The sequence below is a fragment of the Monodelphis domestica genome, chromosome 6 (genome assembly GCF_027887165.1).
Source record: "Monodelphis domestica isolate mMonDom1 chromosome 6, mMonDom1.pri, whole genome shotgun sequence".
Taxonomy (NCBI): domain Eukaryota; kingdom Metazoa; phylum Chordata; class Mammalia; order Didelphimorphia; family Didelphidae; genus Monodelphis; species Monodelphis domestica.
In genome coordinates this window covers 115,343,142-115,415,230 of record NC_077232.1, presented here as the reverse complement: position 1 = coordinate 115,415,230, position 72,089 = coordinate 115,343,142, and positions in this window count along the sequence as shown.

Here is a 72,089-nt window from a genome sequence, read left to right as displayed (position 1 = left end):
AAGCTTTAGATGCTCTAATCTGCTCCAATTCTTTGGGGAAATAACTACTTTTTCACCTACTACAAGTCATTCTGTACATTTCACATCACATCTTGTTTTGCAGAGCCCAGTAAGTGAAATGATATTTAAATATTCTTAAGTGCCTCAGTGGGAAGGAGGGAAACACATACACAAAAAGCTTGTCATTTAGAAGGTTTCACTGTATTGTATTTTTCACTTTCAAAATGTAATTGAGTTTCATGAGGGATTTGGCACATGTTCAGAATGCAATAAAAATCATTAATGAGTTAGACTATTCAGGATTGGTATTTATTGAAAAACCTGTTTCCTGCAGAGCTGTTGAAATGAACAAACTTTTGTTTAGAAAATGTCTGCCATGTGGTACTTCAGTGCACAAAGGAACTCTTCATATTTTTTTTTTAATTTAAAAGTATACAGAAGAACATAATAGAAAACAAATTAGCATACAGAAGAGTAGAAAGTAAAATTCTATTGTTTCTAGTAAGAATGATCAGTATTATCAACTTAATGGTTTTAGCAAAGGAGAGGTTATTTTAAATGAATTGCTGCAATTTGATCCGATCATGTGTGAGTTAAGTTCATTCAGAAAGACAGTAGTCAAATTGAATTTTGATCTTTATAAATGACATCTTCAAGATTAGAAGGAATTCAAAGGATCTAGTCAGGGGAGTCATGTTTAAATCTTAGAAATGCCATTTTTTTGAAACACTTGTTCTTTGGCCCCACACACTCATGGCCAGACAGAGGTATTTCCTCCTTTAACAACATTAGCTGAAACTACCACTGGCCCTATTTCTTAGGAGGTCAGCAAGTAGCACCCCAGTTCCATTTATCTTGGATCAGTTATTTAATTTCTCTGAGTTTTTGCTTTTACCTATAACATTTAAAAAATTGAGAAAAGATTTAGTTATTTATTCAGTTATCAAGTTTGGATTGTGATTTCATCAGAGTAAATAATTACTACAAAGGTTATTTGTCCCATTTATATAACTAGTTGATAATTGAAAATCTGTTACCCTAAAAAAAGAACTACATTTCCCAGGAGCCCACTGACTTCCTGTCATTATATACTTCCTGTAGATAGGGAATATTAGGCGGGGACATGGAAGGTGTCAGCTCTTTATTTCCTGTCCCAAGTTTGGTGGTGGTAAGGTAGGTGTTTGAACTGGCGGATCAGCCATGGGCACATGGTCTTTATTTTGTATTTTCTTTATTCTTTGACTTCTAATGATCATTAATAAATCTCTTAAAACAAAATATTTTTATTACAGATTTAATTTTTAGAGTTGGCAACTAAAAGGGACAAAAAACTCTCAACATTTTTAAGATAGCCTAGTTAATTTTTTTAAAGCCACGTTTCTCCTACCAAGGTTTTTGCCCACCCCAACCACCCTCACAAACTCCAACTCTCTTTGGAGCTGCTGCATTTTTCTTTTCCTACTTATTGCCTGGTTGCTTAATTTCCCTTCTGGGCAGACTATTTTTAGCCAGGGGACTCTTGGCAAAGAAGAAATAAACCACTTTTCTCACCTAATTACTTGACTCCTTCTTTCCTCATTCCTTTTCATTCCTCGTTCCTTGCTGCTGACTCTGGTGTTTCTGATACTTCTTCCCTCAGTCCCAGGCCCCCAGAGGCTCTGTCACTAAAATCATACCCCTACTGCACCCTAACCCCTATTGCTGTTGCTGATTGCTGCCACAAAGAAGCTAGGAGTCAAGGCAGAGGGTAAAATACTGGGGTGTTCTTTACTTAGGCAACAATTAGTTTCCAAATGGCAGGGTACCTGGGGGGGGAATGAGGAGAAGGAATATACACTTCAAAACAGGAAGTTGATTACATGCATGGCATATTCTATGAATGAGCAATGCATTGCCTATTTCAAATAGCTTCCACCATTTATGAGTGCACTGATCCTTTTACTTATCTTACCTGAGATTCAAGGGAAAAATTCATCTCCCTGAAAATTTTTACCATTTGGGCCTGCCCAGTTTATGATTCCTAACAACCATGTTCTCCCTCACTATGGGAGATTCCACAGTACTGACAAAAGTAATCTCAATGGATTTAAAAAAAAAAAAACAAAAGGAACTTCAAAGAGACTGGAGGTAAAATTTTTGAAACTTTTCAGACTCCAATGTTTCACAAAAACTTCTACATTTTATTGTATTTTGCTGATTGTTTTGTTGAAGATTCAATTTTTTGGTGTTAAGTTCATATATTAATGGATTCGACACTGTTCTGTTACACTGAATCATTTTAATCTACTATGTTTTAACTATTAGATATATTGTTAACTTTCCCCTATGGCTACTGAACAAAATGTTATAAAATATTGTAAAAGCCCATGAACAGTTTTTTTTTTCCATTTTGCATTTGCTAATTGTCACATAGATAATGGATGGACTCAACCTGGCTAACAATCTTTGAAGAAATTAATGAGCTAAGAATTTAAAATGGTAATTCTAAGGGGTCTTCAGAAATAATTTTAGTAACTAGTAGTTTCTGAATGGATGATTATTACATACATATATATATATATATATATATATATATATATATATGTAAAAGAATGCTGTGTTAATGGTAGAGAAATAAAGAAATGCTTCTACCAAGGTGTTTCTATGAGTCAGGTAGCCAAAGAAAAGCCCTCCTGAAAAAAAATCTCAAGTTAATTTACTTCGACCAGAACAATCTAGATTTCTTGGTGACGCTCTAGACCCAAATAATTTATACTTTGTTTAGAAATATATTTGCCAAGGTTGAAAGATTTCCTACATCTATAAAAATTGTGAAAAATATCAATCATTTCATAGTTGTTGTTGCTTTTTTTGTCATACAGTAACTTATATGAAATATGATAGTGATTTTGCATGCTATTGTAATTAATTGGGCTATTGTGAATTTTGGGGACTTGGGTACTCCTTTGAATGTGCATTACCTACTTTATTACTATTTTCTTCTGAAAATCATTTGTACTCACACAGTGGTTAAGTTAAAAAGGAAACAGATCTTATTTTTGGTAAGAATATTTTTAACACTTTTTTTATTTTGCAGTAAGTAATATAAGTTAAAAATATATTTCTTGTAATGCCAATGCATAACCAAAAAAGCTTTTGACTATAAAACTGATGCCATTGATTGTTTAAAAGTAATTATGGGACTTTGCTTAATGATTCTGTATGATTCCAAGACAAGAGAATATAAAAAGAGCCACTGCACAGTACCAAAGAATCACAAAGCTAAACTGCATAGTGCTAAACAAACACAAGGTCAAAGAGACCAACCAATCACAATGGGATTGATGAAATTTTGAGCCAAGACTAGAAGACTTGAAATTGTTTGGGGTTTGAGGTTGTGGCTATTTTGACATATGTCAGAGGCAGGTCTTCCTTGTCCCACATTGTACCAAGTATCTCAAATTTGGCTCCTATAATCTAGTCCCTATTCTGTCTTTCATAGTGTGGGAACTTCCTGTAGTCTTAGCTGCAAATTGGTAAGTAAAATCATATTGCATTTTTTCTTACAGATTTGTGGGATAGAAAATGTCTTATTTGGACCCTAATATATGTGCCTATTATGAATTTTTCTTGTTTACACAATATAGTATGTACATAAATTTTTGACATTTTGATTCTGATTTTGAATTATTTCCTTTCTCCCCCCAAAAGTTTAGTTTTTCTCCCATCTCTTTTTCTATTATGTTTTGCTTTTTTTTTCTTTTGATAATTGATTCATATACGTCATAACTCAGCCATGCATTCCTAAGTGATCCTTGTGTTTTTCAACATCCTTTTCAGTGAGGGAATGTATTATTATTGTAAATTGCAAAGTTTATATTCTTTTTGAGAGTAATTATAGGTTGAGAAAGATGTTACTTCTCCAAATCCAGAAAGTGAACTCTTTAGAGAAGGCACAATGAAGATGCCTCCACAGACCATACACTGCACCAAAATATCCAGAGTGAACTTTGGGATTTGGTGATTTGAACTGTGATAGGTTGAATGCATTTGTTTTCTATGTATACTCTTATGCCAAAAGGGGAATGCCCCCTAACTGGGTTTTTTGTCAATGTGCCTAGCAATGTTTTGTTTGGATCTCTTTTTCTTTTATCTCAAAATTATTGTAATTTCAAAGTTCCTTATGTTTACAAGATCCATTGGAGAAAACAATCTTCCACAAATTTCAGGGGGAAGGTATAATTGAAAATCTGTTACCCTAAAAAAGAACTAAATTTCCCAGGAGCCCACTGACTTCCTGTCATTATGTACTTCCTGTAGATAGGGGATATTAGGCAGGGATGTGGAAGGTCCCAGGTCTTTACTTCCTGTCCTGAGCTTGTTGGTGGTAAGGTGGGTGTTTCAACTGGATGATCAGCAATGGGCACGTGGTTTTTATTTTGTATCTTCTTTATTCCTTGATTCCTAATGATCTAATAAATTCCTAATATATCTCTTAAAATATAATATTTTTATTATTGAGGTTTAATTTTAACTTTTACACTAGTAAAAACCAAAGGTCATAATTCAAAACCAGGTCCTAAATTTGAATGAATGGATTATCATGATTCTCAACTTTATTTTTCATACTCTTTCAATGGTAATGTGGTATTCCTATGCATTAGGTGGATTCTGTAATGTTTTCCATATATTGTGTACCTCAATGTTTTCAAGGGAGTTAAAATTCATGTGCTTTCTTCATTCTGTTATTGTTCTTTAAACTGCATTTTCATTCATTATAAGGTCCCTCCTGGGACTAGATCTCTCACCTATATAAATTCTGGATATAAGATGTGTCGCATTCAGGATAATAACAATATTTTGGTTTAACTACACCAATGTTACAGAAATACAACTCAGATATGTACCTCTTTGGTATTGGATCTCCTTCTTTCCCCTTCTTTTTGTCAATTGATCCTATTTCTTCTTTACTACATTACTTTCCTAAAGCAATGTTAAAGATGTAGAAAAAAATACACATTCATAATCACACACACACATACTCACAAACATATGCATATGCACAAATAGAATACAGAAGCAATATGACTCCAAAGCTAAGCGTTATATTGTTTAACTGACTCTGAATAGGAGAATCAAATATCATAATTGAAAATTAAAGGTTTTAATTTTTGCCCTAATATTAGAAGGCTGGAATATAAAATAATTTCATTTAATATTATTACATTCATAATATTAAATAATATTGTATATTATTATATGTATAACATAAAACAATATAAGACAAAACAACAGCTACCTCTGTCTATAAACACATATGTGTACCTATGTACACATGTATGAATACTGTAAGATAATTTTAGGGTTGTGACTTAAAATCTAGAGTTAATTGGTCACCAGAGAAACTCCCAAATAAAATACCCAAGTCAGTCTGGAAATTTATGGTAATTTAATTATTATAGAGGTAGGTAATTTAAGGAGAAGGAGGGAAAAGGATATAGGAATATCCTGCCTGCCCTGTGCCAGGGGGAGGCTTAAAATCCATGCCTCTAGGTCTCTGAAGAAGATTAGAGGCTTCTAAGGGGATGAAGTTGGAAAAGTAAAGGAGGGAAACTCAGCCAGAAACTCACCAATGAACCAAACAATAGCTTGTAGCCACGCTAAGATGCCGAAAGGCCAGCATGCTGCTATTAGCCAATTCTCCACCACAAAAGGTTACCAGAGAGAGGAAGTGATCGAGATATATAGATCTTTCATCTTGTGTATCCTCCTCCCTCTGGGAGGGGGGATGGGGAGGAAAAGAAAATGATCTTTGTTTCCAGTGAATAATGTTTAGAAATGACCAAATAAATTAATGTTTAAAATTAAAAAAAAAAGAATTAGGTTATTAAAAAAAAGAATAGGATCACCAGGAATTTTATGAAATTCCAAAGAGATTTATTTACAAAATATAGAAAGAATGAAGTAAGAAATAAGAGAGGATAGGGTAAGATATCTAGCCTACATACTAAATATTCTGCTCTGGCTCCTAGAACAACCCAGGCAGGAGAGTTTAATCTATAGGCAGAGAGGCCTTGGCTATGAGCCAAGGACCTGGGGATGCAGGGAGCCTCATTCAAGAGGGTAGGCCTATCCTGAGGATAGTCCCTTCAGAAAATCCAGGAATGGAGTCAGCTCTTTTCACTCACCACATGTGATTCCAAAGGAAAAGATTTAAAAAGTCTCACCAAGCCCAAGGTTACAGGTTCAGTAAGCAGATTCTTTATCAGTCTCTAACTCAAACTGAGAACTTCAAAGAATGATAGAAATACAGAAGAACTCTGCATAGGAAGTAATAACATCTTTTAAAAGATACTGTTTTTATGTCACTTCCTTTACCATCCTCCACTTTTATGTCTATCAATTACAGCTAAAGCTTTGTTTACGACTGCTCAGACAGTCAATTGATTCTGATTCATCACCCACCATTACACATGTGGGTCACAGACCTCCCCCACTCAATTGTGAGTGAGGTGTTTACACTTTTGGTGATTAAATCTAAAAATGGGGAGGGAAGTTAATTTAATCTTCACAAGCAGGGGAGAGTTCATTATATATTCACAATCAGGGGAGAGTTAATTTCATTTTCACAATCATGGGAGAGTTAATTTAATCTTCACAATTATGATATAAAAACAAGGTATGTTATGTGCAATACATATTGGGTAAAAGATAAGAGAGAAAGAGATGAATCAAGAAAATGAAAGATCTTTGAGGATATGAACATTCTAGTATCATATCTAGATATTAAATGTGAATGGAAGGTAGTTGCAGTAAGAGAGGCTTAATTTAAGTTAATTCATCAGAAAAAGTATGGAATCACTGATAACAAATAAGTTTCAAATAAAATTAATTAATGTAGTGATTAAAATAGTGGAAGATATAAATTGTAGTAGATATAAGAGTGGGTGAGTAAATTGTGACCACAGAAAATATGTTTTCACTACAGTGTCTTGTTTTAAATCAAATATAAGGTGGTTGCCAGGGAAATATTCCCAATTATGAATATACCCAAGTCAACTGGGTTTTATAGAGGATTTAATTAATAATACAATGAGGAATCAAAGAAAGAGAGAGAGAGAAAAAAAAGGAAATAAATGAGAAAAGAATAGGCAGGCCCAGGCAGTCCTGGGCAACCCAGGCCTAAGCCCTAAGAGAAAAATCAGTCAGTCCTTATATCTTAATCACTCGCCATAAGATCTGTTCAAGCGAGGATTCTAGTGACACCAGACCAGCTCCATCTCAGCTGACTTCACCAGCTCAAACCTGAATCCTCTGAAATGTCCCTGAGAGAGTCTCGAGAGAGACCCTTCAAGGCAACCTTTCCCAGGTGACTGTTTTAGAGAGAGCTTTTCATCTCCTTTTAAAGGGCATTTTCTCCTTTGTCACCTCCCCTAAATTCTTACGTCTACCAATCACAGTAGAAGTTTTTCAAAGGACAGACCATTCTGAATTCACACCTGAGTAGATTAATCCTTTTAGTAATCCACACCTGAGTAGGTTAGAATTTCTGTGTAAGTTTTTTCCTCTTTGCTCCTTTTAAGTTCACAAGTTGCCTGACCTTTATAGGTACTTAGCACCCCTTTGTAATTAATTCTAAAAATAGGCATGGCTTAAGTATGGGTGTAAGTATTTTTCATTGTTCAGCAAGGAGTTTTCTCCCCTAAAGCAGTCTTAAGTACGGGTGGAGTAGAGGTCTTCACATTTCTGATCTAAGTAGAGTTCTCACATTTTAGATGGGGAATGGTCCCTAATAGGGAATTGTCCCAATGGAGAATTCCCCAATGGGGAATTTTTTAACATTCACAAGTCTGAGAAATTTCAAGATTCACATTAATTAATGTGAATTCACACTACTGTGGTCAAAATAACTCAGTAATCACTTTAAAAGTTGATTAACATTTAATACTTTATCTTAAAATTTATTTACAATGGAAAGGGTCAAGAAGAAGTAAAAATAAAGCACTATTTTGTTTTGATTTTCTTTGGGCTATATAATTTTCTTAATGTAAATATTTTTATTCTTTTTAAGTAAAGCATAGATTATACTATGTAAATACATCCTTTTTAATTCTACTTGCATTTTCTATATTATTGAGATTTTCCCTTTTAAATTTAATTTTTATCACCATGCTATCCATGAGAAGTCTGTTCATTTTCCTATCCTGGATTCTACCAATTTAACAAAATTATTTAAATTTCTGTTTCAATGGAAACTACTATACATATTTGATAAACTGTGGTTCATACAGAAGCTTACCCAGGACAGAACTATCTTTGGTTCCACTTTCAATAATGAGGATTTTAGTTAATGCATTTTGTTTGGGCATTTTTTGTTCCCTTGAAATATCAGATTTCAGCTTTTATTTACTCTTTACTCAGCATTTGCTCTGTGAAGATCAAATTTTGAATCTTACTTGCCCCACTCATACTTTTCTTCTGAGAATATCCAAATTTGGCATATCTATAAAAGATCTCTCAATTCTCTTACATATGTTCAGTCTAGAGAAACAGCATATAGTAGAGATTTTATTTAAAAAAAAATGATGGCATGCTGTACTGCAAGGAGGCTTGAACTTGAGGACCTGAGAGCTCTGATTTAGTTGTTATTTCTTGACCATAAGGATACCAAAATCTCATCTTCAGCTACCTCAACTGCAATTTTTGTATTTTTTGATTCCAAAGAAAATTCACAGACACACATATGTGTAGATAATATTAAATAGAACATGATATTTAATTAATTATATAAATATATGTGTTATATGTGTATAACTTAGAAAGTCTTAAAAACTTTATATGATCCAACAACAAATGAAATCACTCTCAAATTCATCAATAAAATTTATTCAACTCTAATAGGCCTCTGCCTTCTTCAAGATCTTATACAGTCTTAAGAGCTTGAGAATGACATTAATTGTTTCCTATCTCTCTCCCCAAATGAAAAGATCTACGATTGTATGGATGCAAGTAATCACTGAGTTACTTAAGCAAATGAAAAGATAGGAGTACAAGGTTTCTTCAAATCATAAATTTCTATTGCTCTTTTCTTCTTTTTCTGTTCATGTCTCTATCTAGGGATTATTTTTTTCCTTCCATGTTCCTAACTCTCTATGAGTATTGCCACATTCATTTTCTGACCATATCCTAAGCTTTTGGGTAGCTATAGGATTTGTGTGTATCTTCATTTCCCCTTTGTGTTCATGTATATAGTGACAGTTTTTCCATACACATGTTTCCAAGGGGATGTGTAAGGGACTCTCCAGGGTACTGATTCTATATCCTCTAGTAATCTTCCTTCTCAGCTCTCCAGGAGTAATTTTATATCTTCTAGTGAATAACACATGTGTGTGAATGTATTGTAAATTTAAGATTTTGCTAAATGAATTGCTTTATCAGTGAGGCATTGCATATTCATGACAGAGGAAACTAATTCATTATCTATGGAAATAATACCATACCAAGGAGACAGAAAAGGAAAAAGGAGATTGCACATTAAGGGCACCTGCTACACTTAAAAGAACTGGTCTATTCTCTCATGGCCATTAAACTGATCTATTCCTATGGGCATAATATTGTGAAGCTAAAAACAAGTGTATAATAGCATGTTAGATTTGTTTTAATTCCTTTAAAATTCTATGTTTTTATTAATAGATCAAGTTGAATATACCAGGTCTTTATGTGTTTGGAGTTCAATGATCTATATCCAAATATGTGACTTGCAATTAAGTTGAAAATGTTTATGCTAGCTGAAAAATATCATTGGACCTGTTTTCTTGAAATGGAGAAATCTGAACCTGCAGAATCCAACAATTAAACATAATAGTGCCATTAAAAGGAATGGGAGACTGGAGAAGCATATTACCTAAGAATAACACATGACAGGAAATAAATTATGTTGCACTAACTCACGCTTGATGCGTTAAGCAAGTGGCACCATGCCAACTTTGCAACCTTGGGTACCACAGAATGGATCCTGCCTTCCACAGAGTCTGCTGATTTCACTAGCTTGAAAATTTAAAGGCATGCTGGAGCCCTTACTCCCACTAATGTCTCCCCTGAGCACACTGTGCCATCGAAAAAGCATGGAAAATGAGTTTCCTCCCTCCTTCCTAGATAAGAATGATGAATCTAGTGGGAAGAGAAGTAGAAAGGTAAAGTGATGTGGGAAGTGATCTCACACCCTCCCAGTTTTTGAGCATTTCAATAAAAAACTCTGGGGAATATGTTGGTAGAAGTTCCAGAGTGCCTTTATACTTTAAATCCAGGGGGATTTCTGAATGGTTTTGATGTCTGATAATGAGAATGGACTTTCATCTCATTGTGTCATTTGAGCAAAGGGTTTGGAAGATCTAAGTGCAAGGACCACGGCTATGGTTGGTAGATGAGGCCTCTGGAGCATGAACAAATTCAATGATGCTCAGGGATTGTGAACAATGTCACTGACAGGCAAGCATGAAAAAGGAAGTATTACAGGAAAGAAATTTAAAATGTTAGAAGGAGGAAATATATGAACTTAGTCTTTAGAAAAACAGTTTCTCAAAAAATGAAGAAAAATGTCAAGATATTAAAGAAGAAATTGGAAAGTAGGAAGAAAAAAAAGGAAAAATTTATTTAAATGGTACTGATGCAAGCTTTTCATGGTTTTACTCTCAACAAAAAGCATATATGTTGTTCTATTTCAACTGTTTTGTACTCTTCTGTCTTTCAAGGATATGTTAAATGTCCACTTGATCATTTTCTGGTTTAAAGAAGCTTGAACTGTGGCACAATATTGAACCAAATGTCTTTTATTTCTATTGTTATAGTGAAAATCACCTTTAAAGATGTTATAATATTAATTTATGGTCTCCAAGGAATTTACCTATTAAATTCCTAAAATGAAACAACTAAGTCAGAATGGAATTTATGGTGGTTTAATCACAACAGGAGTAAGTAAAAGGAGAGGTAGAGAAGGAGAGAGGAGGAAAAGGACAAAGGTTAACTCAACCTTCTGGCAGAACCAGAGGGAGTTTAGGCCTGAAGGCCAAGGTAGAGAAGAGAATCAGTCCTTGACTCACATGACCAATCTGAAGGAAAGCTGTCTGCGGGCCTCCTCCATGCTCAAGCTCCTAGCATGAACTGGCCCCTTGCCCTGTCCACAGGAAATGAGTGAATTGCAGAGGCTGTTCCCTACCTCACTTCCTGTGCCTCACAAGTGCCAATGGTGACTCAAGCTTGGCTTAGGACAGCCCAGGTGGGCAGTTATTTATGATTTGTCATTGACTAGCACATGCCCATGTATTGTGGATGTGCACAATCCTGGGTGCTAGACCAAGCAAGATGGAGATTTTAAAATTCACAATCCCCCCTGATGATGATTTGGGTACTAGTCTCCCCAATTGATCACTAAACATAAGCGTCCTGCAACCTGAAAAATTCTAACTGCAAATGTATACAAAAATTACCCCCTAAGAGGAAAACTACAATAGTTGTAGATTAGGGGAAATAGGGGAGAGAGAGAGAGAGAGAGAGAGAGAGAGAGAGAGAGAGAGAGAGAGAGAGAGAGAGAGAGAGAGAGAGAGAAGACAGCAAAACCAATGTTTTGCTGGGTGCATTGACAAAAGCCAATTAGGGGACAGTCCCCTTTGGCATAAGAATGTACATTCAAAAAAAATGTTCAATCAACCGTACTCCAAGGTTCATTCTGAATCTTCCTGTAGTGAAAAGGTTTAGATATATTTCTACAAACAGTTCATTCTCTGGATTCAGTTAGTTAGCAAGCTTTTTCTCTAAAGATCTATCTTGAACAAAATTTAAATCTTGAATTTTATGAAAATACAATCCCCCCTGAAGAAAGTGTTGAAAAAACATCGAGTCCAGATGAGGATGCAAGGTTTAGTTGTGGGTGTGTGTGAGTTAATTCAAAAGGAAAACAAAAACAAAAATGAAAACAAAATATAAACAAAAAACAAAAAAAACAAAAGAAAAAAGGGAAAAATTAAGGGAAAAATATAAACCCTTTATATATATATATATATATATATATATATACATACATATTTATATTAAAGAAGAATTCAAAATCAGCATCAAAATATCAAAAATCTCTGTATACAAAATTTTGAGAAAGCAAGAATAAATTTTCTCACAGGCCCCTGTATTAGGATCCAGTTAAGTAATTTCTAATCCCACAAATCTGTAGGGAAGAATGCAGTAAATTTCACTTATCCATTTGCAGCCAAGGCTACAGGAAGTTGCCATACTATAGGAGAGGGGAAAAAAAGGATCAGATTCTTATTTTTATAGGGAAGTGTCATTCCTTAATCTCATTTTACCTTCATTCTCAGAGATGGAGGGAGCCAGGATGGTAGCCAACCTTTGGTACTTGTCTGTACGTATTTTCATGAAGAGTGTGGATATAAGGAAGGCTTACATCTTAATGTATGTCAAGTGTCGCAACCCCAAGTCTCACACTAGGTTCAAGTCCTTAGTATTGACTTAGAAGTGCATCAATCCTATTTGGATTGGTTTTTTAATTTTTAGACCTGTGAACTCTTTTGGCATTATCCAGGTTATCTCTGTGCTCTTTTTTTGATCCCTTTCCCAGAATCAGACACAAACAGACATTAATCATAGTCCCACAACAATTATCAATAAATGGCAGGTTCCCATGGTCTAAAGTTGTTTGGGTACATATTAATAATATAGCAAATATACATATTTAAACTAATATTATTAATAATAAAATTAATATTGATTGTATGTTCCTTAAGTACATAGAAATGAGAAAAAGGGAAAAATAAAATATTTTAATAAAATAATAATAATAATAATAATAAGGAAATAAGGAAAAGAGAAAAAGGAAAAAAAGAAATAAATAAATTCAGGAATTCAATGTGTTAAAAACAAAATAAAACAGTTCCACTTGTCAATGGGTAGTTATCTCCAATGCATGTATAGGATACAGTCAATCAGTCTCAATAGAAGATGCTCTTTTTACATGTGAGCAATGAAGTCCTTTTCTCCAACCTTTATAGATGTTGGAGTAGTTAACAATATTTGGAATGGTCCTTCCCAGGAAGGCTGGGTTGCTCCTGTACGCTGGAAGTTCTTTATATGCATATTGTCTCCTGGGTTCAGGTCTTGAAGTGAGAAGTCTAGTGGTCTGGCTTGTACTGCAGCTCTGGATTCTTGTAGCTCACAATTCCATCTCAATTGGTGGGATGTCTAAGTCTCCTCTAGGCCTGCTTCTAAGATAAAATAGGGACAGAGGGAGAATTTCAGGCCATTTTAAATGGGTCTCAGTGCATAATTTGCCAATAATAGTTTTAATTCTTTGTTCATCCTCTCAACTTGTCCTGAACTCTGGGGATGATATGGAACATGGAATTTTGGAGTTATCCCCAAGCAAGTATATATCTGATTTAGAACAGAATCAGTAAAATGACTTTCCCTATCGGAATCAATATGTGCTGGCAGGCCAAAGCAAGGAATAATTTCTTTTAAAAGCACCTTAGCAACAAAAGCCTCTGTGGCTCAGGCTGTAGGAAATGCTTCCATCCATCTGGCCAGCTGGTCTACTATGACCAGACAAAATTTATATTGTCCAGCCTTTGGCATTGTTATGAAATCTATCAACAGGTACTCAAAAGGTGTGTAAGCCAGAGGTCGCCCACCAAAGGCTTTCCATGAAAGGCATGTTGGTTATATGCTTGATAAGTAGAGCAGGCTGAACATACTTTAGATGTGATGGTAGTTATACCAGGGGCTATCCATACTCTCTTAACAGAGTCCACGATGCCCTGGGTACCAAAGTGGCCATTATTATGAACAGATTGGCAAATTTGGTGATAGAAACTTCTAGGGAGCAGGGGTTTTCCTTCAGGTGACACCCAAACACTATTGATCTGTTTTGCTTTGAATTTTTGTTTCCATTTTTCTACTTCCTTTTCATTATAGGAAAGTGATAAATTTAAGTCATCAGTGGTTGTTAATGTTAAAAGTAATTCAGGCCCTTCTTTGGCTGCTAGCTTTGCAGCATCATCTGCTCAGTCATTTCCCCTAGAAACTGGGTCAGTGCCACCTGTATGGGGCAGAGCAATGAACTACATCTAGGTCTTCAGGCAGCTGAAGAGCAGAAAGGACTTCATTAATAATTTCAGGATTAGCTATGGATTTTTCAGCTGAGGTTAAAAATCCTCTCTAGAGCCATAGCATCTCGACTGAGTGACAAATGCCAAAAACATATCTAGAATCTGTATACATTGTTGCCTTTTTACCCTTGGCAATTATACAGGCATGTTTCAGAGCTATGAGTTCTGCCCCTTGAGTGCTAATGTTAGAGGGTAGTGAAGCTGACCACTCAGTGGCAAATTCTGTGACTACAGCAGCTCTATTGTAGCATATGCCATCCTTCATAAAAGAAGAAACATAAGTAAATAAGATCAGATCTGAGTTGTTTATGGGAGTGTCCAAGAGATCATCCAGCAGCTTTTCTGCCATGGACACTAGTGTTTCACAACTATGTAATGGTTCTCCTGAGGTTGGTAAATCTGGAAGCAAGGCGGCAGGATTAAGGGTTGTACAGCATTTCAGAGTAATATTTTCACTGTTTAGCAAGGTTATTTCATACCTTGTAATTCACTGATCAGAAAATGCCTGTGTTCTCTGTCTTAGCAATAATGCTTCTACCTCATGTGGGTACATAACTGTTAAAAGGGCATCCCAATACTAGATCAACATTTTTTGTTACTAGTAGAGCAGAAGCAGCCTTGCCTCTAAGGCATGGTGGTGCTCCTGAAGCTATTGGGTCCATCTGGGCTGAATAATAAGCAACTGGGCACTGAGAAGGCCCCCAAAGTCTGAGTTAGAACATGTGAAGCTACTCCTCTTTACTCATGTACATAAAAAGTAAATGGCTTGTTGTAATCTGGGATGCCTAGAGCAGGGGCAGACAGGATAACCTTTTAGGTCTGATAGAGCTGACAGGTATTAATTTTTTTAATTTTATTATAATTATAATTAAATAATCAAATATATAAAAAATTAAAATAAAAAATAATTTTAGAGGCTCAGGGACCGAATCTCTTGTTAGTGCTATAAGGGGTTTAGTAATTTCCCCAAGCAAGGAATCCATTGTCTGCAAAACCCTGTTGCTCCCAGAATTTCTCTTAACTGTTTTTCAGTGGTAGGAGCACTCAATTTTTGAATATTCTCAATTCTCAATTCGCTTGGGAGAAATAAATGGGCACCAGCTGTCGGAATGAACCCCAAATATGCTACTTTGGGGAAACACCACTGAACTTTATCCTTCAAGATTTTATGACCTCTTTTGTGCAATTCTAAAAGAAGGTGTTTACTATCTTCCTGACATCCTTCTGCATCTGTGGAAGCCAAGAGTAGGTCATCTACTTATTTCATTAATTTGCTGTTTTTAAATTTTATATTATCTGTATCTTGGCTCAAAATTTGTGCAAATAAGCTCGATCTCTCTACATAACCCTGGGGCAAACCACTCCATGAATATTTGGAGCCATTCCAGGTGAAAGCAAAAATATGCCCGGAATTCTCAAAAGAAGGCTGAGCACAAGTCCACTACTGTAAGATATGTAGCTGTGCTAGGAATAGAGGAAATAACAATATTGATGTTGGAAACTACAGAGTGCCTCTTTATAACATGATTGTTCACAGCCCTCAAATCCTATACAAATATATAGAGGTGTTTGCCATCGGGCCTCCTTTTTGGTTTTTTAACGGGCAGGATGGGCGTGTTATATTCAGATTTACAAGGGAAAATTATTCCTTGTTCAATTAATGAGTTTATTATTCAGGTAATGCCCTCTGTTGTCTCCTTGTAGAGAGGATACTGAGGAATGCAAGGAGGTGGACTGGATTTAGTTTTTATTTGCACAGGAACAGCTGATTTAAGTAAGCCTACATCAGTAGAAGATGTGGCCCAAAGAGATTCCGGTATATCTGTAGGTATTTCAAAGGTGGGAGGCTCTTTTGCCTCCTGGCTCTCTGAGAGAAGTACAGGGAGTAAATTTAAGGATTCCTCGGCACTTCTAAGGAAAGAGAGCCATCTGGGGTTCATATTTTTGTGGCTTGTAATTTGCATAGTAGATATCTCCCCAGCAAGTTTGTGGGGGATCCAGGCATTAAAAGAAAAGAATGTTCAACAGTTAGATGTCCCCCACATACCATGTGAGGAGAAAGTTTTGGGACCTTTAATGGTTTTCCGGATACACCTACTACATTTAAGGAGCCAATAGAATCACACTTTCCATCTGGTTTGCTTAATAAAACTGACCTAGATGCTCCAGTGTTCAAAAGACAGTCATAGTATGAATTTCCTACCTTTAAAGTGACATGAGGTTCCTTACTATTGGGATGGGGGGATGTATAGGGATTATTGGCATTAAAATATCAAGGTCTGGAAAATCAAAGGTGTCATTCTTTGATTCCAAGGCCCTCACCCCACCCCCCTTCACACCTTCATGAAGATGCTTGGGCAGTTTTTTTCAGACCCTCCACGCTGTTGGGGGTGTTCACCCTGAGTGTAGCATGGTTGAATTCCATTTCTTATATAATGTTGTTGGGCATTGTGTTGGGTATTATCATTTTTTTGCATTTGGAGCACTGCCATTATTTTGATTGGCATTGTGGTTCCTATAGTTAATATTCCTATAGTTGTTATTATTTCCATTTTTCCATAGCCAGCTCCTACAGCTCCAAAATTGCATGGTCTCTCTTCCCACAGAAAGAGCATAGTAAGGGGTATGTTAATGATTTATTTGTGGATTGCTGCAAAGGGGCAATGATTTTTCCCTTAATTTTCAAGTGTTCCTGCATCCTTTTAATTTCATTCATTAAGTCATTCACTGACTCATTGTGACTCTCAGGTTGTTTTGCATGCCCTTTATAGACATAGGTTGCTACTTTTCTCAGTTCTTCAAGGTCCATAGACACCCAGTTGGGACAGCTAGTTTCAAAGTAGTCTTTTACTATTGAACAACAATTCCTAATGAATTGTCTGCTTATATTTTTAATTTCTATAGTCAAATCAAGGTCTATATATGTATTTCCTATGTCAATAAGTCTGTCCATAAAGTGGAAGGGGGTCTCATCAATTTCCTGTTGGGATCATTCAAAATTTTCCCATGTATCAAGTTTATCAGAGCAATCTCTCATGGCTCTTAATAATGCTTCTCTGGCCAGGGCTAGTTTTGTGTGATCTTGTGCAACATTGGGGTTCCAGTGTGGATCTACAATTGGCCAATGGTGTGTTCCTTTACCTCTTTTCTGACTAGCTAGAGAGATGATATTATTTTTCTCTCTCTTTGTCAGGAATGTATCTAACAAATTTTCCACATCCAACCAAGAAGGGTCAAAGTTCCTGAATATATTCTCTAATTTTTCTATAACCAATATTGTTTCTGCCTCAAATGATGAAACATTGTGCTTGAATTTTTCTAAATCGTCAGGTTTAAAAGGTGTATAGTGTCTTACAGACACCAAGTTCCCCTTTTTATTAAAGGTGGGTACTTCCCTCAATGGAAATAAACTTCTGCCTAAATTATCCAGTGTTACTGTTTCTAGGCTTCTTGCTCCGTTTTCAATGGGGTAGGTAAAAGAAGGGAAAGGGTTAGGATTATTGGGTGTTGGGGAATGGGGGTTGGGAATGCAAGCATGAGCATGGGTCGGAGGAAGGGCCAGGGCAGGATGGGAAGGAACAGGGGGCAGGGCTGAAGGGACAGGGTAGGAGGCATGGGCAGGGAGAGGGGCCAGTTGGTCAGGAGGGGGAGGAGCTGGTTGGTCTGAGGGGCTGCTATTTGAGAACTAGGAGCCAAATTGTTTTGGGCAGGGTGGGTCGGGGAATCAGATAATGATGGAGAATGGAGAGATAAATCACTCCTATTGAGGGATGCCCTTAACTCTCTTTTAATGTTTTGCAGAAAAGCTTTGATCTCTCCCCATCATTCCTCCATAAGTTCATCTTGTTCCACAAATCGTTGATTAATAAAAGTATTTTGTTCCATAATCCATTGATTAATAAAAGTATTTTGTCCTGTAATTTGTTGGGTAATAGAAGTATTTTGTTCCTTACTTTGTTGCATAATAGAAGGAACAAGCGCTTGTTCTCTCTTAGAAGAAATTAAGTATATTATTACAACTCAAACAATTACAATCCCAAGGAAAAGGAATGCTAGAGTCATGTATAGAATAATAGTCTCTGAAAAGAGCCATCCTATAGGAACACCTATTAGGAATCCCATGTACTTGGTTATTGAACTTATAAGCCAATTCTTAAGTAAAGCATGTATGGGCTGTAGCCACATTTTTTTAAGTCAGTTACTAAGTTGCTTGTAACTTTTCCCTCTTGTCAGTAGGTGGCTCTCTATTGCCTGCTGTCAAGGGCCTATTCTGTTGTAAATTCTTCTATCTTGTATCTTAGGCTAGGCATATTTTACAGGTCTAGGAGGGGTCACAAGTAAAGAGGAAGCCAGACAAAACCGTATTCCTGGAGGCAGAGGCTGTATGAAAAGGGGTTGATTATGAGTGAATAGGCTGTAAACAGAGGGTAGAGCTAAAACGCCTTCTTTTTAAAAGTGTATATGGGAGGGTCCCCAGCAATCTTTCTTTAGCCCTCAGGCTAAAACTGCTAAGACCATGTGCTATCTTCCTTGAGCAAAGCCCACTTATATTTTTAAGATTAGAAAGGCCGGGAAACAGGAAAAAAACAGGCTTTAAGTTGGCTCCCTAGCTGTACTCAGCTGTTTTTTTTTGCAAGGCAAGGGCTCCGTTCTCCAGAGTTTCCTCACTGCTAATCAGTTTATTAGATTTAGCTACCTATCTAGCTATCAGAGTCACACAGCTGGGAAATATCTGGGGTCAGATCTCAACCTAGGATCTTCTATCTTTAAGCCTGGCCTGGCTCTCAATCCACTGAGCCACCCAGCTTCCCCCTTAAGGTTAAAGGGAGGAAAAGAAAAAAACCTGATGACCCAAATTTAAATTAAGGAGAAAAGAGAAGAGAGAAAAAGTGTTTTATACTCACCTGTTCTGGCAGTTGTGTCTTTAAGCCGAGTTAGCTGGTAAAAAGGACTGACTGAGTGAGGAGGAAGTAGGGTGAAAAGGCAAGAAAATTCAGGAAATTTATTGAGGGAACTTGATAAACCTTTGAGGTCTGCCAAAACTGTTATAGTGAAAATCACCTTTAAAGATATTATAATATTAATTTATGGTCACTAAGGAATTTACCTATGAAATTCCTAAATTGAAACAATCAAGTCAGAATGCAGTTTATGGTGGTTTAATCACAACGGGAGTAAGAAAAAGGAGAGGGAGAGAAGGAGAGAGGAAGAAAGGGAAAAAGATTAGCTCAACCTTCTGGCAGAGCCAGAGGGAGTTTAGGCCTGAAGGCTAAGGTAGAGAAGAGAATCAGTCCTTGACTCACATGACCAATCTGAAGGAAAGCTGTCTGCGGGCCTCCTCCCTGCTCAAGCTCCTAGCATGAACTGACCCCTCACCCTGTCCACAGGAAGAGAGCAAATTCCAGAGGCTGCTCCCTACTTCACTTCCTGTGCCTCACAAGTGCCAATGGTGACTCAAGCTTGGCTTAGAAAAGCCCAGGTGGGCAGTTAGTTATTTTGATTTGTCATTGACTAGCACATGCCCGTGTAGTGTGGGTGTACACAATTGTGGGTGCTAGACCAAGCAAGATGGAGATTTTAAAATTCACACAATGTAAAAACAAAACTTATGAACAAACAATAAACATTTCATGTTGAATATTATCCTGAATATCTAGGTAATGTTTGTTCATCATTTTAAATTCCATCTTTTGTTTTGACATAACAGATGCTTCCCTCAAAAAAACCCAGAGCCAAGTATGTACCTCTCCCATACACATACAATAAACTAATATATTTAAATTTCTGAAAGATAGTAAAATCCACTTTCCATTGCTGTTTATTAATCCAACTATTCATGACTCCATTTGGGGTTTTCTTGGCAAGAGATATTGTTGTGGCTGACCATTTCCTTCTCCACCTCTTTTTATAGATGAGCAAACTGAGGGAAACTGGGTGAGTCACACACGTAAGTAATGTCTGAGGCCAGATTTGAACTCATGAAGATGAGTCTTCCTGACACCCGAGCCAGCATTCTATCCACTTAGCCACCTAGCTGATTAGAGAATTCGGACTAGATAAACTCTAATGTCCCTTTAATTAATTAATTAATTAATTAATTAAGTTTTAAAGAATATTTTTCCATGATTATGCCCAAGGGGCTGTAAAATATTGCATGCTCTTTGATTCAACAATACCACTACTTGGTTTGTACTCCAAAGAGTTAATAATGAAAACTACAAAAATATTTATAGCCTTATTGTTTGTGGCAGAAAAAAATGGAAAATTAGGGGATATCCTTTGATTGGGGAATGGCTGCACAAATTGTGGTATATGATGTTGATGGAATACTATTGTGCTATAAGATCGATGATCTAGAGGCTTTCCATAGGAACTGGGAGAAACTCAATGAACTGATGTAGAGTGAAATGAGCAGAAACAGAAGAACATTGTACACAGAAAGTAAAATGTTGTGGAACAATCCAATGCAATGGACTTTTCTACTAGAAGCAATGCAGCAAGCCAGGGCACTTTTAAAGGACTTATGGGAAAAAATGTTAACCACATTGAGAGAAAGAACTATGTAAATTGAAATGCAAAAGAAGAATATATTACATCATTTATCACATATATAGATCTATATATAGATAGAAAGATAGATAAAGGTATAGGTATAGGTATTGGTATAGGTATAGGTATAGGTATAGGTATAGGTATAGGTATAGGTATAGGTATAGGTATAGGTATAGGTATAGGTATAGGTATAGGTATAGGTATAGGTATAGGTATAGGTATAGGTATAGGTATGTGATTTGGGGTTTAGGCTTTTAAAAATTTACTCTATACCAAAAATGAATACTATGGAAAGAGGTATCAAGAGACAACATGTGTACAACCCAGTAGAATTGCTTGTCATCTCTGGGAGGGGGGAGGATAAACTGGAGGGAAATGAAATGAATCATATAAATATGGAAAATATTTTTAAAATATATTAATTTTGAAAAATTATCAACTTTTTGCCATTTCAAATTAACTATATCTAACTTTCATTGCTAGGTCACTTTTTATTTATTTAACCAATATAAAATTCAAATCTCAATCTATTTTTTTTTTGTTTTTGTTGCATTAGTTCTGTGGTGACCTATAGCATGCATGCCAGAGGAAACACTCAGAGCCTTCTCTGTCAGTACATGCTTGATCACTCCAGCAGAGAGATCACTAGAATTCAACACTAGAAAGTCAGAGGGATGTGGGGGTCAGTCTGCTCCCCTAACCCATTCCACAAGTATCTAAGGACGTTTCTCACTTCACCCACTCCTGTAATAGGTTTTTCATCACTTCATTAGTCTTTTCTTCTACATATTTCTGTCTAACTCCAAAGCATTTCATCATTGTATTATGGGTTATTTTTGTTTCCAATTTTGCAAGATGTTTTTTCTGTTATATTTTTCCTTGCAAGGATTTGTTTTCTTTACCCTCCTTTTTAGATTATTTTATTTTATTTTATCCAAACCCATTTATTGCTGTTTTCAGTGATGAAGAATAACTGAAATTAAGATATACATTTAGCCATTTCTCAAAAGTTCTGTGATTAAGAGTTCTCATCCAAATACATGTAACCACCCATGCCTTTTATCTTCTCTTCTAGGTTTTGATATGTAAACAGTTGGTTTTATCAGGTGAGAAAAGAGGTACAACACAAATCGAAGATATATACTTTATTTTGATTGGGATTTTTTGGCTATTTTAAATTAAGACAAAAAATTACTTGTCCCACTTGCTCATTTGCTAAAAAAGAAAACTATGTTTTTTTTTTTCTGAAGAACATGTACAAATATGTACAGCTTTAATAGGTACTTCAAATTTTGAAAATTATATTATAATATCAAATAATAAGCTATTCCAGGATGGGTTATTTACTCTATATTTCACAGAATATATCCCTTCCACAGAGTCTATTGCCAAGCTTTTGCTTAAGTAAATATTAAATTGAATAATACAATATGTAACAAGGGAATCACTTTAAAAGACTGATATATATTAATTTAAGGTCGCCAAGGAATCAGCTATGTAATTCCTAAATGAAAAACTCAAGTCAGCCGTCAGCCTTTTTTGGAGTTTAATTACAATAGGAGTAAGAAAGGAATTAGAGATAGAGAGAGAGAAAAAGGGAGAGAAGGGAATAGGGCTTAAATACCCCTTCTGTTTAGGCTGGGCCAAAAGGCCCAAGCCCTTAGATAGCTGGGGCAAAGAAAAGAGATCAGTCCCTATTACTCACGTGTCCAAAATGGAGAAACAGTCTCAGAGGCCCCCACCTTCAGCTTCCTTCAGAGCAAGCCTTCTCAGAGCCCAGGAACCACACTGACCAAAACCTCAACAACCTCCTCCAGTCTCCAGACCCTCCTATCTTTAAGGAAACCATCCAAGTTCCTCCTCCCAGTTCTCCCATCTACCAATCCCTGTTCATCAATTTCCCTGTGCCAATGGAGGCTCTAGCTTAACCCAGGATCGCCCAGAGGTTTCTGGCTTTTGCACATGTCTGTTGAAGGTCATATTTTCAAGCGATTAAATCTTTACTCCTTTGCTACAGCCCTTTCTAAATCCTGTTAACTTGAGTATGGTAGAGATTGGAATAATTAAATTTTGATCTAGGCTGCAGCCCTTACTCAATCCTATTAGGACTGAATAGGGGGGAGATTTATTCCAAGTATCTCCATTGTATCAATTCTAAAATCAATCAAGACTCAAAGAACTTCCTGTTCTATGCTTAAGCATAGGTCAAAGTCCTTTCCATTGTTCAGCAAAGGGTTTCTGTCCTAAAGAAATCTTAAGAAGGGAAGAGAAAGAACCTCCCATGCCAATGGGGTTCCCATTCCAATAGACTATCAGTAAGAAATTTTCCAAGTATGAAATATCCCAATGGCGAAATTTCCAACATTTATAAGTCTAAGGAAATTTGAGGTTTACAAATATGTATAATTGTACTTAAACTGATTCATTGTATTTCATATTTAGGACAAAATGAAGTATTTGTGTAATATACTTTTCACAATCTATATCTTTCTTCACATCTCTGTAGTATTTGACATTGTTGACCAACCTCTTATCTAGATGCTCTTGCCTTTCTGACTTTTCATGATAATTATTGGTTTTGATTCTTTCCCACTTGTTTCACCATTCCTTCCCAGTGTCTTTCAGCAGAAATACTATCCACAATAGAACTCCTATCTTCTTTTTATATGGATCATACATATTAGATATGCTATCTTAATCTCTCTTCTATATTACCTTTTTAACACCTACCTATTAAACATTTCAAAGTAGATGCTTCATAGGCATTTAAATTTCCAATTACTGAAACAAAGTCATTATATCTTTCCCCCAAGATCTACTCTCTAATGCAGCAGTTCTCAACCTCTCAATTTGTAGCAATGAGAATACATAACGCATATCAGGTATTTACATTCTGAATCATAACTGTACCAAAATTACAGTTTTGAAGTAGCCACCAAAATATTTTTTTTTTGGTTTGTGGTCACCACAACATGAGGAACTGTATTGCGGGGTCACGGCATTAGAAAGGTTGAGAACCACTGCTCTAATGGATTTCCCTATTACCAAGGCAACATTATTTTTACAATTACCTGATGTCATATTTTGTCTACTAATTCTAACTCACCACACATCTATCATTTGACAAATATCATTTTTCTACTTCCATGGTATTTCTCACAAACCTTTCTCTTCTCTTACACTGCTGCCTCATCATTTCAGGACCTGATCATTTGAAAAACTGCCGAGGTCTCTCAACCTCAAGATTCTTGACTCCATATTCCACAGAGTTGTCAAAGTCATTTTCCTACAGAAGAGGTCTAATTATATCATTCTCCCATTCAATTAATTCTAGTATCTCTCAATTGACCTGGAAAGTAAATAACAAATACCCCAATTTGATGTTCAAAATTCCTCACTATCTAGTGTCAACTTATTTTGACAGTGTGATTACACATAGAATCCTGTTTGTATACCCTACAATTATGTTAAACTTGCCTTCTTATACATTAGGATGCATCATCTTATTTTTTTTCCAGAATCTTCATACTACTGGCTGCTACCCATGCATGGAATGTATTGCTGCTTCACTTCTGCCTCTTAAAATTCCTAATTTCCTTCAAGACAGCTTAAGTGTGACCATATATATAAATCCTCTCTTGGTCCCCAGCTACCACTACCACTCCCACCTCTTTGTAATGCTTTTGCATTTTTCCTATGTGTTAATACATATATCTAATTCTAAAGCACATAGGCTCCTTGATTATAAGACCAACTTCATCTTTTTTTTGGATTGTATTTACAAATCTTAGCAGAGGGCTTGAAGCAAAGTAAATATTTAATAAAAACCTTGACTAAACTTGAGTTAAGCTGTCTGAAAGGAAGTGGTTATAATAAGAAGTTTGTTTCATATCTATATGTGAGGGATTTTTAATTGAGGCTCCACAGACCCTCCACATTGTCAATAGATAGAGTTCAAACTCCATGTTAACTTGGATTGGCAAAGATATACATCATTAATATCAATAACCTAAAGTTTAACATTTCTTTCAATAATGGATATAAGCAAAGAATATTATCCTATAGTAGTGTTCATCAGCTTTACCAAACTTCCACAAAGTTCTAGAACAAAGAAACAAAATAAAGAAACAAAAAAGAACTGTTGTACATGAAGGATGATGATTCACATGTGGTTATTGTTGAGAACTGATCAGACTTTAAGGCTGTAATTGCTATAAACAAATTAATTAGCAGTTGCTTTGTCCATTGTATTATTGCAGCTAGGTGAAGTAATTAATAGAGCCTTCAGCCTAGAGTTTGGAAGAGGTGAATTCAAATCTGGTCTTAGAAACTCAATATTTGTGTAAAACTGAGCAAGTTCCTTTATTTCTGTCTGCCTTAGTTTCTTCTACTGTGTAATGTAGATAAAAACACCTAACTCTCTTGGAGGTTCTTGTGAGGATCAAATAAGATAATGGTTGAAGTTGCCAATATGCAGTGACCATCATGTTCTGAAATCTTGTATTTCTCACTAGTTAGTCCTAGTTAAGCATAAATTTAAAAATCTGTTGTTTCATCATTAGCCAAGCATAAACTGTGGAATCTCTATTATTAATCACCCATAATGATTCTATATTCTTTTGTTCTGTGTACTAGCTTTGTGTTGTTCTGTTTTATTAGTTGTTTATATTCTTCTGTATTTATCTTGATTCTGAACTGTTGAGTATTATTAATTACCTATACTGATTATTGTATACTATGTACTCTACTATATTATACCTATTTTCCCTCTTTGATGAGGGCATTCCAGAAGGGTAGTGAGATGCCTACCATATTGACAAATGATAGCAGGTGGATCAAAGGGAGGACATGAGGCATGCACACTAAGGACTCTAGAAGTCAAAGAGACTCCCTAAAAAACCCGTGCCTGCTTTTTGTTCCCTTTCTGATGTCCTCAAAATCACCCACGATGTGTCAGACCTCAAACCACAACTCTAATGCCCTGTAATGCCCACAGATAGGCTATTTTGAGAAAAAGTAGAGGTTTTCCTGGGATGGGAGGAGACAAGTCCCAGACCTTCAATACATGTGCAAACCCTTGTCCACATCTGGGGCTACCCAGGTATATGGGAATATTGCATTACTACTTAGGCAACTACATTAGTCCCAAGACTACTGTACCAGTCCTAAGGCTACTCTACCAGCCTGGAAGGAATCCTACTAGCTTCTTGGCCATTTTACCAGTACAGTCTATTATACTATATTAAAAACTTCTTCAAATTAATAAAGTTTATGTTTTTGAATTGAGTAAAATTTTGAGCCTCCCATTATTGGGATGAAATCCTACTATGAAATTGAATGTGTTTTCCCACAACATTAATATTTACAAATCCTTTATCATAGCAAGTATTTAACAAATGCTCAATTGTTTCCTCCCATTTTTATGATAGATTTAGATATAGTAATGATTTCTTCTTTGCTATTAATGAATTACATTGACGAATTTAGCCCAGAGTTAGGGCAGGAATGATTTTCTTGATTGCAATTATTTGCTTCAATGATATTTCCCATAAAGTTTATCCTTGATTTTGCCTTCAGTCTCCATTTGCCTATTTTTTTGAAGTACTGTCTCAGAGTACAGATTCTCTCCAAAACACTAATCTTATAATATAATCACAAATAAACATTGGAAACATTGAAATTTGGAAATAACTAAATTTTTCAGAATTATTTTCAGAATTCTGAGATCAGCTTTTGGAAGTACACAAACAAAAGAGGTAGGGAGGAACATAACTAAGGACAAATTTACAAGTGGCATGAGCACATCAGAACAGTACTCAGAATTCTGAATTTCAGATTAAATCAAGGATTATAATATGATGTTGAGGGTTTTAAAACTAGGTTTAAAGAAAGAAGCATCATGAGAAGTGAGTGAAACCATTTATGAAAGGATAGAAGAACCCAGAGGAGGCAGTCAATTTAAATTTCTTTTATATTTCTTTTTTTCCCTGGGTTTCACCTTCTAAGTGGTTGAAAGTTTTTGTTTGAAGAAGAATATGAAATTAGCATAAATCAAAGTATTATATTTTATCTAAAGTGTTTTTTTTTTCAATTTGATAACCACTTATAAGGTATCTGCTATGCCCATGAATGTATAATTGGGGACTGGGGAAACAAAACAAAGAAAAACTTTGTCATCAAAAAGCTTATAAAAGTTAAAATAATGATACTAGTCACAATTTTGCCTCATTTTTATCTTTTCAACAATCTTAAGAAGTGAGTGCTATAATTATTCCATTTTTTCAGATAGGGAAGCAGAGGCAGACAAAAGTGATATAATTTGTGGAGCGTCATCCAGATAGGGAATGTCTGAGGCCAGCTTTGAACTTGGCATTCATGACTCAAATCCAATGTTTCATCTATTATAACACAAAGCTACTATTTAAAATCAAATTCCCAGTCCAAATAAATTATATCCTGGAGTAATGAACAAATTTTAAATGTTATGCCTAGGAATCATGGAATAGAGAAGAAATATTTTAAAAATGGATAAGGTTATTGATTGAGAAGAGATCTGAGAAATGTTCTAAACTCCCACCCCTTATTTTATAGATAGGGAACTGTGGCTTAGTGAAATGCAGTTATTTTTCCATTGTTAGTAATAGGATTTAATATCATCTTGTTAGTTTAGGTTTGATGTTGGAATGCAATTAGGGACTTTCAAGTCAATGAACAATTAAAAAAAGGGAATTTCTTTGCCATAACATAGCAAGGATATATTGCCATTTATCTTCTATAGATGTCTCTTTACATAGAAGATGTATCTATTTGATCATAGTAATAGTTACTTATTTACTCAATTCTGTGTGGGTTGGATGTTTTTTATACCTTTGGATGACCAGGAAATTGTATAAATAAGGCATGCCCCAATTATGATTTGGGTATAGCTCTTTGTCTTTAAGGTTAAACTAATCCACATTGCAGAGAAACATGGAAATATCAAATCCATGTAAATACAGGTAATTTAGCTGCAGAATTGGGTTTTTAAATTTGGTGATCTCACATTCCAAATGACACATAATATATTTCATTATATTATGTATACTACATAAGGGCAAATGCCCAGTTTTTCAAAATGCAAAAATTGAGTTCTGTAAAATTAGAGGCATAAATTAAACTTAACAAAATTCTCTAGATGTAAATTCTAGAATTCCTTATAAAACAAATGAGTATTATTTAGGAAAATGGTGTAATCACCAGGAGCCATCATGGTTTTACTACTAAGCTATGCTAAAATAACTTCATTTCCTTTTTATGATACCATCCCTAAATTAGTAGGTCAGGAAAATATCAAAGACATAAAATATCTTAAATGGACCAAGGTGATTTGACAAAAAACTTCCAAGATATCTTTTCAGATAACATAGAGAAATTTAGGATGGATTATGGAATAATTAAATGCATTCATATTTAACTGAACAGTCATAACCTTAATATGCTGGTAAATAAAATCAGGGGGATGGGGAAGTCACTAACTACATGACACATAGTTCATATTCACATCCCTGCTATCCTTTTCTATATTTGTATCAATAAAATGGATGAGAATATTGAAGACAGATATAATTAATTTTGTAGATGACATAATTTCATTCTCTCTTAGCAAGATCTAAGCACATATTTTTAAACCATCTTGTTTTTGTTTCTGTTTAAGCACCACATATGTAAATGGTTTTGAAATGTTATTGTTGCCCTGTAACCCCTACTAATGTCTAAAACAGAAGTTATTTTTTGAATGGCTGGGTTAAAAAAATAATATTTATACCTTATTTCTGCCTTGACATTATAAGAGGTATATACTAGTCATGAAACCAAGAAGGGGTAATGGGAGTTTTACCTCCAGGCATGGAAATTTAGAAACCTTTGTAAATTCTTTTACTCCTTGGGTAAAAATAATTGTGTTTCTTGAATCACTTAGTGATGAAAAATGCAAGTTAAAAAAGGAGGAAATCAGAGCTTCCTCTTTGTGTTAGTCTGGGCCTGCTGCCACTCCTTGAGATAATTTCCCCAGAAATAAGCTGATATCCTTGTAAAGCTAAAGGTCTCTGTTTTCCTCCTCAACTGGGAACTATTTGACTTAAAATGAAATCCTTCCTCCCTATCCTCTTATAAAAATAATTTAATAGTTCATAAGAGCTCAGATTTGTCCTAGAAAGTTGATTTGAAGGTACTTTTAAGACTGCTTATCATGAGTTAAAAATTATATTTATAGGTCTAATTAGGTTCAAATATTTACTCTGCTTTTTATTAGCTCTGTGATCCTAAAGATATAATCTTAGTTTCCTGATCTGTCAAATGAAAGTTTTGAAATAGTTGACCTCTAAGGTTTCTTCTTGATCAAAATATATTATGTATATATATATATATATGTATATATATATATATATATATACATATACATATTTCTGATTACATGAACAAAACTATTCAAAAGTTGAAAGTAATCCTGATAAGTATATTGGATGTGTGGGGTATAAATGCTCTTTTGACTTAGTTGAGAGTCCCAAGTAATATTTTTTCACTTTATTTCTGCTCTGTTATCAAGCTAGGTTAATATTATTTTGTCCTTTCTGTTTCTTATGCTTTTCTCCTGAATGAACTGAAATAGAACTAAGAAGGGTGGTGGTGGCAGGGGAGAACTCAGGTAGGCTACATTCAAGTTTCATTAGGAAGGGTAAAGAATTGCTTAGCACTGCCCCTCTATAACCTTTTCAAAAAGACTAGAAAAGCTAATAAAAGAACATTTCATCTAATCCACACACAAGTTAATATAGGCTCTTTAATCCTGTGACCAGTAAGAAAGAAAACTAAACCAATTTTTTAAAAAAGACAGCAAAGATGTGTTATCATTGTCTTTTGTTGAAAGTTCATTGTCCTTTGCTGGAGGTTCACCAATTATTTATGTTAATGTAAAGATAGGGTTCTTTTTGTTACCTTTGCATATATTTTCTCCTTCTCCCAAAAAGCAGGCTATAAAAATATTTAGTTTCTATTGAATATCTGGCTTTAACGTGCTTCTTATAAGTTACATTTTGTAAGAAATGTTCACTACTTATGATACAATGAAAATGTAAGGGGTAAATTTTATGGTTGGACAGAATACATATTTTTAGTTGGTCACTAGGGATTTAAATTCTAAATCCTAATGAAATACTCAAGTCAGAATGGAATTTTATGGTGGGTTATTTACAATAGAAGGAAGAAATTAAGAATGAGAGAGAGAGAGGAAAAAAGGGGGAAAAAAAGATCTTCTCTGGCCTAGTCTGAGCCAGGCAAGAGTTCAGAGGCTTCAGTGAAGGGGTCTCTCCAGAAAAATCAGGGAAAAGGGAGTCCCAAGAGATGGACCTTTCCAGAAGCTGTTGCCTCCAGAAAAGCTAAGGAAAGGGGAGTCAGCTTTATCACTCACAACTTGATCATCTAAGGAACGCAGTCTGAGGTCTCATGCTTGAGCTCCTCCATGGTTGAGTTCCATGGCCAAGGCCCTCTCACAGGAAGTAATGTGAAATATAAAGGCAGTTCTTTACTTCACTTTCTGAGTCTTACATGTACAAATGATGGTGTAAACTTGGTTTTGGATGGTCCAGGGGGTCAATCAGTTGTTTCTGATTTATCACTTGCTAGGACATATGAGTGCTAGAATTGTAAAGACTAAACTGGGTGGAATAAATCAACAATTCACATAAAGAAGCCTGAATTCAAAATAAGGACAGATCTGGAATCAAATACTGCTTTTTACCTTTACTAGTTTTTTTTGTTTGTTTTGTTTTGTTTTTGTTTTTTTTACCAGAGGCACATAACTGAGATTGAGTTTATCTATCTGCAAATATCTGAATTCCCTTGTTTTATAATACACATACAGATATAGGTAAAAGCTATAAAGGTCTCTTGAAGAATATGAGATTTGTGCTAATGCAGGTACTCGTTGAGAAAATTAAGAGAAGGAATTAGAGATGAAAGGAGGTATTATAAGGGACAGGCACTAATTTTGTTTGTTGAAATAATTAGAAATATGACTAAATTCTGATGAACTTTGATGCTATGGGAAATTAAGTAAAACTACAGTAATACAGATGTTTATTGACTCAATTTGTAAATTTAATATTAACATTTCTATACACAGGTTGGTGTCTGAAAAAGACAAGACAGAGGACATTATAACAAATAAGGACATAACAATATATTATAATCTTTTTACAGGTCTTATTAGCCTTTTCTTCTCAGACCTCGACTATATTTATTCCAAGGTAAAGGAATCAATAGGAAAACCCAGGGATTCTAATTAAGGGAGGATTGTCTCTTCCTCCCAAGGACTCTTTATTTGTCTGTCTTTTCCTTTCAGCTTTTGGAGATATTCTGTAAACAATTCTTGAATTTGAGGATTGAAATGATGGAGGAAAAGGTGAAAGGTTTTGTTGCAATATATAAAAAAATAAATAATATGAGTAACACATCAATATTGCTATATATTCCAAAGAGACTTCCTTGACCTCAGAATTCAATGTCCCAAAAGTGATCTGAATAGAAAGAAAACTTCAGAATTTGAAAGGATCACTAGGATCAGTCTGTCTCCTTAAATTTCTTTCATTGGATCCATCTAGTCACTTTTCCTCCTTCATCCCATGTTCCTTTGGAAGTTCCCTAGGCCTCCTTCTTGATTCCCCTTCTTTTCTCTCCACATAGGTTCTCTTAGATAACTTAATGTTTGATGTGTTCAACTCTCTTCTATACCAGATGACAAACAAATCTAACCTAATATTCTCCCCAAATTTGAATCACATAAATCAACTAGCTGCTTCTGGATATCTAGTTCTGACTCATATAGATGACCAAAATATAATTAGTTTTATTGGCATCTAAGTCATTTCTTCTTCTAAATATCTCCATTTCTTCTCTATTTTGAGGATATGATTATCATTTTAGTCATGTAGAGGCTTAAGGTTGAACCCTTGATTCTTCTCCTTCCCTTACCTCAGATATCCAGTAACTAAGACTATTGATTCTCCTTCCACAGTATCACTTTCATATATCACTTTGTTAAAAAATATTCTATTTTAGGGCTTTATCAAAATGTTTACATAACGCTCTTTATTAGTCTCTTGAGTGATCTCCCTTCTAATCTTTTTTTCTCTCATTATGTTTGTTAGTATAAGCTTTCTAAAGCATAAATATGAATTAAACTCACTTTTAAAAACTTTTATTTGTTATAAATATGTAATAAATTATAAAAATATGCTCATGAAAGAGAAACAAATTATCACACTAGCTATGACTTATTTTTTGTCCCCTCTATCCCATCTCTTGCCACTTCCCCAAGAAGTTATGTAATAGAACACAGATTGTACCCATAGTATCATATAATTTATATTTCCCTGTTCATCATGCTATGAAAAAAGACACATATTCTTTACAAGACAGAAAAAAGTATGGTGGTAATAAAGTGAAGACTGGTTTGTTTCAATCTGCATTCACATTTTATTTCTTCTCTGGTGGTGGATACACTTTTTTTTTAACCCTTACCTTCCGTCTTGGAGTCAATACTTTGTATTGGTTCCAAGGAAGAAGAGTGGTAAGGGCTAGGCAATGGGGGTCAAGTGACTTGCCCATGGTCACACAGCTGAGAAGTGTCTGAGGCCAGATTTGAACCCAGGACTTCCCATCCCTAGGCCTTACTTTCAATCCACTGAGCCATCCATCTGCCCCCTGGATACACTTTTTAATCATGAATCTTTTGAAGTTGTCCTGGGTTCAAGTTGATTTATAATATTTAAGTCATTCATAAATCATCATCATACATTATTGTTACTATGTATAACACCCTCATTTTGCTCACTTCATTTTACATCACTTAGAATCCAGGATTTTTTGTGTTTATCTTATTTGTCATTTCTTTTGGCATAATAGTATTTCTTACAAATTTATGCCACAGATTTTTCAGCCATTCCCAACTGACAAACATCCTTTTAGCTTCCAGTTCTTTGCCATCATAAAAAAGAGGAATTGTAAATATTTTGAACATATACATTCTTCTCCTTTTTCTTTTATCAAAATAGGAAATAAACCTAATACTTATATTACTGGTTCAAAATGTATACTCAGCTTTATCATTCTGAATACAATTCCAGATTTCTCTACAAAATTCTAGGATGAGTCCACAGTTCTACAAGCCATGCCTCATTGTCCCTATTTTTCCATATCCTCTTTAAGATTTGTCATTTTAGGAGGCAGAGTCAAGATGGAGGCTTAGAGGCATCAAAAGTTCAGACCCCTGAAAACCCTTCCTCACCAATTAAAAACAAAATGCTCCCAGGAGACTAAAAACAGGACAGAGCTAAGGAACCGCCTGCTGGACTCAACTTAAAAGGCATTTCCCCAAAAGCCTGAATTCATGTACAATTTGGTTTAAGGGGAAGGAAGGTCCTAGGATCCCTCCCCAACCAACAATTCCGAGCCTTCAGCAGTGGCTGGAATTTCTGGGTGGGGAAGGGTACTAGTCTAGGAGGAGTACTTGTGGGCAAAGCTGTGCCAGGCTCAGGGCTTTGAACACAGGTGGTGGGGAGGCAGCTGGAGAAGAACCTCAGAGAAGGTAGCCCAATCAAAGTTGAGACACTCTCATATTGCCCACACACACACAACTTCCCAAGGTTTTGGACTCAGCACACATCCAGCTCTGAACGATAAACTCCATAATCTTATCAAGATTTCAGAGAGTTTGGAAGCTCAAGGTCCAATACCACTTCCACACAGATTGCTCTGACAGCTTTGCTGAGTAAGCTCCAGGGATGAAGGCTGACAGAAAAGCCCAGACACACAGATCCAACACATAATAAGAGGAGAAAGACTACAGGAAACTACAGGGGGAAAAGAAGGGCAAATATAAGCAAACAGCAGAAAAAAAATAAATTATAATAGGCAGCTTCTACCCAGGCAAAGAGGAAATGGAGCAGTGGAGGATCAAGGAACACCATGCAAAAACACAGAAACCCAGGCAAATTAGACACAGGCTATGGAAGAACTCAAAATAGAATTCAAAACACAATTAAGAGAGGCTGAATACAACTGGGGAAAGAATGTAAAAAGCAAGATAAGTCATCTGGAAACAGAGGCACTTAAAAATAGTGTCTTGAATGCCAATATTAACCAGCTCCAATATGAGGCAAAAGATATGAAAGATGAGGCAAAGATGATGAAAGATGACCTCCAGAAAATCATACCAGAAGGAGAAGGATGACCAAAAAGCCAGGTATGAAATTCAGTCGTTAAAACCAGAATACAAAAATTAGAAGCAAGAAACTTCACAAGGCAGCAGGAAACTATAAAACAATATTAAAAGAATAAAAATAATTGAGGAAAATATGAAATACCCCAATCACAAAACAGAAGATTTAGAAAATAGGTCCAGGAGAGACAACCTAAGAATCATCGGTCTACTGGAAGACCACGCCAAAAAAATAGCCTTGACATCATTCTATAGGAAATTATCCAAGAAAACTGCCCCAATATTCTAGAAAAAGAGGGAAAAGTGGAGATTGAAAGAATACACAGATCACCTCCTGTACTTAATGCCAAACTGAAAAACAACCAGGAATGTTATAACCAAATTCAAGAAGTATCAGACCAAGGAAAAAAATATTACAAGCTGCTAATAAGAAGTCGTTCAGATACCATGGAACGATTATGAGGAAAACACAGGAACTGACTGCATCTACATTCAAAGAACAAAAGTCATTGATATGATATTCCGGAAAGCAAGGAAAATGGGTCTACAACCAAGAATCAATTATCCAGCAAAACTGACTATATTCATAGAGAGGAAAGTATGATCATTTAATAAAATAGAAGAATTCCAAGCATTTGTAAAGAAAAGACCAGATCTGAACAGAAAATTTGAGGCCCAAACACAGAACTCAAAAGATTCATCAAAAGGTAATTAATAAAGGGTTAAAAACAAAACAAAACAAAACAAAGTAACAAACAAACTTTTTTAAGGAACCAAATAAGTTAAAAAGATTTGAATCCCTACAAGAAAAGAGGATGTTGGTAACCCTTAAAAATTGTTATTATCCCTTGGGTAGCTAGAAGTATGATACTTAGAAGGAATGGTGACAATATGCATAGGATGAAATGCCAAGACATAAGTATATAGATGAATGTATGCATATATATGCATATATATATTTATACACACACACACAAACACAACTAGACTTAAAAAACAGAGATTAATACTAAGAGAAATGGGAAAATATACAATAGGGGGGTAAATTTATATGTCACAAAGAAGCTCATGGCCAGAGGAGGGAAGAACACCAATGTACTTGAAGGGTAAAGAGGTTGGAGATAGTAAATACTAAACTCTTACATGCATTGAAATTAACTCAAAGAGATAAAAAATGGACTTCCGGTCAAGATGGCGGCTTAGAGAAAGCTAAAGTTCAAATCTCCGGAAAACCCTTCCCGTCCGATCTCAAACTATAAGCTCCTAAGGCACCGAAATTCAAAACAATCAACAGCATAGACCCTGGAAATCCTCCTCCTGGACCTGGACCTGGATCAAAAGGTACGGCCCCCATCAAAAGCCAAAACCCGAGATCACTTGGACCTAAGGGGTAGGAGCTCAGAGTCCAAGGCTCCGGGAAGCCGTAATCCCGCCCCACTCAGAGAGCAGGGTCCTCAGAAACAACAACAACCCTCAGGGCATTATATCTGAGTCCCAGTGAAAGTCACTGCCCTCGGAGCTCCACCTGCAGAGAGCAGGGTTGTCTCAAACAACAACAACTCTCAGGGCGGGCAAGACAGCCTCACAGGCTGGATCCTGTTATCCAAATCTCAGTGAAAGTCACTGCCCTCGGAGCTCCGGGAAGCCGCAGCCCATCCCCACGCAGGCCAACGAAACAGCCTCACGGCCAGCTATTCTGAAGGCAAATTCCGGAAAGCAACCCGATCCAGAGAGCCGGGGGAGAGTGTGGCATCCTGGTCCAACCCTTCCATTCCAGTTTGAGTGAAAGTCATTGCCGGAAGGTATACACAATTTAACCCAGGGAAAGCTCATAGAACCAACAATCTGCCCAGGACTAAAGCCTCTGAACACCAGACAGAGATAAGAAAAACAAATCCTCCACATTCAGAGATGGCAAACTCCACAGAAGCACAGAAGACCCAAAATACCAAGAAAAATAAGAAGAAAGGGGTGACTTTGGACATATTCTATGGAGCCAAAATACAAAATAGAGAGGAGATAGAAGATGATATACAAGAAAATGCTCCAAAACCTTCCAAAGGAAATGGAATCTCTCCACAAACCCATGAAGAATTTGAATCAGAAATGACCAAAAAGATGGAAGCCTTCTGGGAGGAAAAGTTGGAAATAATGCAAAAGAAATTCACGCATCTACAAAACCGGTGTGAAGAAACTGAAAAGGAAAACCAGGCTTTAAAGGACAGAATCAGGCAGCTGGAAGACAACGATCGTGTAAAAGAGCAAGAATTAATAAAGCAAAGCCAAAATAACAAGAAATTAGAAGAGAATACAAAATATCTCACCGACAAGGTGACAGATATGGAAAATAGAGGGAGAAGAGATAATTTAAGAATAATTGGACTCCCAGAGAAGCCAGAAGTAAACACCAAACTGGAAATGGTGATACAAGATATAATCAAAGAAAATTGCCCACAGATTCTAGAATAAGGGGGGCAATACAGCCACTGACAGAGCTCACAGAACACCTTCTACACTAAACCCCCAAAAGACAACTCCCAGGAATGTAATTGCCAAATTCCAAAGCTATCAAACAAAAGAAAAAATCCTACAGGAAGCCAGAAAAAGACAATTTAGATATAAAGAAATGCCAATCAGAGTCACACAAGACCTTGCAAGTTCTACTCTGAATGATCGTAAGGCATGGAACATGATCTTCAGAAAGGCAAGAGAGCTGGGTCTCCAACCAAGAATCAGCTACCCAGCAAAACTGACTATATACTTCCAAGGGAAAGTATGGGCATTCAACAAAATAGAAGATTTCCAACTTTTTGTAAAGAAAAGACCAGAGCTCTGTGGAAAGTTTGATACCAAAAATCAAAGAGCAAGGAATACCTGAAAAGGTAAATATTAAGGAAAGGGGAAAAATGTTATTTTCTTCTCTTACTCAAACTCTCTTCTATAAGGAATATAATTATATCAATCTATGTATACTAATATGTGGGGAAAATGTAATGTATAAATAGGGGGTAAAGGAAGACCAAATAGAATAATCTTTCTCACACAAAGATTCACATGGGAAGGGGAGGGGAAGAAAACTTCTATAAGAAGGAGAGGAAGAGAGGGTTTTTTTTACTTAAACCTTAATCTCAGGGAAATCAAATCTGAGAGGGAAAAACATCCAGATCCATTGGGATCTTGAATTCTATCTTACCCAACAAGGGTACGGAGAAGGGAAAACCAAGGGGGGGAAGGGGAGAGGGGGAAGAAAAAGGGAGAGAAAGAGAGGGGGTAGAGGGAGGATGCAAAAAGGGAGGGACTAAAAAGGGAAACATCAAGGGAGGGGACAAGGGGGACTGATTCAAAGTAAATCACTGGACTAAAAGGTAGAGCCGAAGAATAAAAGGTTAGAATTAGGGAAGGATATCAAAATGTCAGGGAGTCCACAAATGACAATCATAACTTTGAACGTGAATGGGATGAACTCACCCATAAAAAGTAGACAAATAGCAGAATGGATTAGAATCCAAAACCCTACCATACGTTGTCTTCAAGAAACACACATGAGGCGGGTTGACACCCACGAGGTCAGAATTAAAGGATGGAGTAAGACCTTCTGGGCCTCAACTGATAGAAAGAAGACAGGAGTGGTAATCATGATATCTGATAAAGCCAAAGCAAAAATAGACCTGATCAAAAGGGATAGGGAAGGTAATTATATTTTGTTAAAAGGGACTCTAGACAATGAGGAAATATCATTAATCAACATGTATGCACCAAATAATATAACACCCAAATTTCTAATGGAGAAACTAGGAGAATTGAAGGAAGAAATAGACAATAAAACCATACTAGTGGGAGACTTAAAACAACCATTATCAAATTTAGATAAATCAAATCAAAAAATAAATAAGAAAGAGGTAAAAGAAGTGAATGAAATCTTAGAAAAATTAGAATTAATAGACATATGGAGAAAAATAAATAGGGATAAAAAGGAATACACCTTCTTCTCAGCACCACATGGCACATTCACAAAAATTGACCATACATTAGGTCACAGAAAAATAGCACACAAATGCAGAAAAGCAGAAATAATGAATGCAGCCTTCACAGAACACAAGGCAATAAAAATAATGATTAGTAATGGTACATGGAAAACCAAATCTAAAACCAATTGGAAATTAAACAATATGATACTCAAAAACCATTTAGTTAAAGAAGAAATCATAGAAAGAATTTATAATTTCATCGAGGAAAATGACAATGGCCAGAAATCGTTTCAAACCTTTTGGGATGCAGCCAAAGTGGTAATCAGAGGTAAATTCATATCCCTGAATGCTTATATTAACAAACAAGGGAGAGCAGAGATCAATCAATTGGAAATGCAAATGAAAAAACTCGAAAGCGATCAAATTAAAACCCCCCAGCAGAAAACCAAACTAGAAATCCTAAAAATTAAGGGAGAAATTAATAAAATCGAAAGTGATAGAACTAGTGATTTAATAAATAAGACAAGAAGCTGGTACTTTGAAAAAACAAACAAAATAGACAAAGTACTGGTCAATCTAATTAAAAAAAGGAAGGAAGAAAAGCAAATTCACAGCATTAAAGATGAAAAGGGGGACAGCACCTCCGATCCAGATGAAATTAAGGCAATCATTAGAAATTACTTTGCCCAATTATATGGCAGTAAATACACCAATTTAGGAGAAATGGATGAATATATATACAAAAATACAAACTGCCTAGACTAACAGAAGAAGAAATAGAATTCTTAAATAATCCCATATCAGAAAATGAAATCCAACAAGCCATCAAAGAAATTCCTAAGAAAAAATCCCCAGGGCCTGATGGATTCACCAGTGAATTCTATCAAACATTCAGAGAACAGTTAATCCCAATACTATACATACTATTTGACATAATAAGCAAAGAGGGAGTTCTACCAAACTCCTTTTACGACACAAACATGGTACTGATTCCAAAACCAGGCAGGTCAAAAACAGAGAAAGAAAACTATAGGCCAATCTCCCTAATGAATATAGATGCAAAAATCTTAAATAGGATACTAGCAAAAAGACTCCAGCAAGTGATCAGAAGGATCATTCACCATGATCAAGTAGGATTCATACCAGGGATGCAGGGCTGGTTCAACATTAGGAAAACCATCCACATAATTGACCACATCAACAAGAAAACTAGCAAGAACCACATGTATATCTCAATAGATGAAGAAAAAGCATTTGATAAAATACAACACCCATTCCTATTAAAAACACTAGAAAGCATAGGAATAGAAGGGTCATTCCTAAAAATAATAAACAGTATATATCTAAAACCATCAGCTAATATCATCTGCAATGGGGATAAACTAGATGCATTCCAAATAAGATGAGGAGTGAAACAAGGATGCCCATTATCACCTCTACTATTTGACATTGTACTAGAAACACTAGCAGTAGCAATTAGAGAAGATAAAGGCATTGAAGGCATCAAAATAGGCAAGGAGAAGTTATCACTCTTTGGGGATGACATGATGGTCTACTTAAAGAATCCTAGAGATTCAACGAAAAAGCTAATTGAAATAATCAACAACTATAGCAAAGTTGCAGGATACAAAATAAACCCACATAAATCATCAGCTTTTCTATATATCTCCAAAACAGCTCAGCAGCAAGAACTAGAAAGAGAAATCCCATTCAAAATCACCTTAGACAAAATAAAATACCTAGGAATCTACCTCCCAAGACAAACACAGGAATTATATGAACACAACTACAAAACACTCGCCACAAAACTAAAACTAGATTTGAGCAAATGGAAAAACATTAACTGCTCATGGATAGGATGAGCCAATATAATAAAAATGACCATCCTACCCAAACTTTTTTATCTATTTAGTGCCATACCCATTGAATTACCAAAATACTTCTTCACTGATTTAGAAAAAACCATAACAAAGTTCATTTGGAAGAATAAAAGATCAAGGATATCCAGGGAAATAATGAAAAAAAACACATATGATGGGGGCCTTGCAGTCCCTGACCTTAAACTGTATTACAAAGTAGCAGTCATCAAAGCAATTTGGTACTGGCTAAGAAACAGAAAGGAAGATCAGTGGAATAGACTGGGGGAAAGTGACCTCAGCAAGACAGTATACGATAAACCCAAAGATCCCAGCTTTTGGGACAAAAATCCACTATTCGATAAAAACTGCTGGGAAAATTGGAAGACAGTGTGGGAGAGACTAGGAATAGATCAACACCTCACACCCTACACCAAGATAAATTCAAAATGGGTGAGTGACTTAAACATAAAGAAGGAAACCATAAGTAAATTGGGTAAACACAGAATAGTATACCTGTCAGACCTTTGGGAGGGGAAAGTCTTTAAAACCAAGCAAGACATAGAATGAATCACAAAAAGTAAAATAAATAATTTTGACTACATCAAACTAAAAAGCTTTTGTACAAACAAAACCAATTTAACTAAAATCAGAAGGGAAACAACAAATTGGGGAAAATCTTCATAGAAACCTCTGACAAAGGTTTAATTACTCATATTTATAAAGAGCTAAATCAATTGTACAAAAAATCAAGCCATTCTCCAATTGTTAAATGGGCAAGGGACATGGATAGGCAGTTCTCAGATAAAGAAATCAAAACTATTAACAAGCACATGAAGAAGTGTTCTAAATCTCTTATAATCAGAGAGATGCAAATCAAAACAACTCTGAGGTATCACCTCACACCTAGCAGATTGGCTAACATAACAGCAAAGGAAAGTAATGAATGCTGGAGGGGATGTGGCAAAGTTGGGACATTAATTCATTGCTGGTGGAGTTTTGAACTGATCCAACCATTCTGGAGGGCAATTTGGAACTATGCCCAAAGGGCAACAAAGAATATCTACCCTTTGATCCAGCCATAGCACTGCTGGGTCTGTACCCCAAAGAGATAATGGACAAAAAGACTTGTACAAAAATATTCATAGCTGCGCTCTTTGTGGTGGCCAAAAACTGGAAAACAAGGGGATGCCCATCAATTAAGGAATGGCTGGACAAACTGTGGTATATGTTGGCTATGGAATACTATTGTGCTAAAAGGAATAATGAAGTGGAGGAGTTCCATGGAGACTGGAACAACCTCCAGGAAGTGATGCAGAGGGAGAGGAGCAGAACCAGGAGAACATTGTACACAGAGACTAATACACTGTTGTATAATCGAACGTAATGGACTTCTCCATTAATGGCGGTGTAATGTCCCTGAACCATTTGCAGGGATCCAGGAGAAAAAAACACTATTCATAAGCAAAGGATAAACTATGGGAGTGGAAACACTGAGGAAAAGCAACTGCCTGAATACAGTGGTTGAGGGGACATGACAGAGGAGAGACTCTAAATGAACACTCTAATGCAAATATTATCAACAAAGCAATGGGTTCAAATCAAGAAAACATATAATGCCCAGTGGATTTATGTGTCGGCTATGGGGAATGGGGGGGAGGAAAAAAAATGATCTATGTCTTTAACGAATAATGCTTGGAAATGATCAAATAAAGTATATTAAAAAAAAGAAAAAAAGAGATAAAAATAATCAAATACATTGTGGCAGAAAATTGATTTGTGCACTATAGGGAAGTTGAAGAGTAACAAATGGACTGGTGGTGAGAGAAGTAATACAAGGAAGGGAGAGGGTGTGGGTTAGTTAAACAGACTATAAAAAAATAAGAGAGGAATAGAAAGGGAGAGATGGTAGAAAGTGAAGTAAAATAATGTTGGGAATTAGGGGAACTGATTAAAAACACAACACTGGTAAAGAAGGAAATAGTGAAAGAATTAAGGACAGGACTAGAAGTGTACATCAAAATGTTGGGAAATACAGAGCTGATAATCATATCTCTGAATGTGAATGGAATGAACTCACCAATAAAACACAAGCAAGTTGCAGAGTGGATTAGAAAACAAAACCCTACCATATGTTGTGTACAAGAAACACAAATGTGGAAGGTAGGTACATATAGGGTAAAGGTAAGAGGATGGAGCCAAATCTATTAGGTATCAACTGATAAAGGAAGGCAGGAGTCTCAATCATGATGTGTGACAAAGCCAAAGTAAAAAAAAAAAAAGATCTAGTCAATAGGGATAGGGGAGACATTTACATCATAAATACATCATACATACATCATAAAAGGCAGTATAGACCATGGTGAAATATCAATAACCAATATATATGCACCAAATGGCATAACATCCAAATTTCTAAAGGAGAAACTAGTGGAGCTCAAGGATGAAATGGTGAGAAAAATTATATTAGTGGGAGACCAGAACCTTCCCCTATCAGATCTACATAAATCAAGCCAAAAAAAAAAAATAAGAGGTAAGAGAAGTAAATGAAATCTTAGAAAAATTAGAGTAAGTAGATATGTGGAAAAAAATCAATAGGGACAAAAAAGAAATATACCTCCTTTTCAGCAGCACATTGTACATTCACAAAAATTGACCAAGTATTAGGGCATAAAAACATTGCAAACAAGTGGAAAAGAGCAGAATTAATAAATGCAAACTTCTCAGATTATAATGCAATCAAAATAATAATTAGTAAGGGTACATGAAAGTCAAAAATTAATTGGGGATTAAACAATAAGATTCTCCAAAATTGGTTAGTAAAAGAACAAATCATAGAAAAATTTAATGATTTCATTGAAGTAAATGACAATGATGAGACATCCTTTCAAAATCTATGAGATGTATGCAAAACAGTACTCAGGGAAAAATTTATATTCATGAGTTCATTTCATATATTAACAAATTAGAGAGGGCAGAGATCAATGAATTGGTCTTTCAAATTAAAAAAAAAACTAGAAAGTGAACAAATTAAAAATCCTCAGATGAAAAATAAATTAGAGATCTTAAAAATCAAAGGAGAAATTAATAAAAGTGAAAGTTAAACAACTATTGATTAAATAACTAAGACAAGAAGTTGGTTCTTAGGGAAAAAATAAAATAGACAAAGTGCTGGTCAATCTAATTTAAATCTAATTTAAATCAAATTATCTATATCCAAGATGAAAAGGGAGACCTTATGTGTAATGAAGAGGAAATTAAGACATTAATTAAAAACTATGATGCCCAATTATATGGGTAGAAGTATGGCAATCTAGGTGATAGGATTGAATATTGACAAAAATATAAATTATCTAGGTTAACAGAGAAAGAAATAGAATAACTAAACAACCCTATATGAGAAAAAGAAATTGAACAAACCATCAAAGAACTCCTTAAGAAAAAATCCCCAGTTCCAGATGAATTCACAAATGAATTCTATCAAATATTCAAAGAACAACTAATCCTAATATTATACTAACTATTTGACAGATTAAGTAATGAAGGAGTTCTTTCAAATTCCTTTTATGACACAAATATGGTACTGATTCCAAAGCCAGGCAGGTCAAAAACAGAGAACGAAAACTCTAGACTAATCCCCTTAATGAACATAGATGAAAAATCTTAAATAAAATACAAGCAAAAAGACTGCAGCAAGTGATTACAAGGGTTATTCATTATGACCAGGTAGAATTTATACCAGGAATGCAAGGATGGTTCAATATTAGGAAAATCATCCACATAATTGACCATATCAACAAGCAAACCAACCAAAATCACATGAGTATTTCAATAGATGCAGAAAAAAAAAACTTTGATAAAATACACAACCATTCCTATTGAAAAAAATAGAAAGTATAAGAATTGGTCTTTCCTAAAAATAATAAACAGCATTTATCTAAAACCATTAGCAAGCATCATCTGCAATGGGGATGAACTAGATGCATTCCAAATAAGATCAAGAATGAATCAAGGATGTCCATTATCGCCACTATTATTTAACATTGTACTAGAAACACTATCAGTAGCAATTAGAGAAGAAAAAGATATTGAATATATTAAAATTGGCAAGGAAGAGACCAAGATATCACTCTTTGTGGAAGGCACGATGGTCTACTTAAGGAATCCTAGAGAATCAACCAAAAAGCTAGTCAAAATAATAAATAACTTTAGCAAAGTTTTAGGATACAAAATAAACCCACATAAGTCATCAGCATTTCTATATATCTCCAACACATCTCAACAGCAAGAAGTAGACAGAGAGACTTCCAGTTAAACATGGCTGCAATCTAGATGTGAATTGCTTCCTCTCCCCCAGCACCGAACGAAATAGACTACCTCAAAGGAGGATAAAAATCATCTCTGGAAGAACAGAGGGACTCTAAGGTAGGGAACAGCAAAGAAGGTACATGGGGTTTGGGCATTCCAACACTATAAGAAGGAGAAAAAGCTCTCACCCAAATGTGAGCTGAACTGCCCTCCCCCACCTCACCTAAGGAACCAGAGTAGGGACCAGAGAAATCACCAGAGACAGCAAGTGAGTGAAGAATGTCTCTGTAGTGACTGGGGGGTGGGGAACACCATGGTCCTTGGAATCTAAAGAGGACAGTCAGGGAAATCCCCCTCAAAGAGGTTTCACAGGAGATCCCTGCACATTGGAGAGTGCGCAGACCATGGGGGCTCTTGCAAATTGCGAAAGCAGTGGAGATTCTAGAAACTGCCTGAGGCAAAAGCTCTGCTCCTCACTATAGTGAGGGGGGGAGCATGCCAGGGTCCTTGGGAACTGACAAGGAATACCAGGGAAATACCCCTCATAGCGGTTTCACAGGAGACCCCTGCACACAGGAGAGTAGAGACCACAGAGCACTCAGGCAGGCTCACTAACAAAATGAGGAGGTTGCTGTGGAAGAACTGGCCTGAGGCAAAAGCACCAAAACCTGCCCATCTCACTCAGACCTCTGACTAAAAAGGAAAGGGAAAACCACCAAAGGGATAGCTCATAGTGCCCAAGATCAACCATCCAAGGAGAAAGAGAAAAAAAGTGACTATTCAAAACTTTTATGGAGGGAAACCTCAGGCTACAGAGGAAAAAGAGGATGAAATTCAAAAAAATCAAAACATGCCCCCCAAAATGGAAATTGTCCACAAGCTCTGAAAGAACACAAAATGAAGCTTATCCAAAAGATGGAAACCTTCTGGCAAGAAAAATGGGAAAATTTTCAGAAAGAAGTCAACAGTCTGACAGACAAGAACTCCCAATTGGAGAAAGAGCTGGAAGCCTCAAACAGAAGAGCAGACCAAAATGAAGAGCAAAACCAGTCCTTAAAGACCAGAATTAAACAACTGGAAGACAATGAACTTGCAAAACAGCAAGAATTAATAAAGCAAAGTCAAAAATTAATGAATTAGATGAAAACCTAAAATATCTCACTGACAAGGTGACAGACCAGGAAAACAGAGGAAGGAGAGACATCTGTGAATCATAGAAGAACCTTTATACTAAATACCCAAAAGACAATACCTAGGAATGTAATCATCAAATTCAAGGGCTTCCACACTAAGAAAAAAAATATTACAAGAAGCTAAAAAGAGAAACTTCAGATATAGAGGATCCCCCATAAGGATTACACAAGACCTAGTAGAAGCCATGCTAAAAGACCGAAAATCCTGGAACGTGATATTCAGAAAGGCAAGAGAGCTGGGTCTTCAACGAAGAATCAGCTGCCCATCAAAACTGACAATATACTTCTGGGGGAAAGTATGGGAATTCAACAAAATAGAAGAGTTCCAAGTATTTGTATAGAAAAAGACCAAAAGTCTTTAGAAAGTTTGACATCCGACTTCCGGTTAAGATGGCGGCTTAGAGAAAGCTAAAGTTCAGATCTCCGGAAAACCCTTCCCGACTGATCTCAAACTATAAGCTCCTAAGGCGCCGAAATTCAAAACGATCAACAGCACAGACCCTGGGAACCCTCCTCCTGGACCTGGACCCGGTTCAAAAGGTACGGCTCCCCTCAAAAGCCAGAACCCGAGATCACTCGGACCTCAGGGGTAGGAGCGCAGAGTCCAAGGCTCCCGGAAGCCGCAGCCCAGCCGGGCTCAGGAGGCAGGGTCCTCGGAACAACAACCCTCAGGGCCTTCTACCCGAGTCCCGGTGAAAGTTACTGCCTGGGGCTTCCGCTGCAGAGAGCTGGTCGAAACAACAGCAACCCTCAGGGCGGGCAAGACAGCCTCATTGGCTGGATCCTGCTATCCAAGTCTCAGTGAAAGTCCTTGCCCTCGGAGCTTGGGAAAGCTGCAGCCCATCCCCCCGCAGGCCGACGAAACAGCCTCATGGCCAGCAATTCTGAAGGCAACTTCCTGAAAGCGAGCAGGGGGGAGAGTGTGGCCTCGTGGTCTGACCCTTCCATTCCAGTTCCAGTGAGGCATATTCAGTTTAACCCAGGGAAAGCTCATAGAACCAACATCTGCCCAGGACTAAAGCCTCTGATCACCAGACAGAGATAAGAAAAGCTAATCCTCCACATTCAGAGATGACAAACTCCACAGAAGCACAGAAGACCCAAAATACCAAGAAAAATAAGAAGAAAGGGGCGACTTTGGACACATTCTATGGAGCCAAAATACAAAATACAGAGCAGATAGAAGAAGATATACAAGAAAATTCTCCAAAATCTTCCAAAGGAAATAGAAACTCTCCACAAACCCATGAAGAATTTGAATCAGAAATGACCAAAAAGATGGAAGCCCTCTGGGAGGAAAAGTGGGAAATAATGCAAAAGAAATTCATGCATCTACAAAACCAGTTTGACCAAACTGTAAAAGAAAACCAGGCTTTAAAGCAAGAACTAATAAAGCAAAGCCAAAACACCAAGAAATTAGAAGAGAACATAAAATATCTCACCGACAAGGTGATAGATCTGGAAAATAGAGGGAGAAGAGAAAATTTAAGAATAATTGGACTCCCAGAAAAGCCAGAAATAAACACCAAACTGGACATGGTGATACAAGATATAATCAAAGAAAATTGCCCAGAGATTCTAGAACAAGGGGGCAATACAGCCACTGACAGAGCTCACAGAACACCTTCTACACTAAACCCCCAAAAGACAACTCCCAGGAATGTAATTGCCAAATTCCAAAGCTATCAAACAAAAGAAAAAATCCTACAGGAAGCCAGAAAAAGACAATTTAGATATAAGGGAATGGCAATCAGGGTCACACAAGACCTTGCAAGTTCTACTCTGAATGATCGTAAGGCATGGAACATGATCTTCAGAGAGGCAAGAGAGCTGGGTCTCCAACCAAGAATCAGCTACCCAGCAAAACTGACTATATACTTCCAAGGGAAAGTATGGGCATTCAACAAAATAGAAGATTTCCAACTTTTTGCAAAGAAAAGACCAGAGCTCTGTGGAAAGTTTGATACCGAAAATCAAAGAGCAAGGAATACCTGAAAAGGTAAATATTAAGGAAAGGGGAAAAATGTTATCTTCTTCTTTTACTCAAACTCTCTTCTATAAGGACTACATTTATATCAATCTATGTATACTAACATGTGGGGAAAATGTAATGTATAAATAGGGGGTAAAGAAAGACCAAATAGAATAATGGTTCTCATACAAAGATTCACATGAGAAGGGGAGGGGAAGAAAACTCCTATAAGAAGGAGAGGAAGGGGGGGGGTTTACTTAAACCTCAATCTCAGGGAAATCAACTCTGAGAGGGAAAAACATCCAGATCCATTGGGATCTTGAATTCTATCTTACCCAACAAGGGTAAGGAGAAGGGAAAACCAAGGGGGGGAGGGGGAGAGGGAGAACAAAAAGGGAGGGAAAGAGAGGGGGGAGGGGGAGGGAAGAAAAAGGGAGGGACTAAAAAGGGAAACATCAAGGGAGTGGACAAGGGGCACTGATTCAAAGTAAATCACTGGACTAAAAGGTAGAGCCGAAGAAGAAAAGGTTAGAATTAGGGAAGGCAATCAAAATGTCAGGGAGTCCACAAATGACAATCATAACTTTGAACGTGAATGGGATGAACTCACCCATAAAACATAGATGAATAGCAGAATGGATTAGAATCCAAAACCCTACCATATGTTGTCTTCAAGAAACACACATGAGGCGGGTTGACACCCACAAGGTCAGAATTAAAGGATGGAGTAAGACCTTCTGGGCCTCAACTGATAGAAAGAAGGCAGGAGTGGTAATCATGATATATGATAAAGCCAATGCAAAAATAGACCTGATCAAAAGGGATAGGGAAGGTAATTATATTTTGTTAAAAGGGACTCTAGACAATGAGGAAATATCATTAATCAACATGTATGCACCAAATAATATAGCACCCAAATTTCTAATGGAGAAACTAGGCGAATTGAAGGAAGAAATAGACAATAAAACCATACTAGTGGGAGACTTAAACCAACCATTATCAAATTTAGATAAATCAAATCAAAAAATAAATAAGAAAGAGGTAAAAGAAGTGAATGAAATCTTAGAAAAATTAGAATTAATAGACATATGGAGAAAAATAAATAGGGATAAAAAGGAATACACCTTCTTCTCAGCACCACATGGCACATTCACAAAAAATGACCATACATTAGGTCACAGAAACATAGCACAAAAATGCAAAAAAGCAGAAATAATGAATGCAGCCTTCTCAGATCACAAGGCAATAAAAATAATGATTAGTAATGGTACATGGAAAACCAAATCTAAAACGAATTGGAAATTAAACAATATGATACTCCAAAACCGTTTAGTTAAAGAAGAAATCATAGAAACAATTAATAATTTCATCAAGGAAAATGACAATGGCGAAACATCCTTTCAAACCTTTTGGGATGCAGGCAAAGCGGTAATCAGAGGCAAATTCATATCCCTGAAAGCTTATATTAACAAACAAGGGAGAGCAGAGATCAATCAATTGGAAATGCAATTGAAAAAACTCGAAAGCGATCAAATTAAAAACCCCCAGCAGAAAACCAAATTAGAAATCTTAAAAATTAAGGGAGAAATTAATAAAATCGAAAGTGATAGAACTAGTGATTTAATAAATAAGACAAGAAGCTGGTACTTTGAAAAAACAAACAAAATAGACAAAGTACTGGTCAATCTAATTAAAAAAAGGAAGGAAGAAAAGCAAATTCACAGCATTAAAGATGAAAAGGGGGACAGCACCCCCAATGAGGAGGAAATTAAGGCAATCATTAGAAATTACTTTGCCCAATTATATGGCAATAAATACACCAATTTAGGAGAAATGGATGAATATATACAAAAATACAAACTGCCTAGACTAACAGAAGAGGAAATAGAATTCTTAAATAATCCCATATCAGAAATTGAAATCCATCAAGCCATCAAAGAACTTCCTAAGAAAAAATACCCAGGGCCTGATGGATTCACCTGTGAATTCTATCAAACATTCAGAGAACAGTTAATCCCAATACTATACAAACTATTTGACATAATAAGCAAAGAGGGAGTTCTACCGAACTCCTTTTACAACACAAACATGGTACTGATTCCAAAACCAGGCAGGTCAAAAACAGAGAAAGAAAACTATAGGCCAATCTCCCTAATGAATATAGATGCAAAAATCTTAAATAGGATACTAGCAAAAAGACTCCAGCAAGTGATCAGAAGGATCAGTCACCATGATCAAGTAGGATTCATACCAGGGATGCAGGGCTGGTTCAACATTAGGAAAACCATCCACATAATTGACCACATCAACAAGCAAACTAGCAAGAACCACATGATTATCTCAATAGATGCAGAAAAAGCCTTTGATAAAATACAACACCCATTCCTATTAAAAACACTAGAAAGCATAGGAATAGAAGGGTCATTCCTAAAAATAATAAACAGTATATATCTAAAACTAACAGCTAATATCATCTGCAATGGGGATAAACTAGATGCATTCCCAATAAGATCAGGAGTGAAACAAGGATGCCCATTATCACCTCTACTATTTGACATTGTACTAGAAACACTAGCAGTAGCAATTAGAGAAGATAAAGGAATTGAAGGCATCAAAATAGGCAAGGAGGAGACCAAGTTATCACTCTTTGCGGATGACATGATGGTCTACTTAAAGAATCCTAGAGATTCAACCAAAATCTAATTTAAATAATCAACAACTTTAGCAAAGTTGCAGGATACAAAATAAACCTGCATAAGTCATCAGATTTTCTATATATCTCCAACACAGCTCAGCAACAAGAACTAGAAAGAGAAATCCCATTCAAAATCACCTTAGACAAAATAAAATACCTAGGAATCTACCTCCCAAGACAAACACAGGAACTATATGAACACAACTACAAAACACTCGCCACACAACTAAAACTAGACCTGAACACATGGAAAAACATTACCTGCTCATGGATAGGACGAGCCAATATAATAAAAATGACCATCCTACCCAAACTTATTTATCTATTTAGTGCCATACCCATTGAACTACCAAAATACTTCTTCACTGATTTAGAAAAAACCATAACAAAGTTCATTTGGAAGAACAAAAGATCAAGGATATCCAGGGAAATAATGAAAAAAAAACACATACGATGGGGGCCTTGCAGTCCCTGACCTAAAACTATATTACAAAGCAGCAGTCATCAAAACAATTTGTTACTGGCTAAGAAACAGAAAGGAAGATCAGTGGAATAGACTGGGGGAAAGCGACCTCAGCAAGACAGTATACGATAAACCCAAAGATCCCAGCTTTTGGGACAAAAATCCACTATTCGATAAAAACTGCTGGGAAAATTGGAAGACAGTGTGGGAGAGACTAGGAATAGATCAACACCTCACACCCTACACCAAGATAAATTCAAAGTGGGTGAGTGAATTAAACATAAAGAAGGAAACCATAAGCAAATTGGGTAAACACAGAATAGTATACATGTCAGACCTTTGGGAGGGGAAAGGCTTTAAAACCAAGCAAGATATAGAAAGAATCACAAAATGTAAAATAAATAATTTTGACTACATCAAACTAAAAAGCTTTTGTACAAACAAAACCAATATAACTAAAATCAGAAGGGAAACAACAAATTGGGAAAAAATCTTCATAGAAACCTCTGACAAAGGTTTAATTACTCATATTTATAAAGAGCTAAATCAATTGTACAAAAAATCAAGCCATTCTCCAATTGATAAATGGGCAAGGGAAATGGATAGGCAGTTCTCAGATAAAGAAATCAAAACTATTAACAAGCACATGAAGAAGTGCTCTACATCTCTTATAATCAGAGAGATGCAAATCAAAACAACTCTGAGGTATCACCTCACACCTAGCAGATTGGCTAACATTACAGCAAAGGAAAGTAATGAATGCTGGAGGGGATGTGGCAAAGTAGGGACATTAATTCATTGCTGGTGGAGTTGTGAATTGATCCAACCATTCTGGAGGGCAATTTGGAACTATGCCCAAAGGGCGACAAAAGAATATCTACCCTTTGACCCAGCCATAGCACTGCTGGGTCTGTACCCCAAAGAGATAATGGACACAAAGACTTGTACAAAAATATTCATAGCTGCGCTCTTTGTGGTGGCCCAAAACTGGAAAACGAGGGGATGCCCTTCAATTGGGGAATGGCTTAACAAACTGTGGTATATGTTGGTGATGGAGTACTATTGTGCTAAAAGGAATAATAAAGTGGAGAAGTTCCGTGGAGACTGGAACAACCTCCAGGAAGTGATGCAGAGCGAGAGGAGCAGAACCAGGAGAACATTGTACACAGAGACTAATACACTGTGGTATAATTCAACGTAATGGACTTCTCCATTAGTGGCGGTGTAGTGTCCCTGAACAACTTGCAGGGATCCAGGAGAAAAAAACACCATTCATAAGCAAAGGATAAACTATGGGAGTGGAAACACCGAGAAAAAGCAACTGCCTGAATACAGAGGTTGAGGGGACATGACAGAGGATAGACTCTAAATGAACACGCTAATGCAAATACTATCAACAAAGCAATGGGTTCAAATCAAGAAAACATCTAATGCCCAGTGGACTTACGCGTCGGCTATGGGGGGTGGAGGGGAGGAAAAGAAAATGATCTATGTCTTTAACGAATAATGCTTGGAAATGATCAAATAAAATATATTTAAAAAAAAAGAAAGTTTGACATCCAAACACAAAGAGCAAGAGAAACATGAAAAGGTAAATATGAAAAAAAGGGAAAAGGAGGAAAATGATATTTTTTCTTTTATTCAAACTCCCTTCTATAAGGGCTACAATTAGATCAAATTATATATGTTAATATATCGGGATAATGTTATGTGTAACTCTCAAAAATTGTATGCATTAATAGAGTAATCAGAAGAATCACTCAGAGGGAAAGATTGGGGCATTAAGATGATTTGGAGATAAAAAACAAAAAGAAAGAAAAAGGGAGGGGGAATCAATGATGGTACTAAGATATACTTGAAGAAATAGAAATTAATTAAATAGAATAATCTTTGTCACACAAAGAAACACACGGAAAGGGGAGGGGAAGAATTCTCTTATAAGAAGGAAAGCAAAATAGTGCTAATTGGTATTACTTAAACCTTACTCTCAGTGAAATCAACTCTGAGAGGGAAGAGCATCTAGATCCAGTGGGATCCTGAATTCTATATTATCCAACAGGGTAAGAAAGAAAGGAAAATTAAGGAGGGGGAGTGGGGAGGGAGTACAAAAAGGGAGGTTCAAGAAAGGGAAGCAAAACAAGGGAGGGGACTAGGGGGACTTATTTAAAGTAAACTACTGGTTTAAAAGATTATAGCAAAAGAAGAAAGGTCAGAATTAGGGGAGGATATCAAAATGCTGGGGAATTCACAAATGGCAATCATAAAATTGAAAATGAATGGGATGAACTCACCCACAAAATGTAGACAAATAGCAGAATCGATTAGAATCCAAAAACCTACCATATGTTGTCTTCAAGAAACACAAATAAGTCTGGTAGATACTCACAAGGTCAGAATTAAAGGTTGGCGTAAGACCTATTGGGCCTCAACTGACAAAAAGAAGGCAGGAAGAAAATAGCCAAAGCAAAAATAGGCCTGATAAAAAGGGATAGGGAAGGTATATACATCTTGATAAAAGGGAATATAGACAAAGAGGAAATATCACTAATCAACATGTAGGCACCAAATGGTATAGCACCCAAATATCTAATGGAGTTACTAGGAGAATTGAAGGAGAAAATAGATAATAAAACTATACTAGTGGGAGATCTGAACCAACCACTATCAAATTTAGATAAATCAAATAAATAAATAAATAATATAGAGGTAAAAGAGGTGAATGAAATCTTCGAAAACTTAGTTAATAGATATATGGAGAAAAACAAATAGGAATCAAAAAGAATACACCTTCTTTTTAGCAGTACAGGGCACTTTCACAAAGATTGACCATACACTAGGTCATAAAAATATGGCATACAAATGCAGAAAAGCAGAAATAATTAATTCAATCTTTTCAGATCATAAGGCAACAAAAATAATGATCAGTAAGTGTACATGGAGAGCAAAATCAAAATTCAATTTGAAATTAAATAATATGATACTCCAAAATTTGTTAGTTGGAGAACAAATCATAGAAACAATTAATAATTTCATTGAAGAAAATGGCAATGGTGAGATATCCTTTCAAACCTCATAGGATGCAGACAAAGCAGTACTCAGAAGAAAATAGCATATCCCTAAGTGCATATATTAACAAATTAGGGAGGTCAGAGATCAATGAATTGGAAATGCAAATTGTAGCGAGCTGACTAGCAGCCACTGCATAAAAGGGAATATTTACCTGATTATGATTTGAGAAGAACAGAAGCCAGAGGGATGTTTAAGGAAACTGAGGAAGACAATTACACTGATCAGACAATAGGGAGAAGCCGCACAGAAGAGCTCATGTTATCTTTCTTTGCAGGGAAACAATGCAGAAAGATAAAAATAATCAACAATATGTGAATCAGGAATGAGGATAGAGATCAGTTAAGAGAGTAACCTCTGACAGATTTAGAGCTTATGCTCAAGGTACAGATTGCATTTTCTTGAGGTCAGGTGAGAAGGAAGGAAAGATTAAGGAAGGAAGATCTTTATAGAGCACAAAAGGGCTTCATCAAGGGAGCAGTTCCTGTTGTGGGGCCAAGTCCTAAGTAAGAGAAAAGAAAGTTAAGAAGGGGCATTTTTCTGGTGGCTCCTCCTTATTTATTAGGATAATGTTGTAAGAGGTACCCAATGTGTATGCAACAGCACACAGTGGATTGCCATTGGTTCAAATGTAAATAAAGACAAGTTTGAGGCATGGATTACCTTAACCAGGTGAAGACAAAGAAACCTGGATTCACCCCAGGATGTTAAGAATGCTGAGATCAAATGTCAATACCTTTACTTCCATGTGCACGTCTGACCATGCGTTTCTCAATACAATTCCACAGAACAAACATTTATTTTATACATACATATATGTGGACTGTTACACAAATCATAAAACTTGAAAAAGAACAAATTAAAACCTCCCAGAAGAAAATCAGACTAGAAATCCTAAAAATTAAGGGAGAAATTAATAAAATTGAAAGTGATAGAATTATTGAACTAATAAATAAGAAAATAAGCTGGTACTTTGAAAAAACAAACAAAATAGACAAAGTACTCTTCAATCTAATTTAAAAAAAGTAGAGAAGAAAAGCACATTAACAGTATCATAGATGAAAAGGGGGACCTTACCACTAATGAAGAGGCAGTTAAGGCAATCATTAAAAACTTATTTGCCCTTTAGGGCACCAGCTGAACCCAATCCCATCAGGAGCCCTCAGAGCTTCTGAAAGGACAGAAACCTCAGGGCCTGCAAAGGGGTTGCTCCATAGGGCATTCCTTGAAATTAACCTGGACTAGTCTCAGGGCATTCAACACAGACCACAGAGGTTTTTTTTTGTTTGTTTGTTTGTTTGTTTTTGTTTTTTTGCTTCAAGGCTCATTACACCCAAACCAGCTGAACTTAATCCCATCAGGAGCCTTAAGAACCCAGGGAGGCCATGACCCCTCCCCCCTCAGAGAGCAGGGTCTTCTGAAAGAACAGAAACCTCAGGGCCTGCAAAGGCACTGAGATACCTTGCTGTCAGTGCTGTGCCAGGCCCAGAGCATGGAAGTAATGCAGCAGAGAAGCAACTGGAAGGGACTGCGAGCATTATTGTCCGAAATGCCAGCAGGCAGGGGAGGACAGACCCTGGGCCTCCCTGGGAAGACAGGACAGTTTCGGAAAAAGGACAATCTGCTTGGGGATAAAGCCTCAGACCATCAGACAGTTACACAAAGAGCCAGTCGTCCTTACTCAGAGATGGGAAACAGTACAGAAGTACAAAAACTTCCAATCACCAAGAAAAACAAGAAGAAGGGGGTGACTTTGGGCACCTTTTATGGAGCAAAAATACAAAATACAGAGGAGATAGAAGAGGAAACACAAATAAATGCTCCAGTACCCTGCAAAGGAAATGGAAACTCTCCATAAACTTGAAGAATTTAAATCAGAAATAATCTAAAAGATGGAAGCCTTTTGGCAGGAAAAATGAGAAATAATGCAAAAGGAATTTAAGAATTTGAAGCTTGAAAAAATGCAACTACAAAAACAGTTTGACCAAACTGAAAAGGAAAACCAGGTTTTAAAGTCAGAATCAGGCAATTTAAAGACAATGATCTTGCAAAAGAGTAAGAATTGATAAAGAAAAACCAAAATACCAAAAAATTAGAAGAGAACATAAAATAACTCACTGACAAGGTGGTAGACTTGGAAAATAGAGGAAGGAGTGACAATCTGAGAATAATTGGCCTTCCAGAAAAACCAGAAATAAATAATAATATCGACATTATAATACAAGACATAATCAAAGAAAACTGTCCAGAGATTCTAGAACAAGGGGGCAATACAGGCATTGAAAGAGCTCACAAAACACCCTCTACACTAAATCCCCAAAAGACAACTCCCAGGAATGTAATTGCCAAATTCCAAAGCATAGAAGCAAAAGAAAAAAAATTTTACAAGATGCCAGAAAAAGACAATTTAGATATAAAGGAATGCCAATCAGGATCACACAAGATCTTGTAATTTCTACTCTGAATGACTGTAAGGCATGGAACATGATTTTCAGAAAGGGAAGAGAGCTGGGACTTCAACCAAGAATCAGCTAACCATCAAAACTGACTATATACGTCCAGGGAAAAGTTTGGGCATTCAACAAAATAGAAGATTTCCAAGTTTTTGCAAAGAAAAGACCAGAGCTCTGTGGAAAGTTCAATACTGAAAAACAAAGAGCATGGAATACCTGAAAAGGTAAATATAAAGGAAAGGGAAAATAAGAAAAATGTCATATTTTTCTTTTATTCAAACTCTCTTCTATAAGAACTACATTTATATCAATTTATATATATTAATATGTGGGGAAAATGTAATGTGTAACTCTCAAAAATTATATGCATCATCAGAATAGTAACAGGAATCGTGCATAGGGAATGTTTAGTGTATCAAGATGATATAGAGAAAGGCTGGGATAGAAAGGAAATGGGAGAGGGGAATCGTTGATGGTACTAAGATATACTCCACGAAATGGGGGGGGAACTAAATAGAATAATCTTTCTCACACAAAGATACACATGGGAAGGGGAGGGGAAGAAAACTCCTAAAAGAAGGAGAGGAAGAGAGTTTTTACTTATAGCTTACTCTCAGTGAAATCAACCCTGAGTGGGAAGAGCATCCAGATCCATTGAGATCTTCAATTCTATCTTATCCAACAGGGGTAGGGAGAAGGGAAAACTAAGGGGACTAGGAAGAAACACAAAAAGAGAAGGAAGGTGTAAAAAATAGACTCGAATACAGGACTACAATCCCCATGAGCCTTTGCTCCACTTCCCCAGAATGCCTTGTAATCTCACCTGGGCCGAGATCAAGAAGATATTTAAGCAAAGGCTTTTGAAGGGCTTGGGCTTTTGGACTTCCGTTTTTGGAGCAGAGGCGTCTCTTCCATGATGTGAGGTTATTTTGTCTAGGCCTCTGGCCTAGGCACATGTTTCTTACTTGTATATTCTTAATCTTTAACCTTTAATAAACCTCTAAAAAAATATATATTCCTTGCAGAGAAAAACTAATTTCTACCTGCCTCAGTCTCCCCCTCTCCCCTAAATTTTAATCTTTACAGTTGGCGACCACTAGATTGGATGAGAACTTCTCAAAAAATTTTTAGCCTAGAGAATTTTTTTTTAAAGCCAAGGTTCTCCGAGATGCTCTTTAGAAAACCATCTTGATCAGCTCCTGCCTGCGGCCCTCTCCAGCTCCTGCTTCTGCTCCTGGCCTCTCACCTGGTGCCTGAGCTGTGCTCCAGCTCCCAGCCCAACCCACCCCGGCAGTCTGTCTCTCACCAATCGGGCTTCCGACCCAGCCGGCTCATCACCCAGATCCTTGGAGCAGATTGCTGAGGACTCATTGCGACCAGCTGGTAACAGTATTGGCCACGTGGGCGGAGGGGAGAGACCAGAGGGAAAGGAGACCGGGCAATTTTCCCTTAGGCTAAGCCTCCACGTGGCTGGGGGTATTGGCCACAGGGGTTTCAGAGAGGGGAAAGACAGAAAAGACTAAAGAGAAGAAACAGATCTTTTCAAACAGAAACTTAATAGCAATGGGCTGTTTAAAAGGATTTTTGACTCTTCTGGCAGTTTCATTGATTTTACCTGCCTGTCTGGGAGCAGACTCAGCCCAAAGATTCAACTTTAACTTTGGGGAGGAAAATGGGTGGCCCAGCGAACTGGAAGCCAGGCCCAGAGACGGGAGGTCTCTAGTTAAAATCTGGCCTCCGATGCTTCCCAGCTATGGGGCCCTGGACAGATCCCTTGAACCCCGTAGCCTAGCCTTTACTACTCTACCTTCGGACAATAGACATTTAAATGGATAATTAAAAACAAACAAACAAAAAAAAAAAACCCAAGGAACTTTGAAGAGACTAAAGGCTATATTCTAAGGCATTTTAGACTCCAATGGTTTATAAAAAAATCTCTGTATTCTATTGCATTGTTTTGTTTAAGGTTTAACTTTGTGATTTTAAGTTCATATATTACTGGATTGAATATTATTCTGTGAACTGAAGGTTGATTGAATTTATTTTGAATGTACTGAGTTTTGAAATTCTGTTGTTTTTCCCCTATAACTGTTGAACAAATATTGTTGTGAATAAGCCCATATATGAAAAAACAGCCTTTTTTTATTTTGCTGAGGATAGATGGACTTCAGAACTGGTTATAATTGTATTAACAACCTTGGAAAAATGTAATGTGCTAAATACCTCAAATGATTTGATTTTAAGGGTTTTTTAAATATGATTTTGGAATTTTTTTTAACAGTCTGGTTATTTTTGCCTGCCCTACCACGAGGTAAGGCCCATTCTAGTAGCTGAAGTGAAATGTATTTTATAACCCCCAACCTTCCCACATGCGAATGGAAGTTGGGCAGTTAATTTCAGGGCATTTGTATCCCTATAAGCCTCCAAGAAAAAGGAGCACTCCTTTATTTATGCTCTTCAGCTCACTATTTTACTTCTACCAGGATGATATATAGATTTCTTGATTATGTTCTAAACCCAAGATGAGTTTTACTTTGTTTTAAAATATGTTTAAATACCAAGGTTGAAGGATTGCTCTGTTTGTAAAAATTGTGACAAATGTCCATCAATTCATAGGTTTTAAAAATGTCATACAGCAACTTATGTGAAATATGAAAGTGTGTTTGTTTGCTATTGTAATTAATTGGGCTATTGAGAATTTTGGGGATTTTGGTAACTACATAGTTGTACTACTGTATTTTTAAAAATGAAAAAAATTGTTAACCTTGTTCAATTCATTTGCCTTCTACTCACAGTGATCATGGCCAGATACAAAGAGGAAATGGATCTCATTTTTTGGTGAGAAAGCCTTGTATTTTATATTTTCTTAACTGACACAGAGTGTCAATGATTATAAGCTATATTTTTGAATTTTTTAAAAGGTCTTTTATTATTATATTTTTCTTGCATGTGCAATATACTTTTTCAGTTTTTTTATTATTTTTTCTCTCCTTTTTATATTTGAAGCACATGTCACCAGTATTAAGATTTTCTTTAAACCTTTTGATTTTCAGTGCTACAAGTTTAAGATACATTTTCTAATGCATGCCCTAAAAAGCTTGTGACTATAAAAATGATGCCACTAATTATTTAAATAAATTATGGGACTTTGCTTAATGATTCTGTCTGATTCTAGGACAAGATATACACAAAAGAGCCACTGCATAGTGCCAATAGAGCATAAGGTCAAAGAGACCAACCAATCCTGGAGAAATTGACGTCACTTTGAGCCTAGACAAAGAGGACTTGAACGTGTTTGGGGTTCGAGGTTGCGGCTGTTTAACATGTGTTAAAAGCAGGTCTTCCTTGTTCCACATTCTACCAAGTACCTCAAACTTGGCTCCCGGAACCTTGGCTTATTTAATCTGGTCCCCTTTTCTGCCTCTTAATGTGTGGTACCTTTCTGTAGTCCTGGCACTGACTGGGTAAATGCATCATTACTTAGATCATTTTGATTGGGCCCTGATTGAAGGACCTGTTATAGATTTATTTTTCTTCTACTTGGAATTTTTACATATAAGACTTTGATAGTCTATATTTTCATCCAGAAATTTTTCTTTTCTTTTGGATTTTCTGATGTCTTTTTAATATCTCTTGCCAATTGATTCATATACCTCATACCTCAGCCATGCATCCCTAACTGATTCTGAATCTTTCAATCACCCACAACACGGGGGAATGTAAAAAAAATCATTATTTAAATTGCAAGTTTAAATTCCTTTTCAGAAGAATTTTAGGTAAAGAAGATGCTCCCTCTCTGAATCCAGAACTGAACTGTTGGAGAAGCCACCATGAAGAAGCCTCCAGACCACAAGTTGCACAAAATTGAACTTTGGGTGTGGTTGATTGAACATTTATTTGTATGTATACTTTTATGCCAAAGGGGACTGCCCCCTAACGGCTTTTTGTCAATGTGTTCAGAAATTATTGGTTTTATTCTTTTTTCTCTTATCCTCACACTATTGTAATCTTTTAAGTTTATTATGTTTTTATGATCCTTTTGGGGAAAAATTAATTTTTCCACAAATGATCACACGGGGGGATGTAAAAAATAGACTCAAATACAGGACTACAATCCCCATGAGCCTTTGCTCCACTTCCCCAGAATGCCTTGTAATCTCACCTGGGCCGAGATCAAGAAGATATTTAAGCAAAGGCTTTTGAAGGGCTTGGGCTTTTTGGACTTCCGTTTTTGGAGCAGAGGCGTCTCTTCCATGATGTGAGGTTATTTTGTCTAGGCCTCTGGCCTAGGCACATGTTTCTTACTTGTATATTCTTAATCTTTAACCTTTAATAAACCTCTAAAAAATATATATTCCTTGCAGAGAAAAACTAATTTCTACCTGCCTCAGTCTCCCCCTCCCCCCTAAATTTCCTCATTACAAAGGAGAGGGGGGAGGAGGAGGGAACAAAAAGGGTGGTGCTAGAAAGGGAAACATATCAAGGGAGGGGTATAGGGGGACTGATTTAAAGTAAATAACTGGCTTAAAAGGTTATAGCTAAAGAAGAAATGTCAGAATTAGGGGAGGATATCAAAATACCAGGGAATCCACAAGTGACAATCATAACTTTGAAAGTGAATGGGATGGACTCACCCATAAAATGTAGAGGAATACCAGAATGGATTAGAATCCAAAACCCTACCAAAAGTTTTCTTCAAGAAACACACATGAGGAGGGTAGACACCCACAAGTTCAGAATTAAAGAATGGAGTAAGACATTCTGGGCCTCAACTAATAGAAAGAAGGCAGGAGTTGCAATCATGATATCTGTCAAAGCCAAAGCAAAAATAGACCTGATTAAAAGGAATAGGGAAGGTAATTATATTTTGTAAAAATGGATGTTATATAATGAGGAAATATCACTAATCAACATGTTTGCACCAAATAGTATAGCACCCAAATTTCTAATGGAGAAACTAGGAGAAATAAAGAAAGAAATAGAAAGTAAAATTATATTAGTGGGAGATCTGAACCAACCACTATCAAATTTAGATAAATCAAATCAAAAAGTAAATAAGAAAGAGGTAAAAGAAGTGAATGAAATCTTAGAAAAATTAGAGTTAATAGACAAATGGAGAAAAATAAATAGGGGCAAAAAGGAATACACATTCTTCCCAGCACCACATGGCACATTCACAAAGATTGACCATACACTAGGTAACAGAAACATGGCATAAAAATACAGAAAAGCAGAAATAATAAATGCAGCCTTTTCAGATCACAAGGCAATAAAAATAACGATCAGTAAGGGTAAATGGAAAACCAAATCAAAAATTAATTGGAAATTAAATAATATGATACTCCAATATCGGTTAGTTAGAGAACAAATCATAGAAACAATTAATAATTTCATCGAGGAAAATGACAATGGTGAGACATCCTTTCAAAACTTTTGGAATGCAGCCAAAGCAGTAATCAGAGGTAAATCCATATCCCTGAGTGCTTATATTAAGAAACTAGAGAGGATAGAGATCAATGAATTGGAAATGGAAATAAAAAAAAACTTGAAAGCGAACAAATTAAAACCCCCCAGAATAAAACCAAACTAGAGATCCTAAAAATTAAGGGAGAAATTAATAAAATCGAAATTGATAGAACTATTGATTTAAGAAATAAGACTAGAAGCTGGTACTTTGAAAAAACAGACAAAATAGACAAAGTACTGGTCAATCTAATTAAAAAAAGGAAAGAATAAAAGCAAATCAACAGCATCAAAAATGAAAAGGAGGACAGCACCTCCAATGAGGAGGAAATTAAGGCAATCATTAAAAATTACTTTCCCAATTATGTGGCTATAAATATACCAATCTAGGCGATATGGATGAATATATACAAAAACACAAACTGCCTAGACTAACAGAAGAAGAAATAGAATTCTTAAATAATCCCATATCAGAAAATGAAATCCAACAAGCCATCAAAGAACTTCCTAAGAAATAATCCCCAGGGCCTGATGGATTCACCAGTGAATTCTTTCAAACATTCAAAGAATAGCTAACCCCAATACTATACAAAATATTTGACATAATAAGCAAAGAGGGAGTTCTACCAAATTCCTTTTATGCCACAAACATGGTTCTGATACCAAAGCCAGGCAGGCCAAAAACAGAGAAAGAAAATTATAGACCAATCTCCCTAATGAATATAGATGCAAAAATCTTAATAGGATACTAGCAAAAACATTCCAGCAAGTGATCAGAAGAGTCATTCACCATGATCAAATAGGATTTATACCAGGGATGCAGGGCTGGTTCAATCTTAAGAAAACCATCCACATAATTGACCACATCAACAGGCAAACCAACAAAAATCACATGATTATTTCAATAGATGCAGAAAAAGCCTTTGATAAAATACAACACCCATTCCTATTAAAAAACACTAGAAAGCATAGGAATAGAAGGGTCATTCCTAAAAATAATAAACAGTAGATATCTAAAACCATCAACTAATATCTGCAATGGGGATAAGCTAGATGCATTCCCAATAAGATCAGGAGTGAAACGAGGATGCCCATTTTCACCTCTATTATTTGACATTGTACTAGAAACACTAGCAATAGCAATCAGAGAAGATAAAGAAATTGAAGGCATCAAAATAGGCAAGGAGGAGACCAAGTTATCACTCTTTGCGGATGACATGATGGTCTACTTAAAGAATCCTAGAGATTCAACCAAAAAGCTAATTGAAATAATCAACAACTTTAGCAAAGTTGCAGGATACAAAATAAACCCACAAAACTCATCAGCATTTCTATATATTTCCAACACAGCTCACCAGCAAAACTAGAAAGAGAAATCCCATTCAATAGCACCTTAGGCAAAATTAAATACCTAGGAATATATCTTCGGAGAAAAACACAGGAACTATATGAACACAACTACAAAACACTCTTCACACAACTAAAGCTAAACTTGAACAATTGGAAAAACATTAACTGCTTATGGGTAGGACGAGCCAATATAATAAAAATGAACATCCTACCCAAACTTATTTATCTATTTAGTGCCATAACCATTGAACTTCCAAAAAAATTTCTTTACTCATTTAGAATAAACTATAACAAAGTTCAATTGGAAGAACAAACAATCAAGGATATCCAGGGAAATAATAATAAAAAAATACCAAGGAAGGGGGCCTTTCAGTCCCAGATCTCAAACTATATTACAAAGCAGCAGTCATCAAAACAATTTGGTTCTGGCTAAGAGACAGTAAGACGGATCAGTGGAATAGACTTGGGGCAAGTGACCTCAGCAAGATAGTATATGTTCAACCCAAAGATCCCAGCTTTTGGGCAAAAAGCCACTATTTGATAAAAACTGCTGGGAAAATTGGAAGACAGTGTGGGAGAGATTAGGTTTGGATCAAGACCTCACACCCTACACCAAGATAAATTCAAAATGGGTGAATGTCTTGAACCTAAAGATGGAAAATATAAGTAAATTAGGCAAACACAGAAAAGTATACATGTCAGACCTTTGGGAAGGGAAAGACTTTAAAACCAAACAAGACATAGAAAGAGTCACAAAATGTAAAATAAATAATTTTGCCTACATGAAATTAAAAAATTTTTGTACAAACAAAACCAATGTAACTAAAATCAGAAGGGAAGCAACAAATTGGGAAACAATCTTCATAACAAAACCCATGACAAAGGTCTAATTACTCAAATTTATAAAGAGCTAAATCAATTGTACAAAAAATCAAGCCATTCTCCAATTGATAAATTGGCAAGGGAGATGAATAGGCAGTTTTCAGCCAAAGAAATCAAAACTATTAATAAGCACATGAAAAATTGTTCTAAATCTCTGATAAGCTTAGAGATGTAAATCAAAACAACTCTGTGGTATCACCTCACACCTAGCAGATTGGCTAACATGACAGCAAAGGAAAGTAATGAATGTTGGAGGGGATGTGGCAACTTTGGAACATTAATGCATTGCTGGTGGGGTTGTGAATTGATCCAACCATTGTGGAGGTCAATTTGGATCTATGCCCAAAGAGCACTAAAATACTGTATGCCCTTTGAACCAGTCATAGCACTGCTGGGTTTGTACCCCAAAGAGATAATAAGTAAAAAGACATGTACAAGAATATTCATAGCTGAGCTCTTTGTGGTGGCAAATAACTGGATAATGAGAGGATGCCCTTCAATTGGGGAATGGGTGAAGAAATTATGGTATATGTTGGTGATGGAATACTATTGTGCTAAAAGGAATAATAAAATGGAGAAATTCCATGGAGACTGGAACAACCTCCAGGAAGTGATGCAGAGCGAAAAGAGCAGAGCCAGGAGAACATTGTACACAGAAACTGATTCATTGTGGTACAATCAAACATAATGGACTTTTCCATTAGTGCCAATGCAATGTCCCTGAATAACCTGCAGTGATCAAGGAGAAAAAAAAAATACTGCCCTCAAGCAGAGGACAAACTGTGGGAGTAAAAACACCGAGGAAAGGCAACAGTTTGACTACAGGGGTTGAGAGGATATGATTGAGGAAAGAGTCTAAATAAACCACACAATGTAAAAATCAATAACATGGAAATGAGTTCAGATCAATGACACATGTGATACCCAGAGGAATCATGCATTGCCAATGGGAGGTTTGTGGGAGGGGGGAGAGGAAAAGAAAATGATCTTTGTTTCTAATGAATAATGTTTGAAAATGACCAAATTAAAAAAATGTTTAAAAGGGAAAAAAAAAAGAATTGAAGTAACCATGTTCGAAAACAATTAAACTTGAGTAATTAAAATATTAAAAAAAAGAATTAGAGAAATTCCATTTAAAATCACCCTAGACAATTCAAAATACTTAGGAATCTATCAGCTGGGACAAACACTGGAACTATATGAACACAACTACAAAAAACTCTCCCCACAATTAAAAACATGATCTAAACAATGGAAAAAAAACATCGATTGCTCATGAGTAGGATGAGCTAGCAGAATAAAAATGACAATCCTACCCAAATGAATTTACTGAATTAGAAAAAAAAAACATGACAAAGTTTATTTGGAAGAACAAAAGATAAAGAATATCCAGGGAAGTCATGAAAAAAAAAAGTGAATGAAAGTGTCCTTGCAGTGCCAGATCTCAAACTATACTACAAAGCAGTGGTCATCAAAATAATATGGTAGGGGCTAAGAGACAGAAAGGAGTATCAGTGGAACAGACTTGGGATAAGTGACCTCAGTAAGACAGTGTATGATATGCCCAAACATCATAGCTTTGGGGAATCAAAATGCACTATTTGATAAAACTTGCTGGGAAAACTGGTTCACAGTTTTGGAGAGATTAGGTTTGGATCAATGTCTCACAACCTACACCAAGATAAACTCAGAATGGGTGAAGGACTTGAATATAAAGAAGGAAACCATAAATAAATTAAGTCAACACAGAATAGTATACATGGCAGATCTTTGGGAAAGTAAAGATTTTAATACCAAGCAAGAGTTAGAAATAATCACAAAATGTAAAATAAATAATTTTGATTATATTAAATTAAAAAGTTCTTGTACAAACAAACCCAATGAAACCAAAATTATAAGGTTAGAAACAATTTGGGGAAAAAAATCTTCATAACAAAAACCTCTGACAAAAGTTTAATTACTCTCATTTATAAAACGTTAAATCAATTGTACAAAAAATCAAGTCATACCCCAGCTGATAAATGGGCAATGGTCATTAATAAGCAATTATTAGCTAAAGAAAACAAAACTATTAATTAGCAACTGAAAAAAGTGTTCTAAATATCTTATTATCAGAGAGATGCGATTCAAAACAGCTCTGAGGTATCACCTCACACCTAGCAGTTTGGCTAACATGACATCAAAGGAAAGAAATGAATGCTGGAGGGGATGTGGCAAAGTTTGGACATTAATGCATTGCTGGTGGAGTGGTGAATTGATCCAACCATTCTGGATGGCAATTTGGAACTATGCCCAAAGGGCACTAAAAGACTGTCTCCTCTTTGATCCAGCCATAGCACTGCTGCATTTGTACCCCTAAGGGATAAGGAAAATAACATGTAGAAAAATATTCATATCTGCACTCTTTGTGGTGGATAAAAATGAGTGAGTGCCCTTTAATTGGGTAATGGCTGAATAAATTCTGGTAGATGTTGGTGATGGAATTTTGTTGTGCTCAAAGGAATGATAAACTGAAAGAATTCCATGTGAACTGGAATGACTTCCAGTAATTGATACAGCGTGAAAGGAGCAGAACCAGGGGAACATTGTACACAGAGACTGATACACTGTGGTAGAATAAAATGTAATGTACTTCTCCATCAGTGACAATGCAATGATCCCGAAAAACCTGAAGGGATCTATGAGAAAGAATACTATCCATATTCATAGGAAACACTGTGGGAGTAGAAACACAGAAGAAAAATCATTGCTTGATTGCATGGGTCAAGGGGATATGATTGGATATATAGACTCTAAATGAACATCTTAGTTTAAACATCAACATGGAAATAGGTTCTGATCAAGGACATATGTAATACCTAGGAGAAATGAGCATTGGTTACAGGAAGGCTGGGGTAAGGGAAGGGAGGGCAAGAATAAGACTCTTGTAGCCAAGGAAAAATGTTCTAAATTATCTAAATAGTTAAAAAAATAAAAATAAGAATCATTTAACCTACTTGTCATTTTAGCTAACCTTATTTGTATAAGATGATATCTCAGAGATGTTTTACATTTCTCTTATCCATAATGAATCAGAACAAATTTCATATAGGTACATAATTGCCTTTTTTCAGTATCCAAAACTATCTATATTTTTGGTCATTTATCTTTGGGAAATGGCTCATATTATTATGAATTTCACCAAGCTCTCTATATTTTTATATTTTTAATCCTCTGAGAAACTGTCTCAAAAACTTTTCCCAACTTATTATTTTCCTTCTAATATTGGTTATATTAATTTCATTTGTACAAAAAATTTTAATTTAACATATTCAAAATTAACCATTTTACATTTCACAATGCTCACTATTTCTCATTTGTAAATTCATCATCTATATATAAATAACATAGGTAATGTGTTCTATGTTTTAATTGTTAATAATTATATAATTATAATATAATTATAATTATATAAGTATATATAATATAATATAATATAATATAATATAATATAATATAATATAATATAATATAATATAATATAATATAATATAATATAATATAATATAATATAATATAATATAATATAATATAATATAATATAATATAATAATAAGTATTCATTTTGGTCTGTCTTCATAAATGGTATAAGATATCACTTTATATTCCTTACTTTTAAAGCTTTTATCAGCTTATCCTAATGGATAAAATGAAAACTTCAAGACTGTCATTTAAGAGCCTCCAAAATCTTGTTCCCACCTACCATTCCAGTGATATCTCCTACAATTTATTTTTTTAAAATTCTACATTCTAATCTCACTGGATTATTATTCTAACTCTTCCAAGAATTACATGGGTCAAGTCATTCCTCATATACTGAATAAAAACTGCCTTTTAAAAATATTTATTATGCAAAATATACTTCCAACTCAACAACTTCTTTATCCCTCCTCTCTCATATGATTTTTCTTCCTTCATAGATTAAATCAGAGATTACTTCCTCCATGAAGTATCCCCTGTTTCTTTTACTGATTAAAGCCTGATCTCTCTGTGTCTCCTTTTTCCCCATTTGCTTTTTCTTTTTTGGCCCTATACATCTGTATCTGTCTCCAGGTAATGGAATTTACATTCTAATTTTCTGTGATAGATGCAAGAAACTTAAAATGTAAAGCTTTTAAACATGTCATAAAACATAAGTTGTAAGCAGAAAGATCCAGTTGTCTTCATAAATATTTCCTAACACTAATCTCTGTGAATTTCTCCATTTCTTTCTGTTTTCTTTTCTATGTCTGTCTGTCTTTATCTCAACATTTCTGTGCATTTATGTCTGTCCTTGTCTGTCTCTGTGTGTCTCTGTGTTTGTCTGACTTCATTTTTCTGTTTCTCTATATCTCTTTCCTCCTTATCATCTCCATTCTTTATCTCTTCTTTCCTCCTAGAACAAGGCCTTGCCCAGAGTATGCCTTTAATATATAAAAGAACTTCAGGGACCTAGTAAAACCAGTTTTTGAATAAAAATGCCCTTTACATCAGATCTGACAAGTGGTCACACTGCCTTCTGAGGGCAACCTTTGGTGAAAGAGATCATTCCTTTCGTACTTGAAGGAGAGACTATTTGTTTGTCTTGCCACTGTTACCCAGTATACAGTCCATAATGAAAGGGACAATTTCTCATTTATTTCTGTACTCTAGACAGTAGTGGTTAGAATAGTTCTCTTTCTATACAAAAGGAAGGAATGAGAAAATAATAAAACTCTGATTAGAATTCTCATTTGAGCAAACGAAACTGTCCAAACAAATGAAACGTGTGATGATCTAAAGGCTAACAGATTCAGTTCCAGTTTGAGCAGTACATGTAAAGAATATGCAAAGATTTTAGAGAAAAAAAGGAAAAAGAGAGATTACTAAATTGACATCACTCTAAGAACCTAAAGAAGCAGAATATAATTAACAATCTATCCTATATGGCATCTAGGACTGCTAATTCCAATAAAAGTCATTATTGTATTTTTACTATTAATTGCTGGAATATTTTGCTTCAAGTAAAATGTAGGTATAATGGTATAATTATTACCACAAATACTGAGAGTTCCACCTACTATGTTTGAGTAGACACTAAAGGAATAGATTAGTTAATGATGGTGAAGAGGCTAGGTGAAGACCCTAGGCTATGATGAAGAAGTAGTAAAATCACTTGGGCCTCTGCCTCCCGTTTTAATTTATGGCTCCTTGAGGGTCAATGAGATATTTTTTTGATTGGGTCTAGGTTTAATGAATATAAATATCAACATGAAACATAACCATAAATCAATGCTTTTAAAACAAATGTAGTGTTTCAGAAGGGAAGTGACATGAATATTGTCTTCCCAATAGGAGACAGAGACCTCAAGGAAGTTGTCCTTGCAGGAAGAAACCATGCCTGATAGAATGCAAGATTAGTACTAAGCAGTGTAAAGGTAGAAAGATCAAGACTTGCCTGGGAGTCATTACCCAGGGAGAAAGCTGGTGTGGATGTCTTTAATTTAACTAATTAGCTAATTCACAATAACTTGGTGGTAAAGGACTTGATTGTTTCTCTATTGATGAAGTAAATAACTACCAGTGCCTTTTTAAAAAGTCTTTTAATCCCCAATTCTGCTATGGATTTGGCTTGCCCTTTCTCATGATGCTTTTGTCAGATCTGAAAGTTATCCTTCAAGTCATTTATGTATTCATAAGTCCTCACTGAGTACCCAATACATACACAATACTCAGACATAAAAGATAAAATGAGAATACAAAAGAAAACTTCCTTTTGGAGAAATCTGGACTATCCTAATTTCAGATCAGATCTATATAACAGTATGTGAAGTCTTTAATTCTGTGTAATTCTTCCTCCTTTTCTCCACTATTATCTCTTCCCTCCATGTACATAAAAAACACATTTTTACATATATATACAGACATATACTCATTAGAGAGTGCTATTATTTTCTTTCATTCTTTAGGATACAGTGGGGTAGAAAAATCCTGTCTTCATAGGAACCTTAAAAAATCCAGCAAAGTAAAGAGAGATACTTTTTATTAGCTTATTATTTCTTCATACTATTTCATAACACTGTTATTTGTGCTGTTTTACTAAAACACATTTAAGTAAGATAGTAGAGTATATATTTTTGTAATTGTTTTCTTTTGGAAGCCATAGTTTAAAACACTGTTAGCATGTCTAGTTTATTAACTGAGTTTTCAAAAGTCTCAGCAGAGGAGAGATTGTTATATTAATAGTAAAAACAAACCTACAAATCCTTATATTGATTTATTTGTTTTTGAGAACTATATAAAAAACCCACCATTTTGCAGAGCCCCTGGGGAAAGCTGATGGTATAAAATAAGTAAACATTTTGAGCCAAAACAAATGGAAGCCAGATTTGTACTTTTGAGTCATTCAGAAAGTTTCTCCTATGTGTTTGAACAAGTCAGGCTAGAGAAATGTGCATGTAAAGCCCCCAGAATGAAAAAGCCATTTTCTTCCAACAAAAAACTGAAATTTGTAAGACCAGAGGACTCTACTTGATAAATAGCCCCATAACTAGATATTATTCTAGAAACCAGTAATCTTCAGTTAATCTCAATTGGGTAAAGGAGGCAGTAAAGTATACATATGAAAACAATGCTCAGGGGCCAGAACTCTTTTCAGATACATTTAAATTTTATCCGTTTTGAATAGGTTATTCACTCTATCTTTTTTCATTTTCTTGTGTCTACATATTCATGTCATATTAATACGATATATTTATTTTCATTTATGTATGGTCATTTATAATATATGAGTATATACCTATCCATATGTACACATGTCATTGTGTATCTATATTTACATATGTGCATATATAAGATCTTTACATAGATATTTGAATGAATCATAGTATGTGTTTATTAATATTTTCATATGGTCATAATATAATATAAATATGAATTCAAAATATATAAAATGACATTATATGAGGGTACTCGTGAATATGTATCCCATCAATATTTCTGTCAGGACAAGAACACCATGATATAGACCTCATGTAGGTTTAATTAAATCTCCTTAGATAGATTGACATGAAACATAGCTGTGGATCATTCCCAGGACAGTGTGCTACTTATTCAGTTTTAGTCATTTCATACCTGGAAGGAACTTCTCTACAGACTACTTTATAAAATAATAGTGAAATTGGCAACTCTTCTCCCTCACTACCATCATACATGCCCTGTAATGATGAGACACACTGGAGTAATTAGTTTCTTAAAACCCCTAATTACATCCACCTCTTCCAGTTGGGCGTCTTTGCTGAAGTGAATTTTATAGGCTAAAATGAACAGTTACACAGAATTAGAATTTATAGGCTACAATGAACAGATGCATAGAATATGGGGACATGAATCAGGAGTATCTATATAAATCCTTCAAAAATGAATCTTTCTTCTTCCCTTTCTAGATCTTACCTAAGAAAGCTTCAGAGCCATATTTTAAAAATGAATATAACTAGGGTATTTTAGTCCTGGTTCTCATCAGCAACTATCACTTCATAAAACATATTACAGTGAATTTGAACCTACCTTTAATAGATAGCCTGGGGATAGGGCTAAGTATTGATATGAATGAGGTAAAAGCATGTCATTTCTGATGGATGTACCCTGATTGATAATCAATATCACTTTATTTAGTTGCTCTAATTAGATAGAGGAGAATGCAATAATGTCTCAAGTTATTTAAGGCCCTTTCTTTGTAAGGCCAAACAAAATAATATTCTCAATTAATATAAAAATAATGATGGTGAAATTAAATTATTATCTCCAAGTGAGTGCATTTTGGCAAAAATTTCAATGGTGAAGTTGTTGACCTTCACTGAGAAAAAATATTGAGGTCCCAAACCCCTGAATGTTAACTTTTCAACCAAATTAATGTTTAGAATGATTATAATAATTTGCTGTTTCTGCTAATAGTTTTTCTATAACAGCAGCATATTTGACCTTTTTCAAATGTCAGAAATAATATTTAATATTAATATGCTCTTCAGCCACTTTAAACACTCAGGTAATATTTAATATTAAAATAATAATCTTGATATTTGTGCTCAAAATGTCACCGTATATTGCATGAATGGTGAATCAACGTCTCTCTAAAGTTGATAGATTCAAATATTTCTACCATGAAGTAGATGATGAATTTGAAATGGATAAAAGTAATTTATTTCATCAAAAAGTCAGATAGTAAGTCTATATAAAATGAAGTTTGAGAAAACCCAATTACTTCAGCGTCAGTCACCATAGTCCAGTTTATCACATGGCTTAGTCAAGTTTTGGAAAGGAATTAGCTGCCTCATATTGACAGGAGTTGATATCTTTATGCAGAAACCAAATCTTTCCCATGAATGTTTCACTAAAGCCTGCTTCCAATCCATTCATGGTATAGGAGTGACATTCCTAAATTCCTGCCTAATGATTATCTCTCTT